This window comes from Mytilus edulis, chromosome 10 (genome assembly GCF_963676685.1).
Source record: "Mytilus edulis chromosome 10, xbMytEdul2.2, whole genome shotgun sequence".
Taxonomy (NCBI): domain Eukaryota; kingdom Metazoa; phylum Mollusca; class Bivalvia; order Mytilida; family Mytilidae; genus Mytilus; species Mytilus edulis.
The window spans coordinates 73,639,965-73,712,053 of NC_092353.1; the positions used below are offsets into that span (position 1 = coordinate 73,639,965).

General features: G+C 31.9%; 2 protein-coding genes and 1 pseudogene across 2 annotated transcripts; 1 reads left to right on the plus strand and 2 right to left on the minus strand.

Moving 5' to 3' along the window:
* Positions 1-1,832: 1,832 nt before the first annotated feature.
* LOC139492963 (IgGFc-binding protein-like) lies at positions 1,833-10,338 on the plus strand. Its single transcript, XM_071281112.1, has 4 exons — positions 1,833-2,104; positions 2,412-2,519; positions 3,772-3,876; positions 9,110-10,338. Exons 1-4 carry the CDS (start codon positions 1,891-1,893, stop codon positions 10,336-10,338), a joined length of 1,656 nt encoding a protein of 551 aa, XP_071137213.1. The 5' UTR covers positions 1,833-1,890.
* A 14,732-nt stretch (positions 10,339-25,070) lies between these two features.
* Positions 25,071-35,528, minus strand: LOC139491853 (uncharacterized). Its single transcript, XM_071279755.1, has 7 exons — positions 35,062-35,528; positions 34,135-34,319; positions 31,617-31,683; positions 30,502-31,042; positions 29,676-29,846; positions 28,753-28,837; positions 25,071-27,578 (listed from the first exon to the last, which is right to left on the minus strand). Exons 1-7 carry the CDS (start codon positions 35,486-35,488, stop codon positions 26,529-26,531), a joined length of 2,526 nt encoding a protein of 841 aa, XP_071135856.1. The 5' UTR covers positions 35,489-35,528; the 3' UTR covers positions 25,071-26,528.
* A 34,858-nt stretch (positions 35,529-70,386) lies between these two features.
* LOC139492964 (uncharacterized) overlaps positions 70,387-72,089 on the minus strand; it is a 2,765-nt pseudogene continuing 1,062 nt past the window's right edge.

The following is a 72,089-nucleotide window of genomic DNA, read 5'->3' on the forward strand; positions in this document are numbered from 1 at the left end:
AAAATCATAGGTGTCCCTTGTCAAATCAACATAAAAATATGTCAGTGCAGTATGGAACCCGTACTAATAAATGACATAGATAGATTGGAAATAATTGGAAATAATTCAAAGAATGGCAGCAAGGTATGTTACTAACAGACTTATTAAAAGGGGATATAGTTACGATACTGTTGTCAGGTCATTAAAGATTGCATATTTTGGCTTTAACATTGATTCACTGATAGGGTCTTTGCATCGGAACTAAACACATTTATTTCTAAAAAAACAGTTGTTGGCATGACACGGGTTATGTTCTTCTCATATATTTTATGATAGTATGATACTAAACCCCTAACGGGAGGGATTGTACCTGATATTCATATGATGAAGACATAATCTTTCAATCAGTTTAATTGAGGTCTGGAGCTGGCATGTCAGTTAACTGCTAGTAGTTTGTTGTTATTTATGTATTATTGTCATTTTATTTATTTTCTTTTGTTACATCTTTTGACATCAGACTCGGACTTCTCTTGAACTGAATTTTAATGTGCGTATTGTTATTGTTTTACTTTTCTACATTGGCTAGAGGTATAGGGGGAGGGTTGAGATCTCATAAACATGTTTAACCCCGCCGCAATTTTGCGCCTGTCCCAAGTCAGGAGCCTCTGGCCTTTGTTAGTCTTGTATGATTTTAAATTTTAGTTTCTTGTGTATAATTCGGAGTTTAGTATGACGTCCATTATCACTGTACTATTATGCATATTTTAGGGGCCAGCTGAAGGACACCTACGGGTGCGGGAATTCTCGCTACATTGAAGACCCATTGGTTGCCTTCGGCTGTTGTTTGCTCTATGGTCGGGTGGTTGTCGCTTTGACATATTCACCATTTCCTTTCTCAATTTTATCACACTTCAACTGCTAGTAAATAGTTATCAAAGTTACCAGGATTATATATAATTTAGTACGCCAGACGCGCGTTTCGTATACATAAGACTCCTCAGTGACGCTTAAATCAAAAATATTTATAAACCCAAACAAGTACAAAGATGAAGAGCATTGGGGATCCAAAATTCCAAAAAGTTGTGCCAAATACGGCTAAGGTAATCTATGCCTGGGATAAGAAAATCCTTAGTTTTTCAAAAAGCAAGTTTTGTATACAGGAAATTTATAAAAATTACCACATTATTGATATTCATGTCAATACCGAAGTGTTTATTACTGGGCTGGTGATACCCTCGGGGTCGAAACGTCCACCAGCAGTGGCATCGACCCAGTGGTGTAACATGTTTGAACATCTAGAATGAACTGCCCTACAAGTGAGAAAGAAAACAGAGCCGACTGTTAATGATGTATAAGCTTAAAAAAACTATTCTAAGTTCGATACATCAAATAAGCTGTTAACAAAATGAACTTCCTTCAAGAAATAGCAACGCAAAATCATTCAGAATACCATCATGCAAGACAGCAGTTTGGAAGGAGTCGTTTAATACTATCCTAGAATAATCACCTTGCCCAACAATAAGGTATCTGCCCCGAGTCCTGCATCTTTCAAGGCCCAGCTTCGTCAGTAAATTAAATGACATGTTTTTATTTGTACCTGTATATAAATGTTACCCAGTTTTTGTTTTTTGTTATTAAATTTAAAATTATTTTCATGCGCGCAATCTAAAACATGTGGTAGGAAAGTCTTACTGGAAGACGAAGAACTGACAAATCTTGACACAGACAGTAACCATGACAATTAAACGAATTCAGTATGTTTACATCCAAATTGACGAATGATTGTCACGTGTTCATTTTCTTTCGTATAATACTTCCTTATATGTATTATAAATTAATAGGACCATCACAAGTAGAAGTCATTAACTAGTTTAATGTCAAGTGTAGTATAAAATTCGTAAATAAATAAAAATGGCTGAAATACAAATGCAGGTTTACGAAGAAATCAAAAGAGAAGATGATGACCATAGATACGACGACTTGAAGATGGAGGAGAAGAAAATAAAAAATGACCATGTGGTAGTTCTGTTGTGGAAAAAATGGATAAAAACTAATTGCCTTGCACTAACAATAAATATGTTGACAACTGGAATTATACTGACAGTTATCTATTTTATTGTAATAGGTAGGACAGACATAAATAGGATTTTGTTTCTCGTGCAGGTTTCTCTATGATTTTGCAGCATGGACAATAGCTTAAACACTGAATCGCTAATTTCAATCGAAATTTGTAGTCTGAACTCAAACAACATCTTCTCAAACATGACTAAAATATGTGTGTCATCTTATAACAAATAATCGAGAAAGAAACAATATTTTTTTTATGATATCTTAATTTATTTTAATGTATCACCATTAATTTTACCTTTGAAAGAAAATCTAAGTTAAAGTTGTCGCGGCTTGAAATTTAAAGTTTTTATTTTCTAATTTAGTTCCGCTACGACAGAAATTAGCGGATATTGATATGAGATTGACAGCAATTGAAAAGCAAAATGGGACGAAACTGCGGGAGAGTGAAAACGGAGAGAGTACTAACCTAGGTATATATGAATCAACACAATGAACAATTACATATAATGTCTTTGTTTCTTACGTCTATCTTATCGAACTCTGTTTTCATATTTAGGAGGAAAGATCGGCAAACCTCTCAAATTGATTATTCCTATTCCCACATAAAGGTGAAGTATGAATTAAAACGTATGATTGTTCATTTGTGAGTTTTTGAGTGTCGGAATAGGTAAAAGTGTATTTTATACATACCTCCACTTATTGATTGATTGATTGTTGGTTGCTTTACCTCCACTTATCTTGTCCTTTTCTCCCCCGTAAATACATTTACACCATACACACTGCGTTTGTCTTTATATCCCATGTGTGTGGGGGTCATTTCATCAATTGATCTAAAAGAAAAGATTGAATTTAGAAAAATAAAATGCTTTGCTGAGCGCAGCCTGATACGATCGCAGAGGTCAAACTCTAACATTCGGAAATTCTAGATTTATTTGAATTTCGTAAAACATAAAACTTTTACAAATCTATATATGCAAGGCTGTAAACCAAACTGAATATGCAATATCCCCATCATTGTTTTATTTATTTCTTTATTTGTATGTGATTGTATTTTGTAATTAACCTCTAGTTTCACATGTCAATGTGACGGAGTGTTTTTGAAACAAAACATATTGTGTTGTATTGTATTGTATGAGTGTAAGGGTTCATTGGTATCCTTTGGTGGTGAATGTTTATTGGTCTATTTATATAATTAATTAATGTATATGTGTTTTTCCCGGTTATGTCTTGTTGGTTAGATGACTTAGTCATGTATTTGAGACAGTCTTATACGTTCATAGTTTATATGCTCCAACTGGTTTTAATACAGTCTTGTACAAGGAAATGAAATTTCTGAAAAACAATAGATAAAGTATTACCTTACGTCGAAAACTGGTTTAACAAGTGTATGAAGATAAATGACTATGCTCATTCCTTCACAAGTTCTACTTGAAGAAAACATGTTATGATCAAAGATTGATTGATTAGTTACTGAACGTCAAGTATCTTCAATAGGAGAAGAAATCAGCAATAAAAACAAAAGTATGTCCAACCATTTCTTTTGTAATTTATCTAAATGAAAATAAGTTTTTTATTCCCCTCGTTTAGAGAAAAGTAATTTATCTTTAATACGTGTTCATATCAACTTTATATCATATTTACACGTACATTCATGATATTAACACATTTGTATTAGTGCAATTTAGTTCAATACTTTAAAAAAGATGATTTAATTTATTCCAGATACTCATACAACGTGTTACAATGGTGGAATCTATAAAAAAACTAATAATGAATGCATATGCGTCTGTACAAATGGATTCTTCGGTAAACAATGTGAATATTCAGGTAAGATATTAAATTTATAAACAAAATTAATTCGGTGGGCCCAAAGCTCAAGTCTGGGTTTACTTTTTATTTGTGTACTAATTCAACTGGATCAGGAACGTTCAGACCACAAAAAGGATTATTGTATCCCTATATCTATATATACTCTAGTTGTCAGAATTATTTTCAACGCAGGACACATTAACACATATGAAGTCTTCAAGTACTTGAGTTTGAATACGTCGGAAGAAAAATTATTATTTAACAAGTTATGAATACGCATTTTTAACGTGGTTTTAAGACTTAAAATTGTATTGTTAAATTATTAAGAGAATTACATAAATAACTAGCGGCTTTTCGACAGGTTTAGGTATCAATTCTTGTGTTATAATAATTACCGTTAAGTAAGGAGTTATGTCGTTTATGAATAGTTTGGTTCTCTGAATTGTTAGTCCTTGTCCGTTATTCTGTCTTTCTGTTATTCCGTCACTCCGTGATTCCACAACAAACCATAATACGGAGTTTTTCTAAACGCCTACAGATCAAGTTTAAGTTTCGTTCCGCTCCGCTATTTCTTGCCGAAATTACGGGTTTTAGACTTTGATAAAATGTTGAAAATCACAGTTATACGGACTTTTTTTTTAATGCTTTCAGATATTGTGATGATTTTTGGCATGTGAGTTAACCAGGATGAGTTACAGATCAGGTTTAAGTTTCGCTCTGCTCGGCTAATTTATGCTGTAATTTAGGGCTTTGGACTTAATTTTTTTTTGAAAATCACAGTTATACGAACCTTTTTTCTAAATGCTTTCAGATATTGGGTTGATTTTTTGATATTTGGTATGTATGCTAACCATGATGAGTTACAGATCAAGTTAAAGTTTCGTTCCGCTACGCTAATTTTTACCAATATTAAAGGTTTCCAACTTTGAAAATTGTTTAAAATCTTAGTTATACGGACTTTTTTTACGCCTCCAGATTTTGAGCTGATTTTTTTAAATGTAAGACTACCTTCATGTTTGTGTCCACATGTGTAATTGAAATTGCAGATTTTTCAACTTTTTGAGACGGGGTCATATATGTCGCTTTGACACATCTATTCTTAATGTATAGTACTGTCGTTTATACACCGTGGTTAGGAGTTTATTTTGCTAGATTTAAAAACGGTTTGTTTAAATACAACATGATAATGAAGGCATTAGTTGTAACATTGTAGAATAGATAATTCGGTTATCCAGGGAGTTTATATGTTGTAAACATGGCTGAAGTTATCATATATAAATAAGTAGGTTTACAAATGGATTTTTCGATCATTGAGATTAAATAAAACAAATCCAAAAAGTGTAGTTAATTTGCAATCATATAGAAGGAGGGCTACACTATTTAGGGATATAAGTTGGAGTTCCAAATTTTATTGTGAATTTCAAGATTTTTAGGTAGGTTCAAAGTATGTTATTTACATTTAAAACACTTATGTGTGATTCTTTATTAGCCAAAAAGATAATATATTCATTATGCAGAGATATATAAAAAACAGAACATAACTAGAAAAACTATATAAAAGGATTGAAAGATACCAGAGGGACATTCAAACTGTAAGATCAAAGACGAAGTGATAACGCCATTGCTACAAAAGAAAAAAAAAAACCAAACGGACAAACAAACAAACATAAGTAAACAAAAAGACAATGAAGAAAGACTGAGCAACACGAACCCCAACAACAATGAGGGGTGATCTCAGGATAAAAATCGGAACAATGAACAACAGCATTTTGGAAGATTGAAAACGACGTTCTGTATTGTAACGGTTTAGGTTGTTATGGGTTCGTGTTGTTTATTCTTTAGTTTTTTATATTGTGTCATGTGTACTATTGTTTGTCTGTTTGTCCTTTTTATTTTTAGCCATGGTGTTGTCAGTTTATTTTTGATTTATGAGATTGACTGTCCCTCTGGTATCTTTCGTCCCTCTTTTATACCCTCTTGAGGTTTAGAACTAGGATGCAATTAGTTTGATGACGGTTCACAAAACGACAAGAGATTTTGTTTTAATTTAAAAGGTCATGTATTTCTTCTGCACAAATTGTTTACAGATAAAGGTAACAGTAGTATACAGATGTTCAAAACTCAAAAATCGATAGAAACAAAGAAATCCGGGTCACAAACCAGAACCGAGGGAAACGCATTAAATATAAATGGAAAATGACGATACAACATTAAAATGTAACACACACAGAAACGAATCAAGCATTAAACAAAATCTGATTAGAATACCAAATATAACTTCGAAACTGGATATAATGAATTGGGGATAGAAAAGTACCATGACACGTCTTATAATAATTTGAATTCACACTCAAATATAAGAGGAAACAAACGACACAAAGGAAACACAACGTTAAAATGTAACACACACAGAAACGAACTATAATGTAACACTTGCCATATGCCTGACGTGGTACAGGACATTTTTTAAAAGAAAACAATGGTGAGTTGAACCTGGTTTTGTAGCATGTCAAACTTCCCGCTTTAATGTCCATGTTAATACAACATTTAAATGACAACACAACATTACAGGACTACAATACAAATAAATAGGAGAACATATTTGACAAAAGAAACACACGAATATGAGCTAACAAAAGGCACCAAGTTTAAATTTTAATACGTCAGAAGTGCGTTTTATTGCAAAAATAGGGTAAAGATGTCACATATTTTCCCAGAAATTTGGCCAAAAATAAAATAATCCCCTAAAGGATATCTTTTCTGAAATTGTTTACATATATCTATCATGAATTAAAATTAAAAGCATTTGTCTCTCGTCCATTTTTGTTTTATAAAACTGCGTCAAAAAGCGTATGAAAAAAAGTGTTTTTAAATATTCGACCGTACGGTGACATATACTTGTTAATTTCTATGTCATATGGTGTCTTGTTGAAAGTTGTCTCATTGGCAATTATACCACATCTTCTTATTTTTATACAACAATTTCTGGACAGGCGGAAAATACGGACAGTCAATCAAAAATAGCCCATTAAATTAAACAAGTAAAATATAATATTGATGTTCTTAAAAACTAACTCTGAAGGTTAAAGGAGTCATCAGCTGTCTTAGAAATAATTTTGATGCACACTTACTTTCATATTTGACATATCCTTTGGACCAAAATGCAGGATCTACTTTCCTTCCGAAACACCGGAGATCATCCAAGGTTTTATTGTGTTTCGTGTTGCTAAGTTTTTAGTTTTCTATGTTGTGTAATGTGTACTGCTGTTTGTATTCTCATCCGCTCCGTTTTTCGTTTTGGCTGTGTCGGTTTGTTTTTGACCTTTTAGTTTGATTGTTCTTTTGATATCTTTAGTCTCTCTTTTAAAACTTTATCCCTCCTTGCAAAAGTACCAACGCGTACTGTTCATGGAAGGGTTTGTGTACAGTTAAAAATAAATAGTGACAATAAATTGTTGAAGAAGCAAAGTCATGAGAGTTCATCAGAGCTGCACACCTTTTTATAGAATCGTGTAGCAGTCATGTTTACTCGTATATGGCCGAGTAGATATCGAAAAGTGGTCGAATGTGGTCGCATAGAGATCATGTATGGTCGAGTTGGTCTGGGATGAAAAAAATAATAGAATTCGCTACGATCATGAAGCGATCCATTAAAGATCGAAATGATCGAGTAATGATCGATAAACTATTTGTATTCCGACCAAACTCGATCTCAACACGATCCTTTACCGATCTAATCGACCGCTACGCGACAATTTATTGATCTTTATCGAGTGACTGGCTTCTCGATCCTTACTCGAATGTTTTTGACATGTCAAAAACTCGCAGGTAGAAAGTCAGATCGATGAAAACCAAGGTAGATCGCCCCGAATATTCTTATCGATTGAGTCAGACCAGTCTCCCGATCGCTTAATTTGTCTTGATCGAGATTGGTCGAGTTGGTCTGATCGGCAATGTGAACCTAGCTTTAAAGCTTTCGAACATGTTTTGTATGTTTTCGATTGCTCGAAAAGAAAAAAGCACATCAATTTTGTCGTTGCTTCCGTAGGAATGAGCTGTCTTTAATTCCTGACGCCAGAAATTTGTGCAATGAGTTATTCTTCACTATTCAAGAAATAAAATACTTCATATGAACTAGTCGTTGTTGTATGAGGTGAATACATAACGTAATACATGGTAATTATTTTTTTTTAATTTTGGTTATACACGCAACTTAGTTGCTATTTGAAATCATGCTTTTGTTATTTTGTTAGTAAAACAAAGTAAATTTAATAAACAAAAATATGGTTTTTGGCTGAGAGTCACTCGCCTGCTAGCTAGTGTATTTATACTGCCATTGTTTAACTTTGATTATTTCATTATATTTTGAATTTGTGCCTATTTTCTCATTCTAATGGGTAATCGATCCCTTTGTGTCCTTTCCTTTTTATCTAATCTCTATACAATGACAAATGTTTAATGAAAATCATATGAATTATAAAAGTCTTGTTCCTCGAATTTTTTGAATAAAGAATACATGTTTGATTTCCATTTATTAAAAATTTACTTCTGTAATGCCCCCATGCTCAAGACTTTCAGTACTTATTATAAATGCCCCAAGAAATCGTGTAATATAAAACTGTCCTGCCTGCACTTTCACAATGTTTAGCTTTTCCAAATGGTATTGAAATGTGTATTCACTCGAAATATGTTTGAAATATTTTCTTCCACGGGACAATATACAATCATCAATCAATCATATGAAGTGTCTAGTTTTACATTGTATATAATGTCCTTGTAGAAAAGCATGCACTAAACAACACATCAAAATAAGGTTATATGTTTATCCCGACACCATTGATATGTGCCTGTTCGGGTTGCAGTCTGTCATAATATATGTATCTGATGTGCTTTTGTAATATTCACGTGGATAACTATCAAATTGAGAATGGAAATGAGGACTGTAAAAGGGATACAACAACTCGACCATAAAGCAGACAACAGCCTATATGTAGTATTATCCAATAAATGTCATATGAGTTTTGCTCATTGTCACCAGTTCTTGTTCGAATCCTTTTCGTTGTTGGATGGTAGACAATGTACTTGAAACCCTAGTTATTGGAAGTATATTTGATTTATTTTATTATTAAATTCAAAATATACTTTTAAGACTCGAGTATGAATTATGTATAACCAAAATTCTTAGTTTTCTCTGGAAGCACTTTTTGCAAATATTTATTACAAAGTGTATTAACTTATATATTTTATACAGGTGGAAAAGACACAAGTTTCATGGTAATTTTTCAAGAAGGAATTTCTGTTTTCCCGACAACGCCGAAAATTTTGGTAGCATCAGAAAATACAACACGTCTTTCAATTCGTTATTTCAACGAGAACAAAATTCAGACTATCACTATGGACAAAAGTAATACAGAATATAATCTGAGTAAAAGTGTTCTACCGTCTGATGGAATACATATGGCTGGCGTAGAACTTCACTCAGATAAAGGAATAAATGTTTACGGATTTTTCTACCGGTACCAAGTCTCAGGGGGATATTCATCAATGCCTACGAGATTTGCCTCTACCAAATACATTATATCAACTCTACCTGCATTTCTTACTAGATATAAAAATATGCTAGCACTTACACCAGTTTATCATAATACAGTTGTCAGTATATATTTGAACTTGAAAAGTGGATCTGTAACATATGACAACAAGCAGTATAGTAACAACGATACGATAAGAATAATGATAAACAAGTATGACACATTTCAGTTATCAACTACATCAGACCTATCAGGAACATTGGTAACATCATCTAAACCAGTCATTGTTGTCAGTGGTAACCAGTGTAATTTTGCAGTACCAGACAATATTCGAGCGGGTAGTTGTAATCCATTTATAGAATCAGTTATACCTACTGATCAACTAGATGATATGTTCATAACTCCTTATATATCGACACGTTTGAACAACACTGTACGTATACAGGTAATAAACAGTACGAATTTAACCATTAAAACTGGTAACAAGACAATATCAAAAACCATTAACGCAAGAGATTTCTTCGATTTTTATTACAACACGATCTCTTTTATTTCATCATCTGATGACATACTTGTCACGTCATATCCGCATGGGTTAAGTAGAGGAAAAGGAGATCCTTTTATGATGACGATTCTGGGTGTAAATCAATATCTTTATGAATATGATTTCGTAGTACCATACGGGTTTGACAGCTTCATAAGCATAACGGTGCAGAGCGATGCTATTAATGGATTTTTGCTGGATGGAAATTCTTTCAATAATCGAAGTAGTGTTTTTAACATTTCTGAAGGGATGAATAATGTAAGCACTTTCAGTCTGCCTATATCGGCAGGGTATCATCACATAGAACATAAAAAGAAAGTTCGATTTGGTTTATGGGTTTACGGTAACAAAGATATTGACGGATACGGTTACCCTGCTGGAATGGCTTATAAAGCTTACAATTAAGTAAACTTTATTAGTGGCATATACAAAATTGTGTTGTTGAGTTATAATTAAATATATAGAATGATTACATTTTTTCTCCACTTATAATTGTCACTAAATGATTTTTTTTGTTCATGATTTAACATCTTCTTTTTTCTCTATAATCACATTTTTAGCACAGAACATTATGTTAAAAATACACAACGGACCTATTTTGCAAGATCATTAACACAAATATGGTATTCATTACTGCCCAATTATATAAATCAAAATCATTTTTTTTTCCATTATTGTATCTGGCAAAATACGTATTACTATATATTTTTTAAGCATTTAGTAATAAATAAGAATCATATAACAAAAAAACGTTATGTCATCTCCAATATCCAATAACTTTCCATCTCAAAAGATTTTTTTGGTATTTTTTATAGCTCAGACCATCGCCAAGCTCCCAGCAAGTGAACATAGTAAAGAAAAACCACACACTTTTGCCTTACTTCATGCATAAACGTACATGACGCAACAAACAACCATTACACTACCCAACAATCTGCAATAATGACACAAAAAGTGTTTGTGTTATGTCCATGGTATTCAGTTGATAAAATTTTAACCGAAAAGCATTTATAAATAAAAAATCAGAAGAATTAAACTCTTCTGATTTTTCATTTATATATCTATATATATATTCAACTAAATTCAATTTAGTTGAATCTATCGAGAAACATTTGAGGTATTTTGTTAGGTAATAGCACATGTTCTAGGATTTGCAAACTAACCTAGCTTTTTCCTCGTTGGAGTTAATTCTCATGATTAAAGAAAAGAGGGACGAAAGATACTAGAAGGACAGTCAAACTCATAAATCGAAAATAAACTGACAACGCCATGTCAAAAAATGAAAAGGACAAACAGACAAACAATAGCACACACCACACAACACAGAAACCGAAAGAATAAACAACACGAACCCCAGCATAAACCAGGGGTGAACTCAGGTGCTCCGGAAGGGTAAGCATATCCTGCTCCAAATGTGGCACCCGTCGTGTTGCTTATGAGATAACAAATCCGGTAAATAGTCTATTTCGGTAGGTCACATTTTATGAAAGGGAAGGGGATTGTAATTACGACGTAAGGAACATATCAGATATCATTTGTGAATATAAAAAAGAAGATGTGGTATGATAGCCAATGAGACAACTGTCCACAAGAGACCAAAATGACACATACATTAACAACTATAGGTCACCGTACGGCCTTCAACAATGAGCAAAGCCCATACCGCATAGTCAGCTATAAAAGACCCCGATATGACAATGTAAAACAATTCAAACGAGAAAACTAACGTCCTTATTTATATAAAAAATGAACGAAAAACCAAATATGTAACACATAAACAAACGGCAACCACTGAATTACAGGCTCCTGACTTGGGACAGGCACATACATGAATAATGTGGCGGGGTTAAACATGTTAGCGGGATCCCAACCCTCCCCTAACCTGGGACAGTGGTATAACAGTACAACATAAGAACGAACAATAAAAACCAGTTGAAAAAGGCTTAACTGATCAGATGGACAAAAATACAAGTAGACGTGGCCGGGTACTTATACATCCCGACAACAAAAAGACAGTAGGAACAGATCTGAGAGTACTCGAAGTTATCTGACAGCTAGTTCAAAGCCACTAACAAGTAATAAAAAAATCATGCATCTAAGACTAAATTATCAATCCGTACACATCCATTTCCAATAGATTTAGTATAAAGACGTCATAAACAGTCAGAGAAAAACATGTATTCCATAACGGTCAACCAACTCGTGATGGCGTCCGTGAAATTTACGAAGAGATGATTTCAACTTCACCAAAAAGATCATGGGTTCCTTGGATAAATATTTATGGAATTTGAAATCCTTTGAGCAATATTTTTGTGCTACTGTCTCAATTTCACGGATTTTGCTATACTTTTTGGACCTTTTGGATTATAGCTCTTCATCTTTTGAATACGATTTGGATTTCAAATATTTTGGCCAAGAGCATCACTGAAGAGACATGTATTGTCGAAATGCTCATCTGGTGCAAGAAAATTGGTACCGTTAATTTAATTAACTTGGCCGCATACCCCATATATGCTCCAAACTACAATGGTAGGACTCCCAGCCTCTTCGGTAGGAGTCTGTGTTCAAAATACGTACATATCGGGTTCGTAATAAATCGTGGAGTCCGTTATTTATAGCCCAATATTTTACAAATATTATGTTACAAAAATGAGCTTGACAAAACAATCGAGAAGTCTTTTGGCTATGTGTTGATAAAAATAAACACAATAATTGAAATTATTATTTTTTATAGCCCGTCGTTTGTTTTATATTTCAAAACTGTGTATGAACATAGCTTTGTGGGAATAAAAGCGGTTGAAAAGGTTTATGAGTGGGTTTTCCTGGCTGTTTATTCTTCTGATATAGTTTTTTTTTTCTCGCATTCAATCTAACATTAATTGAAATATTAGTATTGTAGAGACAGAATGATTTTCCGAGAAAAAATGTGTTTTTCATTTGTCGAGGACCCCCGATTACAAGTGAGAGTAAGACACCCATATGATCAGAACTTTGACCTAGTGTCATTAACCGCAAGCGATAACCAATACTGTATGGTTTTCTGTTTTTGTGTTTATCTTCGATATGTTTCCAAACTAAGTTGTGTTCCTCAATATTTTGTGAGTGTTACATGTCTTTCAATGTATGTGTTTTTAATCTACTGATATGATTTATACAGCAGAAACACTTTTTTTTTATGTTATTCACAATTGGGAGTAAAACAATTTTTCAATCATGGTAATGGTAGAGACTATTTATTAGCTTCAGGATATTAGGGCTTGTAATATATGATAAAAACATAACCTGTTTATTGTTGAGAAATACTCTGGACGAATTAGAGCTTGGCATATTAAAAATACATAACCTATCCATTGTTATAGACAGTTCCGGACGATTTAAAGATTATCATATTGTAAAGACACAAACTATATATCTGTTGTAAAAAACAGTTTTACACGATTATGAGTTTGACATATTGTAAAGACAAATCTGCCTATTCTTGAAGACTGTTTAACAAGATTATGAGTTTGACATATTGTAAAGACAAATCTGTCTATTCTTGAAGACTGTTTAACAAGATTATGAGTTTGACATATTGTAAAGACAAATCTGTCTATTCTTGAAGACTGTTTATCACGATTATGAGGTTGACATATTGTAAAGACAAATCTGTCTATTCTTGTTGACTGTTTAACACGATTATGAGTTTGACATATTGTAAAGACAAATCTGTCTATTCTTGTAGACTGTTTAACACGATTATGAGGTTGACATATTGTAAAGACAAATCTGTCTATTCTTGAAGACTGTTTAACACGATTATGAGTTTGACATATTGTAAAGACAAATCTGTCTATTCTTGTAGACTGTTTAACACGATTATGAGGTTGACATATTGTAAAGACAAATCTGTCTATTCTTGAAGACTGTTTAACACGATTATGAGTTTGACATATTGTAAAGACAAATCTGTCTATTCTTGAAGACTGTTTAACACGATTATGAGTTTGACATATTGTAAAGACAAATCTGCCTATTCTTGAAGACTGTTTAACACGATTACAAGGTTGACATATTGTGAAGACAAATCTGCCTATTCTTGTAGACTGTTTAACACGATTATGAGGTTGACATATTGTAAAGACAAATCTGTCTATTCTTGAAGACTGTTTAACACGATTATAAGGTTCACATATATTGGAAAGACAAATCTGCCTATTCTTGAAGACTGTTTAACACGATTATGAGGTTGACATATTGTAAAGACAAATCTGCCTATTCTTGTAGACTGTTTAACACCATTATAAGGTTGACATATTGTAAAGACAAATCTGCCTATTCTTGTAGGCTGTTTAACACGATTATGAGTTTGACATATTGTAAAGACAAATCTGTCTATTCTTGAAGACTGTTTAACACGATTATGAGTTTGACATATTGTAAAGACAAATCTGCCTATTCTTGTAGACTGTTTAACACGATTATGAGTTTGACATATTGTAAAGACAAATCTGTCTATTCTTGAAGACTGTTTAACACGATTATGAGTTTGACATATTGTAAAGACAAATCTACCTATTATTGTAGACTGTTTAACACGATTATGAGTTTGACATATTGTAAAGACAAATCTGTCTATTCTTGAAGACTGTTTAACACGATTATGAGGTTGACATATTGTAAAGACCAATCTGTCTATTCTTGTAGACTGTTTAACACGATTATAAGGTTGACATATTGTAAAGACAAATCTGCCTATTCTTGAAGACTGTTTAACAAGATTATAAGGTTGACATATTTTAAAGACAAATCTGCATATTCTTGTAGACTGTTTAACACGATTATGAGTTTGACATATTGTAAAGACAAATCTACCTATTCTTGTAGACTGTTTAACACGATTATGAGGTTGACATATTGTAAAGACAAATCTACCTATTCTTGAAGACTGTTTAACACGATTATGAGTTTGACATATTGTAAAGACAAATCTGTCTATTCTTGAAGACTGTTTAACAAGATTATGAGTTTGACATATTGTAAAGACAAATTTGCCTATTCTTGAAGACTGTTTTACACGATTATGAGGTTGACATATTGTAAAGACAAATCTACCTATTCTTGTAGACTGTTTAACACGATTATGAGGTTGACATATTGTAAAGACAAATCTGTCTATTCTTGTAGACTGTTTAACACGATTATGAGTTTGACATATTGTAAAGACAAATCTGCCTATTTTTGAAGACTGTTTAACACGATTATGAGTTTGACATATTGTAAAGACAAATCTACCTATTCTTGAAGACTGTTTAACACGATTATGAGTTTGACATATTGTAAAGACAAATCTGTCTATTCTTAAAGACTGTTTAACAAGATTATGAGTTTGACATATTGTAAAGACAAATTTGCCTATTCTTGAAGACTGTTTTACACGATTATGAGGTTGACATATTGTAAAGACAAATCTACCTATTCTTGTAGACTGTTTAACACGATTATGAGGTTGACATATTGTAAAGACAAATCTGTCTATTCTTGAAGACTGTTTAACAAGATTATGAGTTTGACATATTGTAAAGACAAATCTGTCTATTCTTGAAGACTGTTTAACAAGATTATGAGTTTGACATATTGTAAAGACAAATCTGTCTATTCTTGAAGACTGTTTAACATGATTATGAGTTTGACATATTGTAAAGACAAATCTACCTATTCTTGTAGACTGTTTAACACGATTATAAGGTTGACATATTGTAAAGACACATCTACCTATTCTTGTAGACTGTTTAACACGATTATGAGTTTGACATATTGTAAAGACAAATCTACCTATTCTTGTAGACTGTTTAACACGATTATGAGTTTGACATATTGTAAAGACAAATCTGTCTATTCTTGAAGACTGTTTAACACGATTATGAGTTTGACATATTGTAAAGACAAATCTGTCTATTCTTGTAGACTGTTTAACACGATTATGAGGTTGACATATTGTAAAGACAAATCTACCTATTCTTGTAGACTGTTTAACACAATTATAAGGTTGACATATTGTAAAGACAAATCTGTCTATTCTTGAAGACTGTTTAACACGATTATGAGTTTGACATATTGTAAAGACAAATCTGTCTATTCTTGTAGACTGTTTAACACGATTATGAGGTTGACATATTGTAAAGACAAATCTGTCTATTCTTGAAGACTGTTTAACACGATTATGAGGTTGACATATTGTAAAGACAAATCTGTCTATTCTTGAAGACTGTTTAACACGATTATGAGTTTGACATATTGTAAAGACAAATCTGTCTATTCTTGTAGACTGTTTAACACGATTATGAGGTTGACATATTGTAAAGACAAATCTGTCTATTCTTGAAGACTGTTTAACACGATTATGAGTTTGACATATTGTAAAGACAAATCTGTCTATTCTTGAAGACTGTTTAACACGATTATGAGTTTGACATATTGTAAAGACAAATCTGCCTATTCTTGAAGACTGTTTAACACGATTACAAGGTTGACATATTGTGAAGACAAATCTGCCTATTCTTGTAGACTGTTTAACACGATTATGAGGTTGACATATTGTAAAGACAAATCTGTCTATTCTTGAAGACTGTTTAACACGATTATAAGGTTGACATATTGTGAAGACAAATCTGCCTATTCTTGTAGACTGTTTAACACGATTATAAGGTTGACATATTGTAAAGACAAATCTGTCTATTCTTGAAGACTGTTTAACACGATTATGAGTTTGACATATTGTAAAGACAAATCTGTCTATTCTTGTAGACTGTTTAACACGATTATGAGTTTGACATATTGTAAAGACAAATCTGCCTATTCTTATAGACTGTTTAACACGATTATGAGTTTGACATATTGTAAAGACAAATCTGCCTATTCTTATAGACTGTTTAACACGATTATGAGTTTGACATATTGTAAAGACAAATCTGCCTATTCTTATAGACTGTTTAACACGATTATGAGTTTGACATATTGTGAAGACAAATCTGTCTATTCTTGAAGACTGTTTAACACGATTATGAGTTTGACATATTGTAAAGACAAATCTGCCTATTCTTATAGACTGTTTAACACGATTATGAGTTTGACATATTGTAAAGACAAATCTGTCTATTCTTGAAGACTGTTTAACACGATTATAAGGTTCACATATATTGGAAAGACAAATCTGCCTATTCTTGAAGACTGTTTAACACGATTATGAGGTTGACATATTGTAAAGATAAATCTGCCTATTCTTAAAGACTGTTTAACACGATTATGAGTTTGAACTATTGTAAAGAAAAATCTGTCTATTCTTGAAGACTGTTTAACACGATTATGAGTTTGACATATTGTAAAGACAAATCTGTCTATTCTTGAAGACTGTTTAACACCATTATAAGGTTGACATATTGTAAAGACAAATCTGCCTATTCTTGTAGACTGTTTAACACGATTATGAGGTTGACATATTGTAAAGACAAATCTGTCTATTCTTGTAGACTGTTTAACAAGATTATGAGTTTGACATATTGTAAAGACAAATCTGTCTATTCTTGAAGACTGTTTAACACGATTATAAGGTTCACATATATTGGAAAGACAAATCTGCCTATTCTTGAAGACTGTTTAACACGATTATGAGGTTGACATATTGTAAAGACAAATCTGCCTATTCTTGTAGACTGTTTAACACCATTATAAGGTTGACATATTGTAAAGACAAATCTGCCTATTCTTGTAGGCTGTTTAACACGATTATGAGTTTGACATATTGTAAAGACAAATCTGTCTATTCTTGAAGACTGTTTAACACGATTATGAGTTTGACATATTGTAAAGACAAATCTGCCTATTCTTGTAGACTGTTTAACACGATTATGAGTTTGACATATTGTAAAGACAAATCTGTCTATTCTTGAAGACTGTTTAACACGATTATGAGTTTGACATATTGTAAAGACAAATCTACCTATTATTGTAGACTGTTTAACACGATTATGAGTTTGACATATTGTAAAGACAAATCTGTCTATTCTTGAAGACTGTTTAACACGATTATGAGGTTGACATATTGTAAAGACCAATCTGTCTATTCTTGTAGACTGTTTAACACGATTATAAGGTTGACATATTGTAAAGACAAATCTGCCTATTCTTGAAGACTGTTTAACAAGATTATAAGGTTGACATATTTTAAAGACAAATCTGCATATTCTTGTAGACTGTTTAACACGATTATGAGTTTGACATATTGTAAAGACAAATCTACCTATTCTTGTAGACTGTTTAACACGATTATGAGGTTGACATATTGTAAAGACAAATCTACCTATTCTTGAAGACTGTTTAACACGATTATGAGTTTGACATATTGTAAAGACAAATCTGTCTATTCTTGAAGACTGTTTAACAAGATTATGAGTTTGACATATTGTAAAGACAAATTTGCCTATTCTTGAAGACTGTTTTACACGATTATGAGGTTGACATATTGTAAAGACAAATCTACCTATTCTTGTAGACTGTTTAACACGATTATGAGGTTGACATATTGTAAAGACAAATCTGTCTATTCTTGTAGACTGTTTAACACGATTATGAGTTTGACATATTGTAAAGACAAATCTGCCTATTCTTGAAGACTGTTTAACACGATTATGAGTTTGACATATTGTAAAGACAAATCTACCTATTCTTGAAGACTGTTTAACACGATTATGAGTTTGACATATTGTAAAGACAAATCTGTCTATTCTTAAAGACTGTTTAACAAGATTATGAGTTTGACATATTGTAAAGACAAATTTGCCTATTCTTGAAGACTGTTTTACACGATTATGAGGTTGACATATTGTAAAGACAAATCTACCTATTCTTGAAGACTGTTTAACACGATTATGAGGTTGACATATTGTAAAGACAAATCTGTCTATTCTTGTAGACTGTTTAACACGATTATGAGTTTGACATATTGTAAAGACAAATTTGCCTATTCTTGAAGACTGTTTTACACGATTATGAGGTTGACATATTGTAAAGACAAATCTGCCTATTCTTGTAGACTGTTTAACACGAATATGAGGTTGACATATTGTAAAGACAAATCTACCTATTCTTGAAGACTGTTTAACAAGCTTATGAGGTTGACATATTGTAAAGACAAATCTGCCTATTCTTGTAGACTGTTTAACACGATTATGAGTTTGACATATTGTAAAGACAAATCTGTCTATTCTTGAAGACTGTTTAACACGATTATAAGGTTGACATATTGTAAAGACAAATCTGCCTATTCTTGAAGACTGTTTAACACGATTATGAGTTTGACATATTGTAAAGACAAATCTGCCTATTCTTGAAGACTGTTTAACACGATTATAAGGTTGACATATTGTAAAGACACATCTGTCTATTCTTGTAGACTGTTTAACACGATTATGAGGTTGACATATTGTAAAGACAAATCTGCCTATTCTTGTAGACTGTTTAACACGATTATGAGGTTGACATATTGTAAAAACAAATCTGCCTATTCTTGTAGACTGTTTAACACGATTATGAGGTTGACATATTGTAAAGACAAATCTGCCTATTCTTGAAGACTGTTTAACACGATTATGAGATTGACATATTGTAAAGACAAATCTGCCTATTCTTGAAGACTGTTTAAGACGATTATGAGGTTGACATATTGTAAAGACAAATCTACCTTTTCTTGTAGACTGTTTAACAAGATTATGAGTTTGACATATTGTAAAGACAAATCTGTCTATTCTTGAAGACTGTTTAACACGATTATGAGTTTGACATATTGTAAAGACAAATCTACCTATTCTTGTAGACTGTTTAACACGATTATGAGTTTGACATATTGTAAAGACAAATCTACCTATTCTTGAAGACTGTTTAACACGATTATGAGGTTGACATATTGTAAAGACACATCTACCTATTATTGTAGACTGTTTAACACGATTATGAGGTTGACATATTGTAAAGACAAATCTGTCTATTCTTGTAGACTGTTTAACACGATTATGAGTTTGACATATTGTAAAGACAAATCTGCCTATTCTTGAAGACTGTTTAACACGATTATGAGTTTGACATATTGTAAAGACAAATCTACCTATTCTTGAAGACTGTTTAACACGATTATGAGTTTGACATATTGTAAAGACAAATCTGTCTATTCTTAAAGACTGTTTAACAAGATTATGAGTTTGACATATTGTAAAGACAAATTTGCCTATTCTTGAAGACTGTTTTACACGATTATGAGGTTGACATATTGTAAAGACAAATCTACCTATTCTTGTAGACTGTTTAACACGATTATGAGGTTGACATATTGTAAAGACAAATCTGTCTATTCTTGTAGACTGTTTAACACGATTATGAGTTTGACATATTGTAAAGACAAATTTGCCTATTCTTGAAGACTGTTTTACACGATTATGAGGTTGACATATTGTAAAGACAAATCTGCCTATTCTTGTAGACTGTTTAACACGAATATGAGGTTGACATATTGTAAAGACAAATCTACCTATTCTTGAAGACTGTTTAACAAGCTTATGAGGTTGACATATTGTAAAGACAAATCTGCCTATTCTTGTAGACTGTTTAACACGATTATGAGTTTGACATATTGTAAAGACAAATCTGTCTATTCTTGAAGACTGTTTAACACGATTATAAGGTTGACATATTGTAAAGACAAATCTGCCTATTCTTGAAGACTGTTTAACACGATTATGAGTTTGACATATTGTAAAGACAAATCTGCCTATTCTTGAAGACTGTTTAACACGATTATAAGGTTGACATATTGTAAAGACACATCTGTCTATTCTTGTAGACTGTTTAACACGATTATGAGGTTGACATATTGTAAAGACAAATCTGCCTATTCTTGTAGACTGTTTAACACGATTATGAGTTTGACATATTGTAAAGACAAATCTGTCTATTCTTGAAGACTGTTTAACACGATTATGAGTTTGACATATTGTAAAGACAAATCTACCTATTCTTGTAGACTGTTTAACACGATTATGAGTTTGACATATTGTAAAGACAAATCTACCTATTCTTGAAGACTGTTTAACACGATTATGAGGTTGACATATTGTAAAGACACATCTACCTATTATTGTAGACTGTTTAACACGATTATGAGGTTGACATATTGTAAAGACAAATCTACCTTTTCTTGTAGACTGTTTAACACGATTATGAGGTTGACATATTGTAAAGACAAATCTGCCTATTCTTGAAGACTGTTTAACACGATTATAAGGTTGACATATTGTAAAGACAAATCTACCTTTTCTTGTAGACTGTTTAACATGATTATAAGTTTGACATATTGTAAAGACAAATCTGCCTATTCTTAAAGACTGTTTAACAAGATTATGAGTTTGACATATTGTAAAGACAAATCTGTCTATTCTTGAAGACTGTTTAACACGATTATGAGGTTGACATATTGTAAAGACAAATCTACCTTTTCTTGTAGACTGTTTAACACAATTATGAGGTTGACATATTGTAAAGACAAATCTGCCTATTCCTGAAGACTGTTTAACACGATTATAAGGTTGACATATTGTAAAGACAAATCTGCCTATTCTTGAAGACTGTTTAACACGATTATAAGGTTGACATATTGTAAAGACAAATCTACCTTTTCTTGTAGACTGTTTAACACGATTATGAGGTTGACATATTGTAAAGACAAATCTGCCTATTCTTGAAGACTGTTTAACACGATTATAAGGTTGACATATTGTAAAGACAAATCTACCTTTTCTTGTAGACTGTTTAACATGATTATAAGTTTGACATATTGTAAAGACAAATCTGCCTATTCTTGAAGACTGTTTAACAAGATTATGAGTTTGACATATTGTAAAGACAAATCTGTCTATTCTTGAAGACTGTTTAACACGATAATGAGGTTGACATATTGTGATGACAAATCTACCTTTTCTTGTAGACTGTTTAACACGATTATGAGGTTGACATATTGTAAAGACAAATCTGCCTATTCTTGAAGACTGTTTAACACGATTATGAGTTTGACATATTGTAAAGAAAAATCTGTCTATTCTTGAAGACTGTTTAACATGATTATGAGGTTGACATATTGTAAAGACAAATCTGTCTATTCTTGAAGACTGTTTAACACGATTATGAGGTTGACATATTGTAAAGACAAATCTGTCTATTCTTGTAGACTGTTTAACACGATTATGAGGTTGACATATTGTAAAGACAAATCTGCCTATTCTTGAAGACTGTTTTACACGATTATGAGGTTGACATATTGTAAAGACAAATCTGTCTATTCTTGAAGACTGTTTAACACGATTCTGAGTTTGACATATTGTAAAGACAAATCTGCCTATTCTTGAAGACTGTTTAACACGATTATGAGGTTGACATATTGTAAAGACAAATCTGCCTATTCTTGTAGACTGTTTAACACGATTATAAGGTTGACATATTGTAAAGACACATCTACCTTTTCTTGTAGACTGTTTAACACGATTATGAGGTTGACATATTGTAAAGACACATCTACCTATTATTGTAGACTGTTTAACACGATTATGAGGTTGACATATTGTAAAGACAAATCTACCTTTTCTTGTAGACTGTTTAACACGATTATGAGGTTGACATATTGTAAAGACAAATCTGCCTATTCTTGAAGACTGTTTAACACGATTATAAGGTTGACATATTGTAAAGACAAATCTACCTTTTCTTGTAGACTGTTTAACATGATTATAAGTTTGACATATTGTAAAGACAAATCTGCCTATTCTTGAAGACTGTTTAACAAGATTATGAGTTTGACATATTGTAAATACAAATCTGTCTATTCTTGAAGACTGTTTAACACGATTATGAGGTTGACATATTGTAAAGACAAATCTACCTTTTCTTGTAGACTGTTTAACACGATTATGAGGTTGACATATTGTAAAGACAAATCTGCCTATTCTTGAAGACTGTTTAACACGATTATAAGGTTGACATATTGTAAAGACAAATCTGCCTATTCTTGAAGACTGTTTAACACGATTATAAGGTTGACATATTGTAAAGACAAATCTACCTTTTCTTGTAGACTGTTTAACACGATTATGAGGTTGACATATTGTAAAGACAAATCTGCCTATTCTTGAAGACTGTTTAACACGATTATAAGGTTGACATATTGTAAAGACAAATCTACCTTTTCTTGTAGACTGTTTAACATGATTATAAGTTTGACATATTGTAAAGACAAATCTGCCTATTCTTGAAGACTGTTTAACAAGATTATGAGTTTGACATATTGTAAAGACAAATCTGTCTATTCTTGTAGACTGTTTAACACGATTATGAGGTTGACATATTGTAAAGACAAATCTGCCTATTCTTGAAGACTGTTTAACACGATTATGAGTTTGACATATTGTAAAGACAAATCTGTCTATTCTTGAAGACTGTTTAACACGATTATGAGGTTGACATATTGTAAAGACAAATCTGCCTATTCTTGAAGACTGTTTAACACGATTATGAGGTTGACATATTGTAAAGACAAATCTGCCTATTCTTGAAGACTGTTTAACACGATTATAAGGTTGACATATTGTAAAGACAAATCTGTCTATTCTTGAAGACTGTTTAACACGATTATGAGTTTGACATATTGTAAAGACAAATCTGTCTATTCTTGAAGACTGTTTAACAAGATTATGAGTTTGACATATTGTAAAGACAAATCTGTCTATTCTTGAAGACTGTTTAACACGATTATGAGGTTGACATATTGTAAAGACAAATCTGTCTATTCTTGAAGACTGTTTAACACGATTATGAGTTTGACATATTGTAAAGACAAATCTGTCTATTCTTGAAGACTGTTTAACACGATTATGAGTTTGACATATTGTAAAGACAAATCTGTCTATTCTTGAAGACTGTTTAACACGATAATGAGGTTGACATATTGTAAAGACAAATCTGCCTATTCTTGAAGACTGTTTAACACGATTATAAGGTTGACATATTGTAAAGACAAATCTGTCTATTCTTGAAGACTGTTTAACACGATTATGAGTTTGACATATTGTAAAGACAAATCTGTCTATTCTTGAAGACTGTTTAACACGATTATGAGGTTGACATATTGTAAAGACAAATCTGCCTATTCTTGAAGACTGTTTAACACGATTATGAGGTTGACATATTGTAAAGACAAATCTGCCTATTCTTGAAGACTGTTTAACACGATTATAAGGTTGACATATTGTAAAGACAAATCTGTCTATTCTTGAAGACTGTTTAACACGATTATGAGTTTGACATATTGTAAAGACAAATCTGTCTATTCTTGAAGACTGTTTAACAAGATTATGAGGTTGACATATTGTAAAGACAAATCTGTCTATTCTTGAAGACTGTTTAACACGATTATGAGTTTGACATATTGTAAAGACAAATCTGTCTATTCTTGAAGACTGTTTAACACGATTATAAGGTTGACATATTGTAAAGACAAATCTGCTTATTCTTGTAGACTGTTTAAGGGGGCTCGCGGGTCTAAATCGAAATTTTTATTTAATATAGGACTTCGCTATATTTTTCTATAAATGAACTTTATCTTATACTTAAAAGAAAAATGAAATAAAAAAATGGGGTCACCGTTCATTTACGGTCACAATCTGCCATCGAAAGAAGCATACATTTTTGTTAATGTCCTTTTTCTCTGTTGAACTAATAGGAGAAACAGAAGTAATATCGAAATAAAAAAAGAACTAAATTACAGAAATCGCTTAAGGTGGATCCCTACAGATAAAGCAATTTTTTTTTCACCAATGAATTTTTCTCTAAATTTGTATTCATATACTATGCAATGGCCTCTATCAAAATTTGAGTTAAAAATATGATGTCACCAGATTCGTTTCCATGGTAACGGCCACCGAAGTTGGCACATCACATATGTGAATGAATACATACCTAAAGTAAAAATCCTGGATTTTTTTCAGGCTTTAAAAGTTTTTTGAAAGGTTTGTTCTTCATTTAGTACATAAATAATGTTGAAAATGTAAATAAAACACAAATAATAGCAGTTTTATACATATTTATTAAATCCTGCCCCCCTTTCGTCAACAATAGTGCAAATGAAAAACAAAGATTTTGTTGAAATTTTCTATTTTTCTTAAATTTCCAAAAAATTGGTCCAATGAATTTTTTTTTAAATTTGACAGAATATGATCCAAACAATGAGCTTTAAAAAAAAAAAAAAAAAAATATAGGTCACCAGACTATTTTTTCATCGAAAAACATTTTTGTTCCCCATGCCGACACAGTAATCAACAGCAATTTTTTATCTTTTTTCAAAATTTGTGTAAATAAAGTGTTGCACATGTTTCAATACCTTTTGTTAATCCTACACATATCAATAAAATTTCGCATATGAATCAAAAGGAAGACATTTTTTGTATTTATGTACAATGGTTACCATGGCAACGGGACAAGAAGAAGTAAAATTCTAATTTTATGTATACATACAAAGTGTGGCAAATATTGTCATATCTTTTGTATAACCTAACCACAATAACATAGTTTGACATGAGAATCCAATTAAAGCTGTTGTTTTGTTTCTAGGAACAATAGTTACCATGGCAACCAGGTAAGACGTAGGAAAATTCAGATCATATAGATTTTTTTTTCATTCAAATATTGATTTATAACAACAAATCAAGCATGTAAATGGATAAGAAAAACTCATGACTTTCCCCCCTGTCATAAATTAACAATTTTTGTTTGATGAAGCATACATATTACTTGCCATTGCAACATTTATACAAAAACTGACCATACAACATGAATTTATATACAGAATTCAGTTTTCCTCCTTTGGGCCACCCGTCTCTTAAGGAAGTACACCACTAATTCATGATCCCATTGCTTTCTATGTTAAATTCCTTTATTTCAAGCAGGCACACCTCTTTTGTTTTAAGTTCAAATAAAGTGGAAATCATTGCATTTCAAAGCAACACTTTATGGTGTCTTGTACTGAAAAAATCAACATACCTTTAATGGCATATAAGAAAGAACTGGTTCCTGGAACTTTGGATGTACCAAAACAGGTACTTCAGATCTGACAAACAGACAAAATGTACCCTCTTTTTAAAATTTGATGCAGTTTTTTTAATATTCAAAATTAAAAGTCCAAAAGTTTTCTACAATGATCATCAGTCCTTCAACTTTCATTTGATATCAAAAATACCTAAATATTCTACATAGTTTGAAAGTTACACTCATGCACAGGAAGTATTTTGTGTTAAATATGTACTACTTTCTGGTACATGTGCCTTTTGGGCGGGGCCTGAATTAGTGGAGTTATACCTCAAATGTGAATAATAATGTAAATTTTCGCACCTCACTGATAATTATCATATATATTCCAACATATAGTTTTCAAATAGAGTAATATTAAATGATAAAAAAAACCTCCTATATATCATCAAGACTCTAATTTTTAGCAACATAACAAGTCATAACATATATAATATTGTTTACTCCTCTGGTACTGTCAAAAACTGAATGATAGGTCCGGCATATTTAGCGGTTACATGATTATCTGTCAAAACAGCTTTTACTCCATTCTCATCTCGAGCATTTGCAATCTTTAAATGACACAAATGGACTCCACTTCTTGCCAATTTTGAACATATCAATGCATTTATAATTTTCCTATCAATTAAAGGTTTAAATGATATCTTTGCATGATTATAGTTCAGATTGTAAAGATCTTCATTAATACATTTTTCCTGAAGTTTAACTTCAAAAAGTTTTTTCAACGAAAGAACATCTTCTTTTGCATTATGTGCACTGTAAGTCGACTGTAAAATTTCTTTAACAAGAGTCTGTTGCTTGTAATTTTCTACTTCATGTTTTGGAATGACACGTTTAGAAACTTTTAAGGTGTCAATAAATCCTTTTGCACAAGCAGAAAAAGTTGAAAATAAATGGAATTCCTTTAACCTATTCTCTAACACCAACATATCAAAGTTAGCAATACTATGTCCAACTAATATAGGTCTATCATTAAGTTTTAAAAAATCAATAAAATCTAGCAATGACTGCTCAACAGAACATGTTTCAACAAGTGTTCCATTTACATACATTTTGTTTGTAGAATGTGAAAATGTTATGCCAGTTATTGCACTTGCTTCTTGAGTAATTTCCGTTCTTGGAATAACATAGCGTTGAAATGTATTTGAACCACAGGCTGCAGCAATTTGAGTTATGTCACTGTTCCTTGACAAACCAGTAGTTTCCAAATCAAAAAATACAAAGTTGTCAGAATCATTTATGGTTGATGGTGAGGGTATTTCCTGAATATCTGGCATGGGTTCATTAACTTCTGCATTGTTTTCATAAGTTGTGCCTTCTTTCACCTTTGACCTAAACTCAGATTTCTTCTTTTGTTTTTTCAACTGAATACGCCTTCTTTTATATTCTTTTGTATTTTGCCTTTCTCTTTCTCTTTTCAATTTCTTATCCATTTTTTTACCAATACTCAGTGTATGTTGTCCTGGAGACAATAAAGAAGCCTCATTTACCTGAAATATTTTAAAATTTGTTAGCATGGAGATATAATGTCAAGCAATTTGAAATATTTTATTTAAAAATCAAGTAATTAATTTTTGTAGACATAACATTCTTATATGATAAGCATATCAACACACACTTGAATGTGATTGGTCCTTAAGAGTATCTTTTTTAGGTTTACACTTTGATAATTTTAACATGTTGCTAAACTTTCTTACATGGTCTCTGGAAACACTTTGAAGTGTATGCATGCGAGACACATTCAGAAATGGTAAAATTAGTTTATTCTGAATATTCCATGTTGTTTATTTCATATGAACAGTTTCACTACTATTCCAGAACCTGTTTCAGATTGCATTTAAAAGGGAATGACCATTTTTTTTTGTGTAAATATCTTTTATTACCATTTTGTTTCCAATTACTATAGTCCAGTCAATCTAGCATAAATTTGACCCTAACCTGAAAGTAATTGCAACAGAAGATTTTTAAGTTTTAATCTTTATCATTATACCCCAAATATACACAGAAAAAAGTCCCATAAAATCTAACTTGAGGAAGACTAAAAAAATCACCATTTAAAATTCCTGTGGAGATTTGCATTGAAAAGGGAGATAACTCTTGCAAAAAAGACAGAAACATCAATAAAAATTTATAAAAAATTATAACTTTACAGCTTCTAATCATCAGAATGGATTAATTCTTGATTTTTTAGCGGTCTTTAGAGTATAACAAACAACTCTTAAGGTGTTTTCATATCTTTTATCAAGCTATAATCTAAATCTCGTAGTCCATTAGTTGACTGTTTATTGAATTTTTCAACATGTCAAGGTAAAGAATCTCAAATTTAATAAAAATAATAAAGCATGTATTTTTTATTTTGTGGTTTAAAGTTTCTTTAGATTAGTAAGTTGCTGAAAAAATATAAAATACAGATATAAACAATACTAAATTTTCACATTATTTTTTTTTAAATGGTTACAAAGCTTCAAATTTGCAATTTCTTTTAAGAAAAATGCATGAAAAAATAAAACTACCCATAACACTTTGGTTTTGTACATTTCATGAGCAGAAAATTAATTAATTTAGTCAAATAGAAACTTAAAACCCCATCAAAGAATCATACTTTACATAAATTTGAGGTTAAATCTTAGTTTGACTGGACTATTGTTTAATTTTTTCATTTACCTTTGACAGCCATGTATAGCCTTCATTCTTCTGTAATACTGAGGCAGATAACCTATTGCTTAATGATGATGATCCACCATAAAACCTATAAATAAAACATATATAATAAAAGCATGGTTTTAAATCAAGGTTATTATGTATAATTGAGTTTAAAAATATAAATCTTTTTCACATGAATAAGACCAACAGTTTGCTCAGTTGAATTGTTTTACATTGTCATTTTTGGGCCTTTTATAGCTGACTATGCGGTTTGGGCTTGGCTAATTGTTGAAGGCCATATGGTAGCCTATAGCTATTAATTTATGTGTTATTTGGTCTCTTGTGTAGAACTGTCTCATTGACAATCATATCACATCTTCTTCTTTAGATTAAGATGAAGTACAATAGAAATCTCAAAACGACTTTTATTGTAAACTAGTGGGTTGAAACAAAATGATAATTTTCATCAATATGTAAGTGCAACCCCTATAGAATTGAATGCATCTTATTCACAGTGGTGGTGGAGGGGGGGAGGTGTCAAAATTTACAGGCCACACTAGAGTGCTCACATTTCAAATTTTCTCATTGTTATCAAATCTTGGCCAAAATTTCAAATAAAACATAGCCATAAAAATTGAAACTAAGGGGCAATAACTCTTATAATGGGTCAACATGATTTCTTCAATGATGTACATGTAAGAGATTTTCTGAAATAAGAAGTTGATCAAATAGTTTAAATATACACATAGCTGTTTTTAAAATAAATGTTCTAAGTAAACAATAGATTCTGAGGAGAAGATTTATATAATCAAAATCTTAAAAAGTTAACAGAAAATAATTATGAGAAAAGTTCACTTCACCATTTTGTTTAGGTGAGCAATAATTGAAAACAAATTATTAAAATACATTAGTCTGGTTACCAGTTTTTTTTATCAAATATTTACCGTGACTTTGGGGCTTTGCTTGCCACAATCTGGTTGAAATTTTCGTTTCCCTGTGTTGATCCCATATTCTGTAATGTTCCAGCTCTATTACTATATTTCTCCATCAAAGTAGATATCTCTTTTTTCAGGGCATCATTAGAGAGAGATTTGCCATTTGGCAAACTCTTATATCTAAAAGTAAACAATAATATATGAAATATTTTTTAAATATTTATAGATAGCACTTTATATATATTTGCAGTGTACTGTATCACATGTATATAATCCATCACCCTGTAAGATTTATCGTTAACTATTTATTCAGTCCTAATTGTACTATTATAACAAACATTTTTATTGATATAAATTTAATAATTATATATAACAATCAGAAACTTTATATAGTACTATTTATAGATTTTTTTTGGGCATCACTATACGATTGACTACATGCGCACTCCCTTGAAGCAAGTTTTATAAATGTAAAATCTACATAGAAAATATAAAATGTCATTGCAAAATAAAAGTGGTAAAAAATGATGTGAATATTTTTTTGTTTTGTATGTTATTCACATTTATATATATATGTTTTACATAAATTGGATTTAATCAAGTATTTACATGTATACATTACTTAACAAACACAATATCCTTTTCTATGAGATGTAGTATTTTGCTCATTGATGAAGGTGTATACATTTACAGTAACCTATTATTGCAGTGGCACAGTGTCTACAATTTTTCTAAGGAAGACTGAGTTGTCTCTTTGCATGGCAATATTACGGCACCTTCTTACTTTCATATGCATACCAATTTTAAGGTGTAATTTATCATGTCTTACATGTACCTATAATTTTCTGGGTCATTCTTATATGTACACCATTCAGCATCTGTACATGAAGTATGGTCTCCAAAAATGTGTTGGACTAATCTGCTGAAGGCACTCTTTATGTTTTCTGAGGAATCGTTATTTTCTTTTATGGCGTACATGAAGCAGCGTACAAGGTATGGTATGACTTCTGGGTGTTTCAATTCCTTAAACGTTTTAGACAAATCATACAGTTTCTTAGAAAAACCTTTCTTGATATGGTTCTGATCATCTTTCTTTTGCAGTTCTTTAAAATCAACCTTTAATCTTGCTGTTGTGGTGGAATCATTGTCTGCATGGAGAACCTGAATAGGGCATCCATTATCATTTAGATTGTGGGTCATCTCTAAGGCCATATCAGGTTCCATGCCTTTACTTGTTCCCTGCCAATTCTTGCTGCAATCATGTGAAGGGACTGTCTCTTTCCTACCCATATGGTATTCACAGACTCTGCAATTACGGCTTCTATGAGAGAAGTCTATGACTTTACCCGTCATTGTTCCTATCATGCTGGCATGTCCTAAAATTTACAATATAAAGATTATTCTAAGATACATGTATGCAATATTACAGTTATTCTAATATGATTTGCATATCAACAATTACTTGAACGTATCTATCGATTAAATTTTCTTCTGATAAATTAACTCATACACTGAATAAAATTCAGATTCCTTATAATAAGAAAATTACCAAAAAAAAAACACAAAGTGAAGCAGACCCATGAACATAGGCGAATGTTTCTAAAGTTATCACAAAGTAATTATTATGTTAAGAATTTACAAGCTCCAATGTGACCTTTAGATTTTATTTCCCTAATAATAATTGTGGACAAATTATATTAATCCAGTAGTGATGACAGCTGTTATAGTCATATGTATGATATTGTTGCATTACAGTTTTGAAGGTTAATGTTCTATTACTGAACTGTCAAGTTGAAGAACAGAAAAAAAAGCCCTGTTTATTGAGGTTTTATTGATATGTTTTTATTTTTTCTCTGTATAGTTTGCAATTTTGTTGCATGTACATGTACATCTACTCCATATCCTGCAATTTTTTTTAATTAAGTTAAAGCCTAAACTGTTTTAATTTACCTGTATTACTATCATAATTCCAACCAGTACCCCGCTTTTGCCACCCTGCATCAAAACTGGCTTCAACCTAAATGACAAAAAATAGAATTAATGAAAGAACATGCTGTGTTCAATAAGTATGTAGCTATAAACATAGTAAATATAAAAATAAATGGATAATTAGGCTGTCCAGTGGCGGATCCAGAAATTTTCATAAGTGGGGGCCCACTGACTGACCTAAGAGGGGGCCCGCTCCAGTCACGCTTCAGTGATTCCCTATATGAGCAACCAAATTTTTTCCCAAAAAGGGGGGGCCCGGGCCCCCTGGGCCCCCCCCTAAATCCGCCTGTGCTGTCAACATTGTTATTTGTAATAATAAATATAGAATAACCATACATTGTTTTGAAATATGAATGTTAGTTGTAAATGGCTAAGAACCAGGTTGAAAGTGAGGCTATGCATCCTATTTAGAGCCAAGTTCAAATGAAGTGGAAGGGAAGGTGAAAAAAAGGTGAGGGATTTTTTTATCGATTCTGATTTCAGAAATTAAAAAAAATCTTCAAATATCATTATTTTTTTTTTGAAAAAAAAGGGGGTAGGGGTTAAACATTTGGGAGGGTCAATTCACAACAGCATAGCGTAATTTGCACAAAAGTGAACCAGATGCTCTGCAGGGTGCAGCTTTATACGACCGCAGAGGTTGAACCCTGAACGGTTGGGGCAAGTATGGACACAACATTCAAGCTGGATTCAGCTCTAAATTTGGATTGTAATTAAATAGTTGACACAGCATAGGTTTCGGACACAGAATGAATGTGGTCTTATGAACTTAAAATATTTTTTTTTGCCTTTGAGCAATTCACTATGCTGTTGAATATTAATCCTCTCAAAAAAATGTTTGAAGAAATTTTCTTTTTATTTATGAAATCTGAAATGAGAAAAATTTAACCCCCTCCCATTTATACTGTGCAATTGAAAATATATTTGCTATTGCACAATACTGTGCAATTGAAGATTTCTTGCTATTGCGCAATACTGTGCAATTGAAAAAAAAATCTTGCTATTGCACAATACTGTGCAATTGAAGATTTCTTGCTATTGCTGAATACTGTGCAATTGAAAATTTCTTGCTATTGCACAATACTTAATATAATAATTTTGGATCCTGATTTGAACCAACTTGAAAACTGGGCCCATAATCAAAAATCTAAGTACATGTTTAGATTCCGCATATCGAAAAAGCCCAAGAATTCAATTTTTGTTAAAATCAAACTTAGTTTAATTTTGGACCCTTTGGACTTTTATGTAACCACTTAAAAACGGGACTAAAAATGAAGAATCTACATACACAGTTAGATTTGGCATATCAAAGAACCCCAACTATTCAATTTTTGATGAAATCAAACAAAGTTTAATTTTGGACCCCGATTTGGACCAACTTGAAAACTGGGCCAATAACCAAAAATCTAGGTACATTTTTAGATTCAGCATATCAAAGAACCCCAAGGATTCAATTTTTGTTAAATCAAACTAAGTTTAATTTTGGACCTTTTGGACCTTAATGTAGACCAATTTGAAAAAGAGACCAAAAATTAAGAATCTACATACACAGTTATATTCGGCATATCAAAGAACCCCAATTATTCAATTTTTGATGAAATCAAACAAAGTTCAATTTTGGACCCTTTGGGCCCCTCATTCCTAAACTGTTGGGACCAAAACTCCCAAAATCAAACCCAACCTTCCTTTCATGGTCATAAACCTTGTGTTTAAATTTCATAGATTTCTATTTACTTATACTAGAGTTATGGTGTGAAAACCAAGAATAATGCTTACTTGGGCCCCTTTTTGGCCCCTAATTCCTAAACTGTTCAGACCTCAACCCCCAAAATCTATCCCAACCTTCCTTTTGTGGTCATAAACCTTGTGTTTAAATTTCATTGATTTCCATTTACTTATACTAAAGTTATAGTGCGAAAACCAAGAAAATGCTTATTTGGGCCCTTTTTGGCAACTAATTCCTAAAATGTTGGGACCAAAATTCCCAAAATTAATCCCAACCTTCCTTTTGTGGTCATAAACCTTTAAAATTTCATAGATTTCTATTCACTTTTATTAAAGTTAGAGTGCGAAAACTAAAAGTATTTGGACGACGACGACGCCAACGTCATACCAATATACGACCAAAAAATTTTCAATTTTTGCAGTCGTATAAAAAAGGGGGTGCATAAAACTTTCCAATTTAAACCTGTATCAAGTTTGAATATTGTATCCAATTTTGCCCCAACTGTTCAGGTTTTGATCTCTGAGGTCGTATCCAGCTGTGGTCAGCGAAGCAATTAATCTAATTTTAAATATTGACCGTGAACCTAAAATTATAACCAAAATCTGAATCATGTATAAACCTAATTATTTTTCTCGGACGGCAAGAGCAAAATTAAATATACAGTCCTCATTATACTCTACAATATATACTTTGTAAAATTATCAAAACATTGCTTAAGAAATATCTGCCAGAATAATATTATTATTAAATTACCTTTCCATTACTCATTAACTGTTCCTTCTTTTGATTTGAATGACATGATTCTCTTGCAACTTCAAATATTTTTTTCCCAATTTCATTTTCCTTTTTCTTGATGGTGGAGGAATTCACAGGAGGAACATTCAATGCACCAAGAAAATTGTTGACATGTGTGGCCCCAATTCCTGCATGTATCATTCCTAAAAAATCAAGTATTTTTAATCTAAAAACATTGATATTGTGCTTAATGTGAAACAACAGTTTGCATATTGGTAATTTAGATAATACTAAATCTAAATATTACAATAAAATATTTCAAGTTCTGACTTCTTTGGAATATAATATTTTTTATATATAATTTATTTATATGATTGTAAATCCATATCTACATTTATACTTATAGATCAAAGACTCATATAAATTTCTTATAATGACTAATGATTCACTAATAATACTGTATACCCTAAAGAAAATTATATACCAACATGTCATTTTTCTTTATTCATCCACCTTAATTGTGCAGTTAAAATTTTAAATAAAGTTCACCAAAATGGTCACTAAATAAAAGTATACATAGTACATAAATATGTTATATCCATAAACTGCATGTGTACGAAGACAACCTTTTGAAACCGGTTAATAGGCATATAACCCAACAAATGGGAATTACTTCCTGTAATTTGAACTAGAAGGGGGAGGGGGTAAAAATTGAAAAATAAATGCATAAAAATTACTAAGTCCAGTTTCATAAAAAATTTGGGCAGCACTTCCCCTAAAAATTACACTTTTTCATCCCAAACCCCAGACCAGAATAGAGGGGAATTCAAGAAAGAAAAGGAGAGGTGTGGGGCAGGTTCATTTATACAAGACATGAAACCATACACCTTCTCCACCCAGAAAAAATAGCATACAGAATCTAGAGAGAATCTTGTAAATTCTTACCTAATGCAACTTTTGAATTCACTACAAATGCACCAGTCTCACTTCTTTTTCCCGTTTCCACACTGTTACAAGCACTGCAGCTACTACAGGGTATGAACAAAATGCTACCAAGTCCGTACTTCCGTTCGCCGACAGTGTCAATTAACTGCAAGGGACAGTTACACATTTTGCAGAAGAGATTCTGTGCGAGGTGGAACAGTTCCACTACCCGACGACCTTCTTTCCATGTTTCGTCAAAAGAAGGGTCACTGTGAACGGACACCGATTGTCCAACGTCCAACTCACAAAAACTTACATCTTGCGAATTATTAGCGAGAGTACTATAAGTGTGGTCTTCCCGACTGAGGCTATTTAAATTATTCATTCTCAAAGAGCGCTTTAATTTATCTTTTTTGATGAACTGTCCTCCCCTACGTATGCGACCCATGACGAAAAAAAGTATTATATTGACTAACTAGTATTGTTTATTCGTTGAAACTTTGAAACTTTGAAACTTTGAAACTTTTTATTTCTCAAGACCCCATCAGGGGTATGTGAATATAAACAATAATAACAAACAATAACATATATACAAAATAATGAGATCATAGAATGACATGGTTACATATTCAATGGTATACATAAAGTACATGATTTAAGGAATTTGCAGTGGAAGGCAAATCTAATTTATAACAGACAGAACAATTTTACAAAATTTGGCAAGTTTGACAATTAAATTGTAGTCATCAGAACAAAAAAGTTCACAATATTTTATAGCATTTGGCTTTTTATACACATTACAGGGCAAAAGCCTTTTTCTTTCATTTGAAAAAAAAGTACATTTAAATAGATAATGAAATTCATCACCAATGTCACGTAACCAGACGACAACAAAGCTGTTACCGTGACATCGGAATATAGGCGATATATACAATGACGTAAATCGTAAACCAGTCTAATACCAGTAAAACGTTGTTGTCTCCCTTAGTGTCGGAAGTTACCTTAAATATTACAATTATTTAGTTTATGTACAACTTATTCGAAAACAACAATAAAAAATATAGGTCACCGATGAGTTAAAAAAGATATTTCAATTTTAATGCCAAAAAATGGCATTTTTGCACCAAAGGGAGATAATTTGGAGCTTTTTCAATGATATCTATATTTTAAAAGTCACCTAGGGCTAACACGAATTGGTTTTTTGGAAAGATTTTTGTACCATATGATAAAGTAACAACTACTAAAGGTAATAAATAAAATTTGTAATGAAAATTAAATGTTAATTTTTTCTGAAAATTTTATACCCGCGAGCCTCCTTAACACGATTATGAGTTTGACATATTGTAAAGACAAATCTGTCTATTCTTGAAGACTGTTTAACACGATTATAAGGTTGACATATTGTAAAGACAAATCTGTCTATTCTTGAAGACTGTTTAACACGATTATAAGGTTGACATATTGTAAAGACAAATCTGCTTATTCTTGTAGACTGTTTAACACGATTATGAGTTTGACATATTGTAAAGACAAATCTGTCTATTCTTGTAGACTGTTTAACACGATTATGAGTTTGACATATTGTAAAGACAAATCTGCCTATTCTTGAAGACTGTTTAACACGATTATGAGTTTGACATATTGTAAAGACAAATCTGTCTATTCTTGAAGACTGTTTAACACGATTATGAGTTTGACATATTAGAAAGACAAATCTGCCTATTCTTGAAGACTGTTTAACACGATTATCAGTTTGACATATTGTAAAGACAAATCTGTCTATTCTTGTTGACTGTTTAACACGATTATGAGGTTGACATATTGTAAAGACCAATCTGTCTATTCTTGTAGACTGTTTAACACGATTATAAGGTTGACATATTGTAAAGACAAATCTGCCTATTGTTGTAGACTGTTTATCACGATTATGAGGTTGACATATTGTAAAGACAAATCTGTCTATTCTTGTAGACTGTTTAACACGATTATAAGGTTGACATATTGTAAAGACAAATCTGTCTATTCTTGAAGACTGTTTAACAAGATTATGAGTTTGACATATTGTAAAGACAAATCTGTCTATTCTTGAAGACTGTTTAACACGATTATGAGTTTGACATATTGTAAAGACAAATCTGTCTATTCTTGAAGACTGTTTAACACGATTATGAGTTTGACATATTGTAAAGACAAATTTGTCTATTCTTGAAGACTGTTTAACACGATTACAAGGTTGACATATTGTGAAGACAAATCTGTCTATTCTTGAAGACTGTTTAACACGATAATGAGTTTGACATATTGTAAAGACAAATCTGTCTATTCTTGAAGACTGTTTAACACGATTATAAGGTTGACATATTGTGAAGACAAATCTGTCTATTCTTGAAGACTGTTTAACACGATAATGAGTTTGACATATTGTAAAGACAAATCTGTCTATTCTTGAAGACTGTTTAACACGATTATGAGTTTGACATATTGTAAAGACAAATCTACCTTTTCTTGTTGACTGTTTAACACGATTATGAGTTTGACATATTGTAAAGACAAATCTGTCTATTCTTGAAGACTGTTTAACACGATTATGAGTTTGACATATTGTAAAGACAAATCTACCTTTTCTTGTTGACTGTTTAACACGATAATGAGTTTGACATATTGTAAAGACAAATCTGCCTATTCTTGAAGACTGTTTAACACGATTATGAGGTTGACATATTGTAAAGACAAATCTACCTTTTCTTGTTGAATGTTTAACATGATTATGAGTTTGACATATTGTAAAGACAAATCTACCTATTCTTGTAGACTGTTTAACACGATTATAAGGTTGACATATTGTGAAGACAAATCTGTCTATTCTTGAAGACTGTTTAACACGATAATGAGTTTGACATATTGTAAAGACACATCTACCTATTCTTGAAGACTGTTTAACACGATTATGAGTTTGTCATATTGTAAAGACAAATCTGTCTATTCTTGAAGACTGTTTAACACGATTATGAGTTTGACATATTGTAAAGACAAATCTGCCTATTCTTATAGACTGTTTAACACGATTATGAGTTTGACATATTGTAAAGAAAAATCTGTCTATTCTTGAAGACTGTTTAACACGATTATGAGTTTGACATATTGTAAAGACAAATCTACCTATTCTTGTAGACTATTTAACACGATTATGAGTTTGACATATTGTAAAGACAAATCTGCCTATTCTTATAGACTGTTTAACACGATTATGAGTTTGACATATTGTAAAGAAAAATCTGTCTATTCTTGAAGACTGTTTAACATGATTATGAGTTTGACATATTGTAAAGACAAATCTACCTATTCTTGTAGACTGTTTAACACGATTATAAGGTTGACATATTGTGAAGACAAATCTGTCTATTCTTGAAGACTGTTTAACACGATAATGAGTTTGACATATTGTAAAGACACATCTACCTATTCTTGAAGACTGTTTAACACGATTATGAGTTTGCCATATTGTAAAGACAAATCTGTCTATTCTTGAAGACTGTTTAACACGATTATGAGTTTGACATATTGTAAAGACAAATCTGCCTATTCTTATAGACTGTTTAACACGATTATGAGTTTGACATATTGTAAAGAAAAATCTGTCTATTCTTGAAGACTGTTTAACACGATTATGAGTTTGACATATTGTAAAGACAAATCTGTCTATTCTTGAAGACTGTTTAACACTATTATAAGGTTCACATATATTGGAAAGACAAATCTGCCTATTCTTGAAGACTGTTTAACACGATTATGAGGTTGACATATTGTAAAGATAAATCTGCCTATTCTTGAAGACTGTTTAACACGATTATGAGTTTGACATATTGTAAAGAAAAATCTGTCTATTCTTGAAGACTGTTTAACACGATTATGAGTTTGACATATTGTAAAGACAAATCTGTCTATTCTTGAAGACTGTTTAACACGATTATAAGGTTGACATATTGTAAAGACAAATCTGTCTATTCTTGAAGACTGTTTAACACGATTATGAGGTTGACATATTGTAAAGACCAATCTGTCTATTCTTGTAGACTGTTTAACACGATTATGAGTTTGACTTATTGTGAAGACAAATCTGTCTATTCTTGAAGACTGTTTAACACGATTATGAGTTACACATATTGTAAAAACAAATCTGCCTATTCTTGAATATTGTTTAACACGATTATGAGTTTGAAATATTGTAAAGACAAATCTGCCTATTCTTGTAGACTGTATAACACGATTATGAGTTTGACATATTGTGAAGACAAATCTGTCTATTCTTGAAGACTGTTTTACACGATTATAAGTTTGACATTGTACAGACAAATCTGTCTATTCTTGAAGACTGTTTAACACGATTATGAGTTTGACTTATTGTGAAGACAAATCTGTCTATTCTTGAAGACTGTTTAACACGATTATGAGTTACACATATTGTAAAAACAAATCTGCCTACTCTTTAAGACTGTTTAACACGATTATGAGTTTGACATATTGTAAAGAAAAATCTACCTATTGTTGTAGACTGTTTAACACGATTATGAGGTTGACATATTGTAAAGAAAAATCTACCTATTGTTGTAGACTGTTTAACACGATTATGAGGTTGACATATTGTAAAGACAAATCTACCTATTCTTGTAGACTGTTTAACACGATTATGACGGTGACATATTGTAAAGACAAATCTGCCTATTCTTGAAGACTGTTTAACACGATTATAAGGTTGACATATTGTAAAGAAAAATCTACCTATTCTATTCTTGTAGACTGTTTAACACGATTATGAGTTTGACATATTGTAAAAACAAATCTACCTATTCTTGTAGACTGTTTAACAAGATTATGAGGTTGACATATTGTAAAGACAAATCTACCTATTCTTGTAGACTGTTTAACACGATTATGACGGTGACATATTGTAAAGACAAATCTGCCTATTCCTGTAGACTGTTTAACACGATTATGAGGTTGACATATTGTAAAGACAAATCTGCCTATTCTTGAAGACTGTTTAACACGATTATAAGGTTGACATATTGTAAAGACAAATCTACCTATTCTTGAAGACTGTTTAACACGATTATGAGGTTGACATATTGTAAAGAAAAATCTACCTATTCTATTCTTGTAGACTGTTTAACACGATTATGAGGTTGACATATTGTAAAGACAACTCTACCTATTCTTGTAGACTGTTTAACACGATAATGAGGTTGACATATTGTAAAGACAAATCTACCTTTTCTTGTAGACTGTTTAACACGATTATGAGGTTGACATATTGTAAAGACAACTCTACCTATTCTTGTAGGCTGTTTAACACGATTATGAGGTTGACATATTGTAAAGACAAATCTGCCTATTCTTGAAGACTGTTTAACACGATTATAAGGTTGACATATTGTAAAGACAAATCTACCTATTCTTGAAGACTGTTTAACACGATTATGAGGTTGACATATTGTAAAGAAAAATCTACCTATTCTATTCTTGTAGACTGTTTAACACGATTATGAGGTTGACATATTGTAAAGACAACTCTACCTATTCTTGTAGACTGTTTAACACGATTATGAGGTTGACATATTGTAAAGACAAATCTACCTTTTCTTGTAGACTGTTTAACACGATTATGAGGTTGACATATTGTAAAGAAAAATCTACCTATTCTATTCTTGTAGACTGTTTAACACGATTATGAGGTTGACATATTGTAAAGACAAATCTACCTATTCTTGTAGACTGTTTAACACGATTATGAGGTTGACATATTGTAAAGACAAATCTGCCTATTCTTGAAGACTGTTTAACACGATTATAAGGTTGACATATTGTAAAGACAAATCTACCTATTCTTGAAGACTGTTTAACACGATTATGAGTTTGACATATTGTAAAGACAAATCTACCTTTTCTTGTAGACTGTTTAACATGATTATGAGTTTGACATATTGTAAAGACAAATCTGTCTATTCTTGTAGACTGTTTAACAAGATTATGAGTTTGACATATTGTGAAGACAAATCTGTCTATTCTTGAAGACTGTTTAACAAGATAATGAGGTTGACATATTGTAAAGACAAATCTACCTATTCTTGAAGACTGTTTAACACGATAATGAGGTTGACATATTGTAAAGACAAATCTACCTATTCTTGTAGACTGTTTAACACGATTATGAGGTTGACATATTGTAAAGACAAATCTACCTTTTCTTGAAGACTGTTTAACACGATTCTGAGTTTGACATATTGTTAAGACAAATCTACCTATTCTTGTAGACTGTTAAACACGATTATGAGGTTGACATATTGTAAAGACAAATCTGCCTATTCTATTCTTGTAGACTGTTTAACACAGTAATGAGGTTGACATATTGTAAAGACAGATCTGCCTATTCTTGTAGACTGTTTATCACGATTATAAGGTTGACATATTGTAAAGACAAATCTACATATTCTTGAAGACTGTTTAACACGATTATGAGGTTGACATATTGTAAAAACAAATCTACCTATTCTATTCTTGTAGACTGTTTAACACGATTATGAGGTTGACATATTGTAAAGACAAATCTACCTATTCTTGTAGACTGTTAAACACGATTATGAGGTTGACATATTGTAAAGACAAATCTGCCTATTCTTGTATGTCGTTTAACACGATTATGAGGTTGACATATTGTAAAGACACATCTGTCTATTCTTGTAGACTGTTTAACAAGATTATGAGGTTCACATATATTGTAAAGACAAATCTGTCTATTCTTGTAGACTGTTTAACAAGATTATAAGGTTGACATATTGTAAAGACAAATCTACCTATTCTTGAAGACTGTTTAACACGATTATGAGGTTGACATATTGAAAAAACAAATCTGCCTATTCTTGTAGACTGTTTAACACGATTATGAGGTTGACATATTGTAAAGACAAATCTGCCTATTCTTGAAGACTGTTTAACACGATAATGAGGTTGACATATTGTAAAGACCAATCTGCCTATTCTTGAAGACTGTTTAAGACGATTATGAGGTTGACATATTGTAAAAACAAATCTGCCTATTTGTGAAGACTGTTTAAGACGATTATGAGGTTGACATATTGTAAAGACACATCTGCTTATTCTTGTTGACTGTTTAACACGATTATGAGGTTGACATATTGTAAAGACAAATCTGCCTATTCTTGAAGACTGTTTAACACGATTATGAGGTTGACATATTGTAAAGACAAATATACCTATTCTTGTAGACTGTTTAACACGATTATGAGTTTGACATATTGTAAAGACAAATCTACCTTTTCTTGAAGACTGTTTAACACGATTATGAGTTTGACATATTGTAAAGACAAATCTACCTTTTCTTGAAGACTGTTTAACACGATTATGAGGTTGACATATTGTAAAGACAAATCTACCTATTCTTGTAGACTGTTTAACACGATTATAAGGTTGACATATTGTGAAGACAAATCTGTCTATTCTTGAAGACTGTTTAACACGATAATGAGTTTGACATATTGTAAAGACACATCTACCTATTCTTGAAGACTGTTTAACACGATTATGAGTTTGCCATATTGTAAAGACAAATCTGTCTATTCTTGAAGACTGTTTAACACGATTATGAGTTTGACATATTGTAAAGACAAATCTGCCTATTCTTATAGACTGTTTAACACGATTATGAGTTTGACATATTGTAAAGAAAAATCTGTCTATTCTTGAAGACTGTTTAACACGATTATGAGTTTGACATATTGTAAAGACAAATCTACCTATTCTTGTAGACTATTTAACACGATTATGAGTTTGACATATTGTAAAGACAAATCTGCCTATTCTTATAGACTGTTTAACACGATTATGAGTTTGACATATTGTAAAGAAAAATCTGTCTATTCTTGAAGACTGTTTAACATGATTATGAGTTTGACATATTGTAAAGACAAATCTACCTATTCTTGTAGACTGTTTAACACGATTATAAGGTTGACATATTGTGAAGACAAATCTGTCTATTCTTGAAGACTGTTTAACACGATAATGAGTTTGACATATTGTAAAGACACATCTACCTATTCTTGAAGACTGTTTAACACGATTATGAGTTTGCCATATTGTAAAGACAAATTTGTCTATTCTTGAAGACTGTTTAACACGATTATGAGTTTGACATATTGTAAAGACAAATCTGCCTATTCTTATAGACTGTTTAACACGATTATGAGTTTGACATATTGTAAAGAAAAATCTGTCTATTCTTGAAGACTGTTTAACACGATTATGAGTTTGACATATTGTAAAGACAAATCTGTCTATTCTTGAAGACTGTTTAACACTATTATAAGGTTCACATATATTGGAAAGACAAATCTGCCTATTCTTGAAGACTGTTTAACACGATTATAAGGTTGACATATTGTAAAGACAAATCTACCTATTCTTGAAGACTGTTTAACACGATTATGAGGTTGACATATTGTAAAGAAAAATCTACCTATTCTATTCTTGTAGACTGTTTAACACGATTATGACGGTGACATATTGTAAAGACAACTCTACCTATTCTTGTAGACTGTTTAACACGATAATGAGGTTGACATATTGTAAAGACAAATCTACCTTTTCTTGTAGACTGTTTAACACGATTATGAGGTTGACATATTGTAAAGACAACTCTACCTATTCTTGTAGGCTGTTTAACACGATTATAAGGTTGACATATTGTAAAGACAAATCTGCCTATTCTTGAAGACTGTTTAACACGATTATAAGGTTGACATATTGTAAAGACAAATCTACCTATTCTTGAAGACTGTTTAACACGATTATGAGGTTGACATATTGTAAAGAAAAATCTACCTATTCTATTCTTGTAGACTGTTTAACACGATTATGAGGTTGACATATTGTAAAGACAACTCAACCTATTCTTGTAGACTGTTTAACACGATTATGAGGTTGACATATTGTAAAGACAAATCTACCTTTTCTTGTAGACTGTTTAACACGATTATGAGGTTGACATATTGTAAAGAAAAATCTACCTATTCTATTCTTGTAGACTGTTTAACACGATTATGAGGTTGACATATTGTAAACACAACTCTACCTATTCTTGTAGACTGTTTAACACGATTATGAGGTTGACATATTGTAAAGACAAATCTGCCTATTCTTGAAGACTGTTTAACACGATTATAAGGTTGACATATTGTAAAGACAAATCTACCTATTCTTGAAGACTGTTTAACACGATTATGAGTTTGACATATTGTAAAGACAAATCTACCTTTTCTTGTAGACTGTTTAACATGATTATGAGTTTGACATATTGTAAAGACAAATCTGTCTATTCTTGTAGACTGTTTAACAAGATTATGAGTTTGACATATTGTGAAGACAAATCTGTCTATTCTTGAAGACTGTTTAACAAGATAATGAGGTTGACATATTGTAAAGACAAATCTACCTATTCTTGTTGACTGTTTAACACGATAATGAGGTTGACATATTGTAAAGACAAATCTACCTATTCTTGTAGACTGTTTAACACGATTATGAGGTTGACATATTGTAAAGACAAATCTACCTTTTCTTGAAGACTGTTTAACACGATTCTGAGTTTGACATATTGTAAAGACAAATCTACCTATTCTTGTAGACTGTTAAACACGATTATGAGGTTGACATATTGTAAAGACAAATCTGCCTATTCTATTCTTGTAGACTGTTTAACACAGTAATGAGGTTGACATATTGTAAAGACAAATCTGCCTATTCTTGTAGACTGTTTATCACGATTATAAGGTTGACATATTGTAAAGACAAATCTACATATTCTTGAAGACTGTTTAACACGATTATAAGGTTGACATATTGTAAAAACAAATCTACCTATTCTATTCTTGTAGACTGTTTAACACGATTATGAGGTTGACATATTGTAAAGACAAATCTACCTATTCTTGTAGACTGTTAAACACGATTATGAGGTTGACATATTGTAAAGACAAATCTGCCTATTCTTGTATGTCGTTTAACACGATTATGAGGTTGACATATTGTAAAGACACATCTGTCTATTCTTGTAGACTGTTTAACAAGATTATGAGGTTCACATATATTGTAAAGACAAATCTGTCTATTCTTGTAGACTGTTTAACAAGATTATAAGGTTGACATATTGTAAAGACAAATCTACCTATTCTTGAAGACTGTTTAACACGATTATGAGGTTGACATATTGAAAAAACAAATCTGCCTATTCTTGTAGACTGTTTAACACGATTATGAGGTTGACATATTGTAAAGACAAATCTGCCTATTCTTGAAGACTGTTTAACACGATAATGAGGTTGACATATTGTAAAGACCAATCTGCCTATTCTTGAAGACTGTTTAAGACGATTATGAGGTTGACATATTGTAAAAACAAATCTGCCTATTTGTGAAGACTGTTTAAGACGATTATGAGGTTGACATATTGTAAAGACAACTCTACCTATTCTTGTAGACTGTTTAACACGATAATGAGGTTGACATATTGTAAAGACAAATCTACCTTTTCTTGTAGACTGTTTAATACGATTATGAGGTTGACATATTGTAAAGACAACTCTACCTATTCTTGTAGGCTGTTTAACACGATTATGAGGTTGACATATTGTAAAGACAAATCTGCCTATTCTTGAAGACTGTTTAACACGATTATAAGGTTGACATATTGTAAAGACAAATCTACCTATTCTTGAAGACTGTTTAACACGATTATGAGGTTGACATATTGTAAAGAAAAATCTACCTATTCTATTCTTGTAGACTGTTTAACACGATTATGAGGTTGACATATTGTAAAGACAACTCTACCTATTCTTGTAGACTGTTTAACACGATTATGAGGTTGACATATTGTAAAGACAAATCTACCTTTTCTTGTAGACTGTTTAACACGATTATGAGGTTGACATATTGTAAAGAAAAATCTACCTATTCTATTCTTGTAGACTGTTTAACACGATTATGAGGTTGACATATTGTAAACACAACTCTACCTATTCTTGTAGACTGTTTAACACGATTATGAGGTTGACATATTGTAAAGACAAATCTGCCTATTCTTGAAGACTGTTTAACACGATTATAAGGTTGACATATTGTAAAGACAAATCTACCTATTCTTGAAGACTGTTTAACACGATTATGAGTTTGACATATTGTAAAGACAAATCTACCTTTTCTTGTAGACTGTTTAACATGATTATGAGTTTGACATGTTGTAAAGACAAATCTGTCTATTCTTGTAGACTGTTTAACAAGATTATGAGTTTGACATATTGTGAAGACAAATCTACCTATTCTTGAAGACTGTTTAACAAGATAATGAGGTTGACATATTGTAAAGACAAATCTACCTATTCTTGAAGACTGTTTAACACGATAATGAGGTTGACATATTGTAAAGACAAATCTACCTTTTCTTGTAGACTGTTTAATACGATTATGAGGTTGACATATTGTAAAGACAACTCTACCTATTCTTGTAGGCTGTTTAACACGATTATGAGGTTGACATATTGTAAAGACAAATCTGCCTATTCTTGAAGACTGTTTAACACGATTATAAGGTTGACATATTGTAAAGACAAATCTACCTATTCTTGAAGACTGTTTAACACGATTATGAGGTTGACATATTGTAAAGAAAAATCTACCTATTCTATTCTTGTAGACTGTTTAACACGATTATGAGGTTGACATATTGTAAAGACAACTCTACCTATTCTTGTAGACTGTTTAACACGATTATGAGGTTGACATATTGTAAAGACAAATCTACCTTTTCTTGTAGACTGTTTAACACGATTATGAGGTTGACATATTGTAAAGAAAAATCTACCTATTCTATTCTTGTAGACTGTTTAACACGATTATGAGGTTGACATATTGTAAACACAACTCTACCTATTCTTGTAGACTGTTTAACACGATTATGAGGTTGACATATTGTAAAGACAAATCTGCCTATTCTTGAAGACTGTTTAACACGATTATAAGGTTGACATATTGTGGAGACAAATCTACCTATTCTTGAAGACTGTTTAACACGATTATGAGTTTGACATATTGTAAAGACAAATCTACCTTTTCTTGTAGACTGTTTAACATGATTATGAGTTTGACATATTGTAAAGACAAATCTGTCTATTCTTGTAGACTGTTTAACAAGATTATGAGTTTGACATATTGTGAAGACAAATCTGTCTATTCTTGAAGACTGTTTAACAAGATAATGAGGTTGACATATTGTAAAGACAAATCTACCTATTCTTGAAGACTGTTTAACACGATAATGAGGTTGACATATTGTAAAGACAAATCTACCTATTCTTGTAGACTGTTTAACACGATTATGAGGTTGACATATTGTAAAGACAAATCTACCTTTTCTTGAAGACTGTTTAACACGATTCTGAGTTTCACATATTGTAAAGACAAATCTACCTATTCTTGTAGACTGTTAAACACGATTATGAGGTTGACATATTGTAAAGACAAATCTGCCTATTCTATTCTTGTAGACTGTTTAACACAGTAATGAGGTTGACATATTGTAAAGACAAATCTGCCTATTCTTGTAGACTGTTTATCACGATTATAAGGTTGACATATTGTAAAGACAAATCTACATATTCTTGAAGACTGTTTAACACGATTATGAGGTTGACATATTGTAAAAACAAATCTACCTATTCTATTCTTGTAGACTGTTTAACACGATTATGAGGTTGACATATTGTAAAGACAAATCTACCTTTTCTTGTAGACTGTTAAACACGATTATGAGGTTGACATATTGTAAAGACAAATCTGCCTATTCTTGTATGTCGTTTAACACGATTATGAGGTTGACATATTGTAAAGACACATCTGTCTATTCTTGTAGACTGTTTAACAAGATTATGAGGTTCACATATATTGTAAAGACAAATCTGTCTATTCTTGTAGACTGTTTAACAAGATTATAAGGTTGACATATTGTAAAGACAAATCTACCTATTCTTGAAGACTGTTTAACACGATTATGAGGTTGACATATTGAAAAAACAAATCTGCCTATTCTTGTAGACTGTTTAACACGATTATGAGGTTGACATATTGTAAAGACAAATCTGCCTATTCTTGAAGACTGTTTAACACGATAATGAGGTTGACATATTGTAAAGACAAATCTGTCTATTCTTGTAGACTGTTTAACACGATTATGAGGTTGACATATTGTAAAGACAAATCTGCCTATTCTTGAAGACTGTTTAACACGATAATGAGGTTGACATATTGTAAAGACACATCTGCCTATTCTTGTAGACTATTTAACACGATTATGAGGTTGACATATTGTAAAGACACATCTGCCTATTCTTGAAGACTGTTTATCACGATAATGAGGTTGACATATTGTAAAGACACATCTGCCTATTCTTGTTGACTGGTTAACACGATTATGAGGTTGACATATTGTAAAAACAAATCTGCCTATTCTTGAAGACTGTTTAACAGGATTATGAGTTTGACATATTGTAAAGGCAAATCTGCCTTTTCTTGTAGACTGTTTAACACGTTTATGAGGTTGACATGTTGTAAAGACAAATCTACCTATTCTTGAAGACTGTTTAACACGATTATGAGGTTGACATATTGTAAAGACAAATCTGCCTATTCTATTCTTGTAGACTGTTTAACACGATTATGAGGTTGACATATTGTAAAGACAAATCTACCTATTCTATTCTTGTAGACTGTTTAACACGATTATGAGGTTGACATATTGTAAAGACAAATCTACCTATTCTTGTAGACTGTTTAACACGATTATAAGGTTGACATATTGTAAAGACAAATCTGCCTATTCTTGAAGACTGTTTAACACGATAATGAGGTTGACATATTGTAAAGAAAAATCTGCCTATTCTTGAAGACTGTTTAACAAGATTATGAGGTTGACATATTGTAAAGACAAATCTGCCTATTCTTGTAGACTGTTTAACACGATTATGAGGTTGACATATTGTAAAGACAAATCTGCCTATTCTTGAAGACTGTTTAACACGATTATAAGGTTGACATATTGTAAAGACAAATCTGTCTATTCTTGTAGACTGTTTAACACGATTATGAGGTTGACATATTGTAAAGACAAATCTGCCTATTCTTGAAGACTGTTTAACACGATAATGAGGTTGACATATTGTAAAGACACATCTGCCTATTCTTGTAGACTATTTAACACGATTATGAGGTTGACATATTGTAAAGACACATCTGCCTATTCTTGAAGACTGTTTATCACGATAATGAGGTTGACATATTGTAAAGACACATCTGCCTATTCTTGTTGACTGGTTAACACGATTATGAGGTTGACATATTGTAAAAACAAATCTGCCTATTCTTGAAGACTGTTTAACAGGATTATGAGTTTGACATATTGTAAAGGCAAATCTGCCTTTTCTTGTAGACTGTTTAACACGATTATGAGGTTGACATGTTGTAAAGACAAATCTACCTATTCTTGAAGACTGTTTAACACGATTATGAGGTTGACATATTGTAAAGACAAATCTGCCTATTCTATTCTTGTAGACTGTTTAACACGATTATGAGGTTGACATATTGTAAAGACAAATCTACCTATTCTATTCTTGTAGACTGTTTAACACGATTATGAGGTTGACATATTGTAAAGACAAATCTACCTATTCTTGTAGACTGTTTAACACGATTATAAGGTTGACATATTGTAAAGACAAATCTGCCTATTCTTGAAGACTGTTTAACACGATAATGAGGTTGACATATTGTAAAGAAAAATCTGCCTATTCTTGAAGACTGTTAAACAAGATTATGAGGTTGACATATTGTAAAGACAAATCTGCCTATTCTTGTAGACTGTTTAACACGATTATGAGGTTGACATATTGTAAAGACAAATCTGCCTATTCTTGAAGACTGTTTAACACGATTATGAGGTTGACATATTGTAAAGACAAATCTACCTATTCTTGTAGACTGTTTAACACGACTATAAGGTTGACATATTGTAAAGACAAATCTGCCTATTCTTGTTGACTGTTTAACACGATTATGAGGTTGACATATTGTAAAGACAAATCTGCCTATTCTTGTTGACTGTTTAACACGATTATGAGTTTGACATATTGTAAAGACAAATCTACCAATTCTTGTAGACTGTTTAACACGATTATAAGGTTGACATATTGTAAAGACAAATCTGCCTATTCTTATAGACTGTTTAACACGATTATGAGGTTGACATATTGTAAAGACAAATCTGCCTATTCTTGAAGACTGTTTAACACGATTATAAGGTTGACATATTGTAAAGACAAATCTACCTATTCTTGTAGACTGTTTAACACGATTATGAGGTTGACATATTGCAAAGACAAATCTGCCTATTCTTGAAGACTGTTTAACACGATTATGAGGTTGACATATTGTAAAGACAAATCTACCTATTCTTGTAGACTGTTTAACACGATTATAAGGTTGACATATTGTAAAGAGAAATCTGCCTATTCTTGAAGACTGTTTAACACGATAATGAGGTTGAAATATTGTAAAGAAAAATCTGCATATTCTTGAAGACTGTTTAACACGATTATGAGGTTGACATATTGTAAAGACAAATCTACCTATTCTTGTAGACTGTTTAACACGATTATAAGGTTGACATATTGTAAAGAAAAATCTGCATATTCTTGAAGACTGTTTAACACGATTATGAGGTTGACATATTGTAAAGAAAAATCTGCATATTCTTAAAGACTGTTTAACACGATTATGAGGTTGACATATTGTAAAGACAAATCTACCTATTCTTGTAGACTGTTTAACACGATTATAAGGTTGACATATTGTAAAGAAAAATCTGCATATTCTTGTAGACTGTTTAACACGATTATGAGGTTGACATATTGTAAAGAAAAATCTACCTATTCTTGTATGTCGTTTAACACGATTATGAGTTTGACATATTGTAAAGACAAATCTGCCTATTCTTGAAGACTGTTTAACAAGATAATGAGGTTGACATATTGTAAAGACAAATCTGTCTATTCTTGTAGAGTGTTTAACAAGATTATAAGGTTGACATATTGTAAAGACAAATCTGCCTATTCTTGTTGACTGTTTAACACGATTATGAGGTTGACATATTGTAAAGACAAATCTGCCTATTCTTGAAGACTGTTTAACACGATAATGAGGTTGACATATTGTAAAGACCAATCTGCCTATTCTTGAAGACTGTTTAAGACGATTATGAGGTTGACATATTGTAAAAACAAATCTGCCTATTTGTGAAGACTGTTTAAGACGATTATGAGGTTGACATATTGTAAAGACACATCTGCTTATTCTTGTTGACTGTTTAACACGATTATGAGGTTGACATATTGTAAAGACACATCTGCCTATTCTTGTAGACTATTTAACACGATTATGAGGTTGACATATTGTAAAGACACATCTGCCTATTCTTGAAGACTGTTTATCACGATAATGAGGTTGACATATTGTAAAGACACATCTGCCTATTCTTGTTGACTGGTTAACACGATTATGAGGTTGACATATTGTAAAAACAAATCTGCCTATTCTTGAAGACTGTTTAACAGGATTATGAGTTTGACATATTGTAAAGGCAAATCTGCCTTTTCTTGTAGACTGTTTAACACGATTATGAGGTTGACATGTTGTAAAGACAAATCTACCTATTCTTGAAGACTGTTTAACACGATTATGAGGTTGACATATTGTAAAGACAAATCTGCCTATTCTATTCTTGTAGACTGTTTAACACGATTATGAGGTTGACATATTGTAAAGACAAATCTACCTATTCTATTCTTGTAGACTGTTTAACACGATTATGAGGTTGACATATTGTAAAGACAAATCTACCTATTCTTGTAGACTGTTTAACACGATTATAAGGTTGACATATTGTAAAGACAAATCTGCCTATTCTTGAAGACTGTTTAACACGATAATGAGGTTGACATATTGTAAAGAAAAATCTGCCTATTCTTGAAGACTGTTAAACAAGGTTATGAGGTTGACATATTGTAAAGACAAATCTGCCTATTCTTGTAGACTGTTTAACACGATTATGAGGTTGACATATTGTAAAGACAAATCTGCCTATTCTTGAAGACTGTTTAACACGATTATGAGGTTGACATATTGTAAAGACAAATCTACCTATTCTTGTAGACTGTTTAACACGACTATAAGGTTGACATATTGTAAAGACAAATCTGCCTATTCTTGTTGACTGTTTAACACGATTATGAGGTTGACATATTGTAAAGACAAATCTGCCTATTCTTGTTGACTGTTTAACACGATTATGAGTTTGACATATTGTAAAGACAAATCTACCAATTCTTGTAGACTGTTTAACACGATTATAAGGTTGACATATTGTAAAGACAAATCTGCCTATTCTTATAGACTGTTTAACACGATTATGAGGTTGACATATTGTAAAGACAAATCTGCCTATTCTTGAAGACTGTTTAACACGATTATAAGGTTGACATATTGTAAAGACAAATCTACCTATTCTTGTAGACTGTTTAACACGATTATGAGGTTGACATATTGCAAAGACAAATCTGCCTATTCTTGAAGACTGTTTAACACGATTATGAGGTTGACATATTGTAAAGACAAATCTACCTATTCTTGTAGACTGTTTAACACGATTATAAGGTTGACATATTGTAAAGAGAAATCTGCCTATTCTTGAAGACTGTTTAACACGATAATGAGGTTGAAATATTGTAAAGAAAAATCTGCATATTCTTGAAGACTGTTTAACACGATTATGAGGTTGACATATTGTAAAGACAAATCTACCTATTCTTGTAGACTGTTTAACACGATTATAAGGTTGACATATTGTAAAGAAAAATCTGCATATTCTTGAAGACTGTTTAAAACGATTATGAGGTTGACATATTGTAAAGAAAAATCTGCATATTCTTAAAGACTGTTTAACACGATTATGAGGTTGACATATTGTAAAGACAAATCTACCTATTCTTGTAGACTGTTTAACACGATTATAAGGTTGACATATTGTAAAGAAAAATCTGCATATTCTTGTAGACTGTTTAACACGATTATGAGGTTGACATATTGTAAAGAAAAATCTACCTATTCTTGTATGTCGTTTAACACGATTATGAGTTTGACATATTGTAAAGACAAATCTGCCTATTCTTGAAGACTGTTTAACAAGATAATGAGGTTGACATATTGTAAAGACAAATCTGTCTATTCTTGTAGAGTGTTTAACAAGATTATAAGGTTGACATATTGTAAAGACAAATCTGCCTATTCTTGTTGACTGTTTAACACGATTATGAGGTTGACATATTGTAAAGACAAATCTGCCTATTCTTGTTGACTGTTTAACACGATTATGAGGTTGACATATTGTAAAGACAAATCTACCTATTCTTGTATGTCGTTTAACACGATTATGAGTTTGACATATTGTAAAGACAAATCTACCTATTCTTGTAGACTGTTTAACACGATTATGAGGTTGACATATTGTAAAGACAAATCTACCTATTCTTGTATGTCGTTTAACACGATTATGAGGTTGACATATTGTAAAGAAAAATCTACCTATTCTATTCTTGTAGACTGTTTAACACGATAATGAGTTTGACATATTGTAAAGACAAATCTACCTATTCTTGTAGACTGTTTAACACGATTATGAGGTTGACATATTGTAAAGACAAATCTACCTTTTCTTGTAGACTGTTTAACACGATTATGAGGTTGACATATTGTAAAGACAAATCTGCCTATTCTTGTTGACTGTTTAACACGATTATAAGGTTGACATATTGTAAAGACAAATCTACCTTTTCTGTAGACTGTTTAACACGATTATGAGGTTGACATATTGTAAAGACAAATCTACCTATTCTTGTATGTCGTTTAACACGATTATGAGTTTGACATATTGTAAAGACAAATCTACCTATTCTTGTAGACTGTTTAACACGATTATGAGGTTGACATATTGTAAAGACAAATCTACCTTTTCTTGTAGACTGTTTAACACGATTATGAGGTTGACATATTGTAAAGACAAATCTGCCTATTCTTGTTGACTGTTTAACACGATTATGAGGTTGACATATTGTAAAGACAAATCTACCTTTTCTTGTTGACTGTTTAACACGATAATGAGGTTGACATATTGTAAAGACAAATCTACCTTTTCTTGTAGACTGTTTAACACGATTATGAGTTTGACATATTGTAAAGAAAAATCTGCTTATTCTTATAGACTGTTTAACACGATTATGAGGTTGACATATTGTAAAGACAAATCTGCCTATTCTTATAGACTGTTTAACACGATTATGAGTTTGACATATTGTAAAGACAAATCTGCCTATTCTTGAAGACTGTTTAACACGATTATGAGGTTGACATATTGTAAAGACAAATCTACCTATTCTATTCTTGAAGACTGTTTAACACGATTATGAGGTTGACATATTGTAAAGACAAATCTGTCTATTCTTGAAGACCGTTTATCACGATTATAAGGTTGACATATTGTAAAGACAAATCTGTCTATTCTTGAAGACTGTTTAACACGATTATGAGGTTGACATATTGTAAAGACAAATCTGTCTATTCTTGAAGACTGTTTATCACGATAATGAGGTTGACATATTGTAAAGACAAATCTGCCTATTCTTGAAGACTGTTTAACACGATAATGAGGTTGACATGTTGTAAAGACAAATCTACCTATTCTTGTAGACTGTCATGTCCAGTCTGTGTTATTTAGAGGAGTTGCAATATACAGAAGTGCCAAGTCGAGACATCTGTCAAAAGTCAAACCTACACAGAACGATAAAACATATTTAAACAAGGCAACATATGATGTGTGGGTCATTATGGACAAGAAAATGGAGAGGTTAAAACTGCCAACTGTGCATGCATTGATGGATAACTATATACAATTATGAGAAACATATATTAAATTGTTAAGCATTTGTTTCCGAACTTGATCTTTTGAAAACAGATGACAACTTCATATTGATAATTGTTGATCTCTCCCTAGTAATGATTGACTATAGCATGTTAAGTTTTAAACATAAAACAAAGACAAATTTTAATGTACTCGCATAACTCAGTTACTATGAGTCTATGTACCTGTACCTGCAAACAAACCTATGCACCTGGGATATTTTATGACATGGCCACTGACTACATGTACTTTCTATTTCAAGCAATACACATTCCATAAGGGGAAATATTATAATTAACGAAGATCTAACAGGATACTGGCTCGGACGTCGCCCAGTATAAAAAGGTCCGAAACCGACGTCACCATGGACACGGTGTCGTCTGATACGGCAGGTGTCCCTACATCACCAGACATGACAAATATCCCAAACATGACTCATTCAGATCATCATACTAGTGACAATAGCAATATTACACATACACAGCCATGTTCAGTTCTCTGAACAACACTGGTCCGAGACCACAATTGTCGTCCCTTGATTTTTGTTATTCACGAATATAGTCCCTAGTGTTGACAGTGGGTTACTTGCCATTAAGTTGTATACCCCTTCCAAATTTATTTCTCCATGTTTAATGTCACAAATTGCAAGAAGGGGGGTGAAATTACACTGTAAAAAAATTTGGGTCCTGAATTTTTAAGGAAAGTAGTGATTTGGTCCATTTGAAAAAAATAAAAAAATAGCACTTCAGAAGCTGTCAAAAGATTTCAAGACGCCCTAAACATAAAATTGTCCATATTTTGAGTTAGAGCCGATGAAGTTTTCTATAATTTTGATATAATTTGTCCCAAAAGTAGTACAACACACTGTAAGAATTTCATTGAAAAAGCGCAGGTTGGATTTTTTAAATTTTCATTTATGTTCTAAAAGAAATGCACTACGAAATAATTGTGATCTCGGACCCACTGTTTCATTTCTAAATGTGGAACAAATGGGTGCAAAACTTGTGAAATTTTAATAACAGATGCTCAATTCACTAGGAATTTAACTAAAAAGTCTTAATTTACTAGAAGTTACGATGATCTGAATGGTAAATCTATAAATGTCGTCTACGGATTAGAGTGTAACCTTTGAGGATTGGTTTACGTCGGTGAAACGAAAAGAAGGCTAAACAAACGTATGTGCGGCCATAGATCATATATCAACCTTAATGCAAACGACATCCTGTACCAGCATTTCAATCAGCCTGATCATTCCATCGTTTCTATGACAGTTCGTATTATCGAAAAAATATACCACAAGACTAACAACCCTGCAACGCCTTTCCGTAGACATAAAAGAGGACTACTGGATTCGACAATTGGGAACTGCGACACCATATGGTTGCAATGACAGAATTGATGGTATGTATTTTATCTAGTCCTTCCTGTAGCTCGGTGAATTTGATTAATATTTTCAATTCTACTCCTAGACGTAGACACAGTCACGGTCATCGTCATTATACATCACCTACTTTGCATGATGTCTCTATCAATAACTTACTGCCATTGATACAAAAGCCGTTAGGTATTCATCACATTCGCACGAAACTTTATTTATTACCACTTTCAACACTTCATTCTCTGTTCAATTTATGTTTGGAAACCACTGTTACAAACCCTTATTCAAACAAATACAAACTACGAGCTATCATTTCGGATATTGCAAGTCACTTTTCAAACCAGTTCACATTGGAAAAGATGTAAAAGAGAAAATATATTTTCTTAAACTCACCTCTGCCAACAAAGGTCTCGATGGCGTCAACTTAGACAATATCCTTCATCATAAATTAGTTCAGTCGAAAGTACCTCCTTATTTTAAAGATCAGTCTGTACCAATTCTTATACCTATACCAAACCAATCGTCATTAAAATTTTCAATTACCAACACCTTTTGCAGGATCTCAACATTGACGACTTGATTGCACCTGTGCTAGTTTCCAATTCACATATAATCCGATTGGCCATGTTATTACCGGAGACCTCAACATTGTCAATAACACTTCCCTGCGAAATTTGTTATCTAAAGGTTCGAAATATCGTGAGCCTAAATCCATCAATTGGAAATACAACTTCAAAATACTGATGGATTTAGTCGAGGATTATGCCAAGCAATGGGCTAAACGCTAGGAAGAAGACGTAGATACTCGTTCCGAATAGATTAAGGCTGTGAGGTTGTTGATACTAATCCGAATAAAGAAACTAAATGGGACTATCAATACCCACTCTACGTCAATTTTTAAAGACCCAATGTTGCAAAAAACTTGGCCTACCTCACTGACAAATATGTTGTTGTATCCGCAGATAAAGTCCCAAACAACATCGTTTTTGTGAGTAAATAACATTGCAAAAACTGCTTGATAAATAGATTAGGTATTGACAATTCACTTGGAAACTCAACATATACCCTCACGACATTTACCAAAGAGAAAATCCTGGATAACCATAGGTCTGTTCTATGTTCCTTTGGAATTTCAACCAAAGATGAAGAACTGGATCCATAACTGTATTGGATACCTAAACTACATAAGTGTCCTTAAAAACAACGGTATATTGCTGGGTCTTCCAAGTGCTCCACGGAACCTCTTTCTAAATTATTAACATCTATTTTATCAGCAATCAAAGCCGGGCTCCAAAGTAATTGTAAAACTGCCTATTCTGGAGGTGGCGTGAATCAGACGTGGATACTAAAAAACTGTTAGAGTACATACAATCTAAGACTCTCTCATCTTACAATAGTATTAAAACATTTGACTTTTCTATACTTTACACAAGTATTCCCTAATCCACATAAGTGTCCTTAAAAACAACGATATATTGCTGGGTCTTCCAAGTGCTCCGTGGAACCTCTTTCTTAACTTTTAACATCTATTTTATCAGCAATCAAAGCCGGGCTCCAAAGTTATTGTGAAACTGCCTATTCTAAAGGTGGCGTGAATCAGATGTGGATACTAAAAAATTCCAAAGATCTTTTAGAGAACATACAATCTAAGACTCTCTCATCTTGGCATAGTATTAAAACATTTGACTTTTCACACTATACACAAGTATTCCTCATTCTTAACTAAAATACAAATTGAAAGAGTTGGTATTACTTTGTTTCATTAAAAAGAATGGCGAACGTAGATACAAGTATCTTGCCATGGAATGGATAACTCCTACTTTGTAAAGAATTACTCCGATGCAAACAAAAAATTCTCTAAAACTGACACTATCAAGATGCTTGATATCTTGATTGACAACATATTTGTTACGTTTGGAGGACGTGTTTTTCAACAAACTGTCGGAATTCCAATGGGAACCAATTCTGTCCCTCTTCTTGTCGACTTTTTTCTTTATTATTTTGAGGCTGACTTCATACAGGAACTTTTTAGGAAGAAAGATAAGGAGTTAGCAATATCCTTTAACTTTACGTTCCGTTATATAAATGATGTTCTCTCACTAAATAATATAAATTTGGAGACTATATTGAACGAATCTATCCCATCGAACTGGAGATAAAGACAGACACAGTTATCTGAGACAACGTGGGGCCAAATGACATACAAATAAATAAAGTAAGAAATATTTTATTTGGCAAAAGTACAAAATTGTACGGCCACGGCTTGACAAAGAATGGGACTGCCGAGAAACATAATTGGCAAGTCCCTAGTATATATAATTAAACCTTATAGTCCATTCCTTATTCCTTATTTCCACATTATTGTCCATTCCTTATTCCTTATTTCCACATTATTGTCCATTCCTTATTCCTTATTTCCACATTATTGTCCATTCCTTATTCCTTATTTCCACATTATTCTTATTCCTTATTTCAACCTTATTGTTATTCCTTATAATGTCATTTCCTTATATATCAATATAATATCCTTATTAACATTATTGCTTCCAAAATATATCGGATGCTGGCCCTGGGAAACAGAAGCTCAGCGGATACATAATTCCATTATAAGAAGCATAATATATTTGTAGATGTTGTGTCGCTATTTTCGCCATTAAATGGTCGGAGTCATTGTCTGAAGCCGTGACGAAGGATTGGGATTACAATGGTCGGAGTCTTTGTCTGAAGCCGTGACGAAGGATTGGGATTACAATCGGAATAAGCTACCAGTCATTTCAACCTGAAAAATAGAACAAAAACAGCAGAAAAACGAACAACATGATATAACATAATATAACATTCAACACATGTATATTAACTACATTTTAGGAGTATGTATTTAATCTAAGTGGTGGGTGGGTGGGTAACTTTTGAAACAAACATTAGTTAATTCATACGGAACCCAATTTTTTGCGTCTTCCCTCTGCTGTATCGTACGTGGTAAAGAAAGAATGATGACGTCACAGTTATCAAGGTTAAAATAATTAACATGACTCATAATACATAACAAGTTCCACCACGTGTTCAAAGCGGGACAACTCCCAAAACGTAAGCCCACTTTCCTCCGATAACCGGATTTATTCTTCATAGGAATAAATCTTATTATCTGAGACAACGTGGGGCCAAATGACATACAAATATATAAAGTAAGAAATATTTTATTTGGCAAAAGTACAAAATTGTACGGCCACGGCTTGACAAAGAATGGGACTGCCGAGAAACATAATTGGCAAGTCCCTAGTATATATAATTAAACCTTATAGTCCATTCCTTATTCCTTATTTCCACATTATTGTCCATTCCTTATTCCTTATTTCCACATTATTCTTATTCCTTATTTCCACCTTATTGCTATTCCTTATAATGTCATTTCCTTATATATCAATATAATATCCTTATTAACATTATTGCTTCCAAAATATATCGGATGCTGGCCCTGGGAAACAGAAGCTCAGCGGATACATAATTCCATTATAAGAAGCATAATATATTTGTAGATGTTGTGTCGCTATTTTCGCCACATGGTCGAATTCAGTGGCTATGCCAAGAGTTATTGGACACTGAGTTCGACCACCGCCACAAATGCGGTAGCGACACAACACACCCGCCGTGACCGTACTTTTAAATGACCACACACATATATTTATATTTAAATTACCCTGTAATGAAATAAGAAAAAAAAAAAAAAAAAAAAAAAAAAAAAAAAAAAAAAACAATAGCCCACATGAGATAAAGTAACGCCGTCAGATGTGAATATATCGGGCTTATTATATATTTCAGGCTATTTTATGTAACAACCTCCCAATTGTATATATAGCTAAGCGGCAAAGGTGTACATTCTTGTGGCTGCTTTCTTCATGCTTATTGGTTTTTACCATATCTCCGATTCAAAATGAAACTGAATCCATTATTCCTACATGTATTCAAACTTTTAAAACTTAGAACACATGAACACTGGTACTTGTCACCAAAGTCAGAGAATAAGGGGACTTTAACCTTTGGTCTTTGCATTTCATATTTTTAACAAATAAATTAGACAATATTCTAGTTTAGTTTCTGTTATTTCTATACATGTACCATGACAACATTGATCCGTTTTTGAGAATGGGATAACAATAATAGCAAAATTTTGCAACGTGATCTTTCTTCACGGATAACAGTTAGCTGTCCTATAAACCCATTTAATTTGTTTCAAGTGACATATAAGCAATAAATATAGTTGCATGCAATAAAAATGCCTTCAGTGATTCTAAAAGTGGTGGCCAAATGATATCATAATTATACAATTTACGGAACGCTTCGAAAGCCACTAGACATGTACACTATGTTTCTGATGTATCTACTTGATACAAATCAAAAATACTAAAAAGGAACAATTTACAGACACTGTGTCCTATCAATGTATCTACTTGATAAAAACTAAATTATCCTTAAAATACACAATTTACAGACACCGTGTCCTATCAATGTATCTACTTGATACAAACTAAATTATCCTTAAAATACACAATTTACAGACACTGTGTCCTATCAATGTATCTACTTGATACAAACTAATTTATCCTTAAAATACACAATTTACAGACACTGTGTCCTATCAATGTATCTACTTGATACAAACTAAATTATCCTTAAAATACACAATTTACAGACACTGTGTCCTATCAATGTATCTACTTGATACAAACTAAATTATCCTTAAAATACACAATTTACAGACATTGTGTCTTTTCAATGTATCTACTTGATACAAACTAAATTATCCTTAAAAGACATAGTTTACAGACACTGTGTCATATCAATGTATCTACTTGACACAAACTAAATTATCCTTAAACGACACAATTTACAGACACTGTGTCTTATCAATGTATCTACTTGATACAAACTAAATTATCCTTAAAATACACAATTTACAGACACTGTGTCCTATCAATGTATCTACTTGATACAAACTAAATTATCCTTAAAATACACAATTTACAGACATTGTGTCTTTTCAATGTATCTACGTGATACAAACTAAATTATCCTTAAAAGACATAATTTACAGACACTGTGTCATATCAATGTATCTACTTGATACAAACTAAATTATCCTTAAACGACACAATTTACAGACACTGTGTCATATCAATGTATCTACTAGATACAAACTAAATTATCCTTAAACGACACAATTTACAGACACTTTGTCCTATCAATGTATCTACTTGATACAAATAAATTATCCTAATCAGACACAATTTACAGACACTGTGTCATATCAATGTATCTACTTGATACAAACTAAATTATCCTTAAACGACACAATTTACAGACACTGTGTCCTATCAATGTATCTACTTGATACAAACTAAATTATCCATAAAAGACACAATTTACAGACACTGTGTCATATCAATGTATCTACTTGATACAAACTAAAATATCCTTAAAAGACACAATTTACAGACACTGTGTCATATCAATGTATCTACTTGATACAAACTAAATTATCGTTAAAAGACACAATTTACACACACTGTATCCTATCAACATATCTACTTGATACAAACTAAATTATCCTTAAAAGACACAATTTACAGACACTGTGTCATATCAATGTATCTACTTGATACAAACTAAAATATCCTTAAGAGACACAATTTACAGACATTGTGTCCTATCAACATATCTACTTGATACAAACTATATTATCCTTAAAAGACACAATTTACAGACACTGTATCCTATCAACATATCTACTTGATACAAACTAAATTATCCTTAAAAAATACAATTTACAGACACTGTCCTATCAACATATCTACTTGCTACAAACTATATTATCCTTAAAAGACACAATTTACAGACACTGTCCTATCAATGTATCTACTTGATACAACTAAATTATCCTAAAAAGACACAATTTACAGACACTGTGTCCTATCAACATATCTACTTGATACAAACTATATTATCCTTAAAAGACACAATTTACAGACACTGTCCTATCAGCATATCTACTTGATACAAACTATATTATCCTTAAAGGACACAATTTATAGACACTGTGTCCTATCAACATATCTACTTGATACAAACTATATTATTCTTAAAAGACACAATTTACAGACACTGTGTCCTATCAACATATCTACTTGATACAAAGTATATTATCCTTAAAAGACACAATTTACAGACACTGTCCTATCAACATATCTATTTGATACAAACTACAGTGGCGGATCCAAGGGGGGGGGGGGGTTCCGGGGGTGCGCACCCCCCCTTTATTTTTGCCGATCAATGCATTTGTATCGGGACATATGTTTTGCACCCCTTGCACCCCCCCCCCCCCCCCTTTGCCCTGGGTTAGCACCCCCCCTTTCGAAAATTCCTGCATCCGCCCCTGAACTATATTATCCTTAAAAGACACAATTTACAGACACTGTCCTATCAACATATCTACTTGATACAAACTATATTATCCTTAAAAGACACAATTTACAGACACTGCCCTATCAACATATCTACTTGATACAAACTATATTATCCTTAAAAGACACAATTTACAGACACTATGTCTTATCAATGTATCTACTTGATACAACTATATTATCCTTAAAAGACACAATTTATAGACACTTTGTCCTATCAATGGATCTAATTGATACAAACAAGATTATCCTAAAAAGACACAATTTACAGACACTGTGTCCGACCAGAATATCTTCTTGATACAAACTAAATTATTCTAAAAAGACATAATTTACAGACACTGTGTCATAACAATGTATCCGCTTGATACAAACTAAAGTATCCTAAAATGACACAATTTACAGACACTGTGTAAATATTCGTCCTGATAGATATGCCTGAAATATTTGCCACTAGACATTAAGCAACCAACAATCAATCAATCCTATTAAAATATCAACTTAGAACAGAGAAAATTTGTGATCTAATAAATTATCTGAATTAATGAAATATATTGGAATACCCTTTAACAAGCATTGTAGTGGTAATTTCAAACAGAAACTAGAAGATTTCTACAAAATTAAATTAAATTTGAACTATCTAAGATAAAAGATGGAAACTGTGGTTAACTTTTTATTGATCACTAAATTAAGAATAAGTGCACACTCATTATCAATAGAAACTGGTAGGTATGCAAGACCAACAATACCCTCTAATGAGAGATTTTGTAAATTTTGCACTGGAAACACGGATACACAAAATATTTTAACATGTATGTATTCGGTTAAGTTAGGTGCATCTTCTAAATGTACACCAATATAAATACTTATGTAAATAAGGAAAGCATCTATCCATGTGTTAATATCAGTAATCTTTTTACTTAGTTTAGTTTGGATAATCAGCTGTCCATTTGTATCTACTGTTCTGTGCCTGAATTTGTATTAAAGCAATATATACCTAAATCTACATATTCACCATTAATTATTTTGTTCCGAGTTTTGTGAAACATTTAAACATAGATTATCATTTGCACTAGTTATTGGCAAATATTAGAACTTTGTGTTACACCTGTATTCGATTGTTGCCTTTCATTGACTGAGGCAGGAGATGTAACACTAACAGTATCTGGAGAGTGAATAAGGGCATTGCCATTGACAATCTGAACAACTTCATTCCTAAGTTCTGGAGTCATCATACATGTAGCTAAAACTTGCGTGAAAGTATGCTGTCCAACGACCTTGCTAGATCTGTTTCCCAACGGTGTCGGTACGCCCCTCTGCTGTACCCTTTGCCTTTGGCTGCATTTATAAGGACTTTTAGAGGGCCTTTGTGACATACGATCTGCTTTCCCGATTTCCATAAGATGTTTGGTTTTTAAAACTGAAAAATTACTACAATAATATTAGTGAAACGACCGTTGAAAAGTTATAATATCTATACAACTCGTCTAAACATCAACCCAACAATGTTAGATCTGTATATTTTATAAACTTCATACATTTATTCATTATTGGTTTCTCTTTAAATTGCTTGCTGTGTAGCAGATGAAACGTTTCATATATCGATAGTTTTAAAATCGCAGACGTCCATGCGACACGTGTCTTTAAAACCATGTGCGCAGTTTTTATCTGAAATTACGGGTCTGTTAAAATTTCTATTTTTGGAAATATAATTCATGATTTCCACTGAATTAAACCAACAATTAAAAATTTACAATGAAATATTTAGAAACTCTTTACACAAGAAACAACAAAAGATATAAAATCTTTAACACTATTTTATACTGGATCAAAACCATGTGCTTTTCCTATCTTTCAAACTTTCCGAACCTTTTCAGTAAAATAAGATTTTTTGAAAGACATCCATTTCATATATACCAAATCAAAGAAATATTATTAACTTTTGAAACAAACATTAGTTAATTCATACGGAACCCAATTTTTTGTGTCTTCCCTCTGCTGTATCGTACGTGGTAAAGAAAGAATGATGACGTCACAGTTATCAAGGTTAAAATAATTAACACAACTCATAATACATAACAAGTTCCACCACGTGTTCAAAGCGGGACAACTCCCAAAACGTAAGCTCACTTTCCTCCGATAACCGGATTTATTCTTCATAGGAATAAATCTTATTAAGTCTGCCTCATATCTTGACTTACATCTAGAAATTGAAAATGAGGGTCGGTTGAAAACAAAACTTTATGACAAAAGATATGATCTCAGCTTCCCAATTTTGAACTTTCCATTTCTATGTAGCAACATTCCAGCAGCACCTGCATACGGAGTATATATCCCAATTGATACGATATTCCCGGACTTGTATTTCCTATTATGATTTCCTTGATAAAAAATTGCAGCTCACAAGGAAGCTATTAAACCAAAAGTTTCAAATGGTGAAGTTGAAATCATCCCTTCGTAAATTTTACGGACGCTATCACGAGTTAGTTAACCGTTACGGGATAACCGTTTCACAGATGTTATCGGATATGTTACTTATGTCGAAACTACAATACCCTTACCTTTTCATGATTGTGACCTAAAGAATTGGAGTATTTACCAGATTTGTAATAACATAAGCAACACGACCGGTGCCACATGTGGAGCAGGATATGCTTACCCTTCCGGAGCACCTGGGATCACCCCTAGTTTTTGTCGGGTTTCGTGTTGCTTAGTCTGTAGTTTTTCAATGTTGTGTCTTCTGTGCTATTATTTGTCTGTTTGTCTTTTTATTTTTTGCTATGACGTTGTCAGTTTATTTTCAATCTATGAGTTTGACTATCCCTCTGGTATCTTTCTTCCGTCTTTAATAAATTCTTTCCATCTTTTCATTTGTGCACATTTTGTGGGAGCAAAAAAGGAAAGGAATGGCAACTGCTATGAAATTACACCGACAATATTTGGAAATCTCTTAGCTCTCTAGGCTTAACTTTAACTCTTAAATATTGAAAAGTAGCCTTATTACTAGTGGTGTAAGCTGGACTTTCCTAGTGCTAGACTACATGTATTGATTAAAGAAAAAGAAATCACAAAACAAAAAAACAAAAAACAAAAAACAAAAAATTAAGACTAAACATGACCTTTTAAATAGTTCAATACTTATACATTTATACAATGTTTACATTGCAAGAAAATAAAAAGAAGACACAAAAATGTAAACAAACATGACATCCATACATGTTGAACAATGTACATACATGTATATTAATAATACTTATATTACAATGTACATGTATTATCTGATCAAATTCCGGGAAGGATCATTCTGTCAGAATCTTCTCTTTTACTTTAATTATAAAAGTTTGGACAATATATGTAACTGATTAACTTTGAAAATAAGAAATTCTACCAGAACTGCAGAATTTAATAATATTGACAAAAATATGCATGCATCCGTCATAAGATATAAAGATTTAATTGAGAATCGGTTAACTTTAAAAAAAAAAATCAAATTGAATTTAAAGAATATGAATTTAATAGTTTGTCTCATTTGTCAATATCTGATTGCTTATTTTTTCTTTATCCAACATGTTTATCACGTTAGGATTTACCCTTATTACTTTCAGGGCAGATGATGCGTTTAGGCATGTTTCTGCCACTTTATATGAAATAGAAGCCTTTGAGGTTAAATCTGTAACAGATGGAGGGAACCAATGGAAGAAAAGGCCGAGAAAACATATCTGTCCAGTCCCAATTAAACAGATGAAACAAATAAAAGCAAGGTACGTGTCATTAATTTTTAGGGTTTGAAACTAGACAAACATTATTTGACTTTTCATTTTATGAACACAGTTTACTGGAATTTATAAACTGATCCCTAAATAAATCAAAATTGAAAAAGTGAACCATTGTGAAGGACAAAAGACCGGAAAAATGTCGCAATATTTATTAAATCTATTCTGTTTTTATAAATATCATCAATTTATGTTTAAATGAATAACAAATGTAACATGCATTACTTTACGAGTTAAACATTGTGACTTTGATGGAGATTTTTCTCCTTTGCACTCATACCACATCTTATTTATATTGATCAACATATTTGAGTATCAGATTCTAAACTAGAATTGTTTATATTTTTTTTTATTAAATGTATAATGATTAACCAATTTCTCTGACGTCAGTCTATTGTTCTAACAGTGGATTATTTTTCAAGAATCCACTGACCGCGCGTATTTTCATCAGTAAAGTCTGTAGTATATCCATGATACCACTTGACCACGGGTGCTGATAAATATTTTTATCTAAATATTACTCTTAAAGCGTATATCTGTCAATACATGCCAATAAACTGTATTTCTGTCTTTTTGTTATTTAATAAAATGTATAAACAGTATAGAATCAAGGAATTGTAAAAATTACTTATTTGTACAATTCCAGGATAAAAAAATCCATGTACACATTACACTTATCACTTTTAACGTACAAGGCCTTTCCCTTTTCATCATAATAAATGCTTACTTTTGGTTTCAGTATTATAATGACATCATACCATAATCATTTATTTTTTCTTTGTTTGATTATATATAAATATACATCAAAATTTAACTGACTCTAATGTGAATAAAGTGTGATAAGCTACGACTGTAAAACTACTTCTTTGACGGTAAAACCAGAAATAAAATCGTCAACTTCATATGAAAAATGAAATATAGATACCTTTAAGATTAAAAACAATATTTTGGTAGAGAAAAATATTACAATTTTTTTTATTCCTGGTACTAGGCTTGAACTTGGCACTGTTAACAACACAGTTACTTCGTTCGGTGCCAACGACTAGACGATCACGGCTATGAACAGCTCAGATGTTTCAATGCAAAATGGACATAATTGTATATTGTACATGTGTAGCAAGAGCAATTATGCTTGGGTTTAAGAAAGCGAACCCCAAATAATACTAGTTCATTGATTAACTGATTGACGATGGATGCTAAATGCAATAACGTTAAAATAATCAAAACATAATGAAAGGGAACCAGTTTACACTAAAATTATACTAGTATATAATTTTTGAGTTGAGAATAACCATTGTATCTATCTTATCACAAACTGGTGTCTAGTGAAGTAGTTTGATTGTGACATTTACACTTCATTTAGATTTAAAATGTGTTTTTTTTCATTTTATAGGTGTGATGTTAACTCCATCAAATAAGAGATCTGAACACCATTGACTTACACACTATAGGTTACTAAAAACTATATATGTAAATATCAAAGGTTTCTAAATGTTGGTAATTATTTTTTTTTAACTTTCCAAAAAAGATTAAAATAAATTCATATATCAATTATATGTCGTTTTGAATGAATCATAAATACTAGAATCTAATCAATATAAATATAAATGTGAACCGTGTGGATCTAACCATTTCCAGCTATTAAAGAATAAAAAAGACAAAATACGAAATTATTTTCATGAAATTTCGTTGATTCATCGTAGATCATGAAACAGATAGTCGTTTTACTAGAAATGGGTTAAGCTAGAGAATTGATAAGAAGTAGTGGATTCGAAAACGATAATCAACTCGCGACTACAGTCGCTCGTTGATTATCGTTTACGAATCCACTACTTCTTATCAATTCTCTACTACAGAATCTACCATGGATTTCAGTGGCCTACAAAACTTTGACCCTAGAAGTGTTGATCAGAGGGCAAATTACAACATGTAAAGAATTCAAGCTATAGCAAGATACCTTAAAAAGGTATACATGTTACTATGTTCTTTCGAATTTGGTATTAATGTGAACAAGACAAAATTACACACATAAAAGCCTCACATGAAACATGCACACAGTAAGTGAATAAGATTGATTTAAACTGTGATAACTTGAAAGTACATTGAAGAGTAATTGACCAATTGAACAACAATGATGACAAAGGTTTTATTGTAGATACACTACAATACAGTTCTGGTGATATTGATTTGATAGAAATATACACACGTGGACAATCAAATAATGATTTGTGGTTTGCAATGAGAAAAGGTATTATTACCACATCAAATTTTGAAAAAGTGTTAAATGCTGTTCAAAAAGACCGCTGCCCCTTCACTTTTGAAACTGTTAATGGGGGAATACAGTAATGCTACTTCTAAAAAAGAAGATGTGGTATGATTGCCAATGAGACAACTATCCACAAAAGACCAAAATGACGCAAACATGAACAATTATAGGTCACCGTACGGCCTTCAACAATGAGCAAAGCCCATACCGCATATAGTCAGCTATAAAAGGCCCCGATAAGACAATGTAAAACAATTCAAACGAGAAAACTAACGGCCTTATTTATGTAAAACAATTCAGCTTCTTGAGAATGGGGTCGAAAAAAGGAAGAAACAGCTTTACACTTGTATATGAAAGTAAACAAAAAAGCACCACAAAAAGCTTGTATGCACAGAAAGGGATTACTGCTGTATGAGAACATGCCATACATTGGTTGTTCTGTAGATGACATAATCATATGCAAATGTAACACTTCAAAAGTTATTGAAGTGTAATGTCCATATTCAGCACGCGTTGACAACCCAAAGGATGTGGCAGAAGATAAACTTTATAAGAATGATTATTACCATCAAATACAAGGACAAATTGGCATTTATGGACTTGACAAATATGATCTAGTGATTCACACTTCAAAGGAATATGCGTGACAACTATACACTTTGACCCAATTATTTTCAATAACATGTTCACAAAACTGGATAAATTTAATAGAGAACACTTGTTTATTCTTTAGTTTTCTATGTTGTGTCATGTTTACCATTGTTTTTCTGTTTGTCTTTTTCATTTTTAGCCATGGCGTTGTCAGTTTGTTTTAGATTTATGAGTTTGACTGTCCCTTTGGTATCTTTCGTCCCTCTTTTACTTCCAAAGCTATCAGTATTTGGAGAACATGTGTCAACGAATAAATACAAAAACCCATCGCATTAGTCAAACATGTACAATTGATTTTATTAATTTATGTAGACTTACTCCTTATATAGTGATCAACTAGTGTTACGCTGACTGTCTGTCCCACATTTTCCTTTCATAGCATTTTATATCTTGGCAAGTCCAACATAGAACACAGCATGATTAATGATTTTGGATAACAGTATAACAAGAAGCCAATGAATGAACTCAAGTTATATTGAAGGATAAAGAGTTTTTTCTTCTAAAGACAACAGACTACATACATAAATGTATGTTGTTTACTTTTTTGTTGGGTTCTGTATCATTGGTATTGAAAAAAGTAGAAGTAGGTGATAAGACATAAAAATGTACTTCTTAGATAGTTGTCCCATTAGCAATCATACCATTTCTTTCTTTTATATAAAAAAGAAATCATTTAGATTAAACAATTAACATGATTGATTTATGCATTTGACAAGCTGTTCATCCAAGTTGCATAACATTGCACATACTTTTACTACCTCACTGTAGATGGGCTTCATATGTAAAGGAATTGTTCCTTGCAAAATTGCAAAATTTTTAACCTTCCAATGGCTCTCTCAACATGAATTCTTGCCCTTACTATTCTATGTGGTCTTAGTTGTTGCATTACTGCACATCTGTTCACCAAAAGAGAAAGGTGGTATATTTAGTGTTGCACCTTTTAAAGATAATTCACCCCTGATTAAGATACCTCTGTCTGTCATAATATCATCGCCAAATTGAATGTTATCTAAAATCCTGAATATTGAACATTTTTTTTGTCAGAAATACTGCCAGTAAAGAAATCTAATAGGAAACTAAAAGTACCACTTGGATTTATTCCAATCAAGCACATGAATGTGTTGTGATGCTTGTATTGTGAATAGGTTATTCGTTGTGCTGAAGGAAAGATTGGTCGTTGTGTAAATCTGTCAATGATACATCTGATTTTAGGGAAATACTTTTGGGAAGTTTATGTCTTATTTGCTCCATTGATGGCCATCTAATAAGAAAATTTAACTAATGGCTCACTTAGTTGATCCAGGTGTTAAATATTCTACTGACACTACTTTCTGACGTGCCAAAAATATTTCCAAGTGCCTTGGTATCGAAACCCTTTCGTAAACGTATAAGTGTGATTGCCAGTTCCTCTTTGATAGACAATATTCCGTTTGGTCCAGGCTTCGGTGTCTACAGAAATGCACACAATATGTCAATATATATATATATTATGTATATATACTTACATCTTATAATATATGAAACGTGCAAAATCAATAAAATAAATCATGTCAGTTTGCTGTCTGTACAAATTTGATGATGACAAACAGAGTATGTTACAGTGACCTCAGTACGTTACTTTAACATTTTTTTCCTTAGATGACACGTCAAGCAAATAAGTGAACAGCAGCTCAACATGAAATACGTTGTATTCAGCATATCTCTCAAGATGATTGCAAAATCCTGGTTATAAGAAAAATAATTAAATGTCATGACTATTTTCCTTCAACTTGAACTAATTATAAAAACATTGAAAGATACGGTATCATAGATTAAAAGAGTATGGTGTCAATTAAAATATTTTTTAAAATACAATATAGATAAGTTACGATTCTCTATTCAATGAGACAACTCTGTCAGGAGACCAAATGAAGTATAGATTGGCTTAGCCTTATGTCAGTTACATGGCAATGTACGTAGAGCTGCAAAGTTGAAATAATATGACAGTTTTCATTGCATCTATAATACTTAAACAACGAGGTCCAATTTGTCAGCCGTCATTGGGTGAAAACGGAAAATCAAAGAATTCAACTTTATATATAGCTAATATAGGACAATGGTGTAGATTAAAAATTACACCACTCCAGACACTTTTGTTTTCCACCTAATTAATATTGCCAATAATTAACAAGTTCCGGATAAAAAATCTGGATTTAAAATGAGGCATATAGGTACATGACGTAAAACAGTGAATCAAAGAATTGAACTTTATTTATAGCTAATATAGGACAATGCTGTTGATTTAAAAATACTCCATTTCAAGACCTTTTGTTTTCCAAATAATTCATATAACCAATAACTGATAAGTTCCAGGTCGACGGGTTCAAACAGAAAGTTTTGAAAGCAGAGA

Coding starts and splice junctions, on each gene's coding strand:
- LOC139491853 (XM_071279755.1), bottom strand. CDS start 35,488: ATGGGTCGCATACGTAGGGGAGGACAGTTCATCAAAAAAGATAAATTA. Junction 31,684..34,134: donor AGTTAATGAGTAATGGAAAG/GTAATTTAATAA, acceptor TTTGTCATTTAG/GTTGAAGCCAGTTTTGATGC. Junction 31,043..31,616: donor GAATTATGATAGTAATACAG/GTAAATTAAAAC, acceptor TGTAAATTTTAG/GACATGCCAGCATGATAGGA.
- LOC139492963 (XM_071281112.1), top strand. CDS start 1,891: ATGGCTGAAATACAAATGCAGGTTTACGAAGAAATCAAAAGAGAAGAT. Junction 2,105..2,411: donor TATCTATTTTATTGTAATAG/GTAGGACAGACA, acceptor TTTCTAATTTAG/TTCCGCTACGACAGAAATTA. Junction 2,520..3,771: donor CGGAGAGAGTACTAACCTAG/GTATATATGAAT, acceptor AATTTATTCCAG/ATACTCATACAACGTGTTAC.